Source organism: Oreochromis niloticus, unplaced genomic scaffold (assembly GCF_001858045.2).
Source record: "Oreochromis niloticus isolate F11D_XX unplaced genomic scaffold, O_niloticus_UMD_NMBU tig00007838_pilon, whole genome shotgun sequence".
In the NCBI taxonomy this organism is placed as follows: domain Eukaryota; kingdom Metazoa; phylum Chordata; class Actinopteri; order Cichliformes; family Cichlidae; genus Oreochromis; species Oreochromis niloticus.
In genome coordinates, this window is record NW_020328799.1 from 1 (window position 1) to 65,749 (window position 65,749).

General features: G+C 40.0%; 3 protein-coding genes across 3 annotated transcripts; all 3 read left to right on the forward strand.

The window, feature by feature from the left end:
• Nucleotides 1–2,086: 2,086 nt before the first annotated feature.
• On the forward strand, nt 2,087–4,357 carry LOC109200844 (hemicentin-2-like). Its single transcript, XM_025904961.1, has 5 exons — nt 2,087–2,123; nt 2,494–2,578; nt 2,717–3,046; nt 3,844–4,095; nt 4,266–4,357. The coding sequence occupies exons 3-5, from the start codon at nt 2,761–2,763 to the stop codon at nt 4,355–4,357; spliced, it is 630 nt and encodes a 209-aa protein (XP_025760746.1). The 5' UTR covers nt 2,087–2,123; nt 2,494–2,578; nt 2,717–2,760.
• Nucleotides 4,358–23,905: 19,548 nt separating this feature from the next.
• On the forward strand, nt 23,906–26,778 carry LOC109200842 (sentrin-specific protease 2-like). Its single transcript, XM_019356401.2, has 8 exons — nt 23,906–23,971; nt 24,060–24,182; nt 24,847–24,912; nt 25,035–25,123; nt 25,792–25,897; nt 26,095–26,200; nt 26,349–26,410; nt 26,504–26,778. Exons 1-8 carry the CDS (start codon nt 23,954–23,956, stop codon nt 26,594–26,596), a joined length of 663 nt encoding a protein of 220 aa, XP_019211946.1. The 5' UTR covers nt 23,906–23,953; the 3' UTR covers nt 26,597–26,778.
• A 15,326-nt stretch (nt 26,779–42,104) lies between these two features.
• On the forward strand, nt 42,105–63,403 carry LOC109200843 (hemicentin-2). The gene is made up of 8 exons (XM_025904962.1): nt 42,105–42,204; nt 42,802–43,131; nt 51,016–51,285; nt 51,450–51,779; nt 52,413–52,667; nt 57,930–58,063; nt 62,913–63,036; nt 63,177–63,403. Exons 1-8 carry the CDS (start codon nt 42,126–42,128, stop codon nt 63,401–63,403), a joined length of 1,749 nt encoding a protein of 582 aa, XP_025760747.1. The 5' UTR covers nt 42,105–42,125.
• The last annotated feature ends 2,346 nt before the right edge of the window (nt 63,404–65,749 follow it).

Consider the following 65,749-nt stretch of genomic DNA (forward strand, 5'->3'; position numbering starts at 1 on the left):
AATGAAAATAATACAAATAGAAAAGAAAAAAAGTGGACAAATACAGACAGAGTAAAGAGTAAATATTCAGTAAGCTATAAAGATTCAAAGGTCTCAGTTTTTCTCAAATGTGTGTGAGGACTGCTTGTTTGTATTCTTGGCAGCACTTAGTAAATCCAACAGCTCAGCTATTTGTTGTTTGTTGTGTTTAAAAGTTGCAGGAAGAACGAAACTTCTTAAACAGTAAATGAAACAAAGCACAAATTCAAAGTTTTTTTTTTTTTTTTTTTTTTTTTTTTTATTTGTGGTTGGTGCTGTTTTTTTAAATTCAAAATGTCCTGTTGTAATTGGACATTTTGAGTTAAGAAACAGCACCAAATCCCAACAACACTTCCCTCATGGTGCTTTATATTGTAAGGTTGTTCTACAATAACGCACAAAGACTCCAACCCCTAGAGCAAGCACTTGGCGACAGTGGGAAGGAAAAACTCACTTTTAAAAGAGAGAAACCTCCGGCAGACCCAGGCTCTGGGATGGGGTGGCCATCTGCCTCGGCCAGTTGGTGATGAGGGAAGGAAGTTGGGAGAAGAAGAGTAGTTATTTTTAACCACTCTGGTTTTAAAATTAAATTTAGAAAGCCCAATTGAAATGAATATTTGAAGCCAATTTAAGAGTTTTCTTGCATAATCACATGCACGTGTCAGTTAGATTTTAGCGTGCACATGAGAAAGCCCTAACGATGACATTTTGGCTCCTCAGTTTTGCATGTTTTTTGAAGCTGCTGACGATTGCTTCATCCATCTCTGGGTTTCTTGACCACATTAAGAGTATTGGAGAGTCCCACCTGTCATGGAGTTCATTGTATACTGTCAGGGCGAGTAGTTCAATGTTCTCCAAGGACATTTTGTACTTTTTTGACAAAATTTTGTTCCAGATCTTCTGGAAAAGCCTCTCTACAATAAACTCTGATGCTACTGGATTCATTGTCATCGTCTCATTTCCTTCGCTCATGGCGTGCATTACCAGATCTTTGGTCACATTCTTTACAACTTCCTGGTATTCTTCCCTGTCTTTAGAGACACTCAGTACTCTTGCTGGTAATGCCAACAGGTGTTTGATGAAGATTGAGACGGTAATATTGTCAAGCTGTTCCCTCAGATTAAAAATCAAAAGGTTTTCTTTGCACTTGTGTGTTTGCAAAGATCCTTGAGGATGGCCTTGCCCACATTAAAAATGCTGTCGTGGGATAAATTCAAGTGTTTCTCCTCAACTTCAGGCCAGATTTTCTCAATCAGACGATGGCTGATGCAGTCAGGAGTGAGGCGCTCTGTGAAGATCTTGTATTTGGAGGAGACTTTTTCTTTGGCCAGTAAAACCACAACTGAATAACCCAGCTGACGCGCACCTTTTTCTGCAGCTTCAGTGTCTTTCCAGTGCTGATATTTCAGCCTGGTTGGTCTCATCTTTGAATACAAACTGCACTTCTTCTAACATTTCTTTGTCCTGTTCAGTTTGTTTCTTTGCGTCCTCTACCATGGTCTTCTCAACTTTGTCGACACACAACTTTGAGGAGGAATCTGGGGTTGCCGTGTCTTTTGTCTCTGTCTTAGCCTCGGCTAATTGTTCTGTCTGCTCGTCCACTTTTTCCTGCATTTCTTTTGTGTCCTTCATCACTTTCTGCTCTTCCAGGACTTTATTTTCTTCCTCCTCGACCTGCAGGTCGCCCAGTGTACTCTTTGGCAGAGTGCACACTAATCTGGTTTTGGTTTTGATCGCTCAGTTTTGACAGTTAAGCTACGGTGTTACAATGAATCAGACATTCAGATATGACTGAGGGTAGCAGAACAAAATCTCATCCAGTGAATCGCTCGTGACTATAAGTAAGAAACGTGCTGGTCCAGTGCGGGGTTCACCTGCTATTTATGGACTTGAGTTGACTGTGACGTCACGGCCTGGTTCTCTTGCCTTTCATTGTTGAAACCGGCCCCGCCCACAACAACGTTCCCTATTGGCTGACTGAAAATACGTAACGCCCAAAAGAACGGGCTTCCAGAGTTTCTGACGTCATGGCCCGATTCTCCCCTTTAATGTTTGAAATAGGCCGAAAACCATTTTCACCGCTTACGCAAAAGCTCTTCTCTGTGGTAGAAAACCTTTATTTTCCACGCTCTCTTCACTTCCATCCGCCTCTGTCACGTCTTTTTGCCCACTCCGAGATTATTGCCTGTGGTCCTGTGGCTTACTCATAATATTTTAAACAAGCGGGCGAACTGATCTATTAATGTTTCCGACACACAGTTTACTTCTAACTGCGCTGATTTTCTACAATGAAAAAATGACGTCTTCGTTTTTTGTGTGTTATATATATAATGAAAAACTGAACTCTCCTCTGTTTAGAAACGAATGCAATTTTTTAAATCAACCTTAAAACCAACAACACCGATAAAAGCGATTTGCTGTTTTAATAACGTTTAATTGCCACTGCATGAGCTCATCTTGTGTTACATCCTTAAGAGAGAGACCTGCGGCTGCCTCCTTCCTTTGGCTCCTTGGGTGTCTTTATCTGAGCATCACTTTTGCCTCCACTATGACGCCCCTGGTAGCAACATTTAACTTTCAAGGCTGTTTACAATCAGACAAAATTTGACCTCTTTGTGTAAATACACAGACGGATTCGTGACTCAGAGGTTACTGACTAACATCTACTGTGTTACTCTTTCTTTCCCTGTCTCCTCAGAGCCTCCAGAAAGTGTCTCCATCAGCTTTGTAAACCACACTGGGATGATGTTTGAGAATCAGCAGTACACCCTGCAGTGTAGCGTACAGAACGTAGCTCCTGTTCAGAGCCTCACTGTGACCTTCTACAGAGGAAACACAGCACTGGGTCACCTACAGTCCAACAGTGAACAGAAGAAACCAGTGAATGAGACCTTTACTCTGAACATCACTCCCAGTAGAGAAGGTGATGGAGCCCAGTACTGGTGTGAAGCCAAGCTGGAGCTGGGACCAGCTGGATCACAGCGCCCTCCAGTGGTGACATCAGAAAAACTCCCTGCTATAGTTCACTGCTGAGAGAAATAAAGACGTTCTTTGATCTGTTTCTCAGAGTTTGACATTTTGAGCATGATTCATGTCACTGGTTTGGTTTTGTGTCCTCGTGAGCGCTTTGAGGAAGAATCGAAACAGTAAAGAAATAGTGTTTTGATTCTTCCTCATAGCGCTCATCACTGTTAATGAACAGGCTCTAAATAGCATCATCAACAAACTGCTGACTGACACAAGCTGATGAACATAGTGGAGGATTTAGCTGTTTACCAGTAAAATGTTTCCCTCAGAAGTTTGTGGAAAGCCAGAATAGAAGTAAACTTGTTTGGACATTAAAAAATAATAATAGTAATTGTGTTTAAATCCTAAATGATAAAGGTCGGCTTTACTATTTGTTTAAATGTGGAATCAATACAGAGTCACAAATATGCAATAAAAGAATAAGTGTATTTAAAGCCACTCCAGAAGAATTAATCATGATTTGTCTCCTTTCAGTGTCATATGGGTTGAACAATTCTCTTACTTCTCTGAACTGTCAGACTGACCTCTTACTGTCATGCTACGTGTAATTTAAACTTTATGTCAGATGTTTAGTGTGGCGAGCATCAACCTGTAAAGTAAGTAGAGCAGTTAAACATCATGAAGTGGACAAACTGACAACAGAGTATAGCAGCACAAAGTGAAAATAAAGTACAGTGGGCTGAACTGTCGACAGTACTTTCTGTTGTATATTACAAGAAATGTGTTTTAATTTATAAATTATTTTGATTTTGCTGAAATTTTGCTTCGTATTTTTAATCTCTATCAATAATCACACAGATGGGCCTGAGCTAAAGGAGCCACCAAATCCAGATGTGATCACAATCACAGAAGGAGACACTACACCTGAACTGCTCCTCTGTGGGAAACCCCAGCCCCTCATACACCTGGACACTTCCAAAAATAGTCCTTCCTACAGTGGCAGCGTTCTCACTATTAAATCTGTCGGCTTTGAGCATGAAGGACAGTATATCTGCACTGTGAGCAACACAGTAGGGACTGTCACCAAGGAGTTTAACATTGATGTACAAGGTGATGTTGTCAGATACTTCCTGGAAAACGAGTCACTGAAGTTCATTCACAATATTACTTCACAAATTAAGTTCATTGTGAGTGTTTTGGTGTTTTTAATTTGCCTGGTATAAATGATTCTCCTTTCCTTCTTACCCAACCCCCGACCCCACCTCAACCCAGTTCTACAGTCAACTCCATCCCATATATAATATCTGGGACGATACTGGGAGCTCTGGTCCTTGTCAGACTGTCAGTGGGATGCTACTGCAAATGCAACTGAATGGGAAACTACAAACTCAACAAAATTATTGTTACTGACAGCTGAAGAAATGACTGGTTAAAATATATTTTTGATTCTGATTCTGATGAGCAGCTTGTAACTGTCTAGCTTCTAAGTAAACTTGTTGTTTGGAAAAAGCACTCCGAGGTTTCCCACAGAGGAGCAGTTCAGGTGTAGAGTGTCTCTTCTGTGATTGTGATCACATCTGGTTGGTGGCTCCTTTACTCAGGCCCATCTGTGTGATTATTGATAGAGGAAAAAATACAACGCAAAATTTCAAAATAGAAATAATTCATAAATAAAACACATTTCTGGTGTAATTTTCTAGAACCTGGTGAATCACCTCTCTTCATTGTGCAGAGACTGAGGTTGTCAGCTGTACAGAGCTCAATGATATTTTACAGAAAAAATTCCCCGAGGTCCACCGAGTCAAGAGTATCAACACTGGTTTGTGGACAAAGTCCTGGGAAAGATATATGTCGATCCCTCAGCTCACAGCTGTATTATTAACCATTCAAAATACAGAAAGATTTCATTAAACTGGGAAACTGTATTTCCATCTTGCAGGGAGACTCTGGTGGAGGAGTGGTTCATAATGGCAGGATTTATGGGGTCTCTTCTTTGTGGAGATCCAGACTTTGTATGCAGAGCACCAGCTGCCTTCATGGACCTCTGTGATCCTCAGTATGCAGATTGGATCAGGAAAACTATCACCCATAAAAGCTGTAAGGTGTGGATGTAAACAGGCTGAAATAAATATCTTTTAGAGTTTAGCTTTGGTTTCTTTTATTATGTTCATATATGCAGTAGAGGATTTCAGAATTTCTGTTTTATTTACCAAAAGAAGTTTTTTCAGCTGCACCACACACAGTTGCTTTAGATAACTTCAACTGCAGAAGGTAAAACTCAGCATTAAGTTTCAAATGCAGTTTTAAAGATGGTGATATAGTGTCCTGAAGAAAACACCGTCAATAGAAAAGCTGCAAAGCATGCAAAACGTAACGGAAGTTGAATCAAACACAACAGAATGGGAAAAATGCCACAAAGCTGAAAATCTTAACAAAAACAAAAAACAAGCACAATTACAAAGAAATAATAATAACGATATAAAAACACAATAGAAGTAGAAAAACCCTTCTCATCATAAACTTGGTGGCAAAGTGGAATATGGTAAGGAAGGCTCATTTAAGTGCTTTCATTACTCAAACGCTGTTGTTAATTATGCATGAAGTGATTCTGGGGGGAATGAAACTTAACTGAACTGCTCCCTGTGACATTTTGACCTGTCAAACGCAGGCGTAACTCCTGTTATTCATTGTTGTATTGCAGGTCTGCTGTGCACGACGTCTGTGAATCTGAGTAATTTGGTTCAGATGAAGGAATAAGACTGCTCAGATGCTTTGGGTGTCACGTAATGATCCCTCAGGTTAAGGTGTCTTGGTGCCCTTTGATTTCAATCTAACTGCACATTGAACAGAATCCTGCCATGACAGAACACACTAATGCCTTTTCAAGGGAGAACCGATCCTAATCTGAGCTGTCAGCCCCAAGTTCTCTGCAGTCATCAAATCAAGCATAATCTGGTTTGAACAGGCTCCCTGCCTCACTGCAAAAGCCTTTTACCAGCTGCTGTTTGACAAATTGCAAAGCCTCTGAAGAGGCTTGTAAATGCTGTTAGAATGTTCTGTGTAGATTTCATGATGTAGATGACTGATTTATAATAAGTTACATAATTTCATGAATATATATATATAGTTTGTGTTAAAATGTCTTTATTTGAAATGTACATGTGTAAAGTGTAAAAGCTAGTGTCTCGTGAGAATACCCTTAACGAGAGTACACGAGACTTTCATGGACTGCGAGGGAGCAGATGTCTCTCATGAAGCGATTTTAAGCTAAAGGTTTACTAAAAGAAAAGGTAACACAAAGACTTAAGGACCTCTTTTCAGGACAAGCAGCCAACGAGGTATTGTCATTTGAGAAATGTTTTTATTTGTGTTGGACTTAATATGTGTACTGTTGTAAAGTTGCTAATTGGTTTGTACTGTTTACTTGTGACCAGTTCTCACGGCGTAATGGTGTATCGGCGTACTGGTGATGGTGAAGCTGAGGAGAGAAAGCCCAAGTAATAAACGCCCGTTTCAAAGAACCGACCTGTGTCTGTGTTGTTGTGAAGAGAGCTACAAGGCTTTAGAATGGGGGAAAAAGGATACGAAGAAAGAACTGTACAAAAAGCTATCCATGCACTCCTACTGTTTAACATTTCACTTGGAGTTTAGTGACTGTATTGTATCTGTGGATTGCATTATAGTTTCTCTGAGAGCTTTGCTCCCTGAAGATTTTATGACCTGTTAATGCTGAGTCTCTCTTGTGGCTGTAAACCAGTCTGCTCAGCATGTCACTGCATGGCAGAGTTTCTCTCCATTTTTTGAATCACCTTTGCTCAGTTGTGCTCCTAACTGATCTCCTGAGTTTGGCTGTATTCCTGGACTTTACCCTTTAGTTACTCTTCAGTCTCTTTGACACACAGGCTGCCAAATTTGAAATAACATTTTTAGTTTGGGAAAAAGAAAAGCGTGTCTAGCAAATTCTTGCACATCCCTGTTCTTAAATAGCACTTTTCTACTCAAGCACTTTATACATCATGCCTCATTCACCCATTCATACAAGCACTTTTCTGTACCTAAGTTCTTTCTATCTAACATTCATACTCTGATGGACTAATGAAAGAGCAGTTTGGGGTTCAGTATCGTGTCCAAGGATACTTTGAGATACAGACCGGATCAGGCAGCGATCGAACCTCCAACCTTCCGGTCGGTACTAATTGGACGTTTGCTGCTGCACACATAGCATCAAAGCTTAGAAGATGGTGGTGTGGAAATGTCCAGAATTTTCCCATTAACACTTGACCAAGACATCACCTATGTCAGTATTTTCACTGACTCTAAAAGGCACTGATCTTCTTTAGATTAGATCAACAATGTGCCTTAAACCTGAGCTGTACAGGAAGAATAGATTCTGTTACACACATGTACATAAACAAATAAAGAGAGATGTTTCCCACCTGCTGAGAAGACAACTACTGTATAACCTGATTACCACCATTAATCTCATATCCACTGATTTCTGGCACCTATAAGTGAGATTGATTTCACTGTCCTGCTGTCTTGGCCTTTAGGAGAACACAGTGAGACAGATGAAGCTTGCACCAGATGGTAGAAATGCAATGATCGCGGTAGACACAGCATCCACACTCTGCTCCATACATGATAGTGTGTGTGTGGTGCTGTTGCAGGAACTTGATGAGGCTTTGCTTAAGTGAAAATCCACTGATGTTCAAGCCCCAGGGAAGTGGGTGGGGGATAGGACCTCTGGGGCCCTCTTCCTGATGGAGCCCTACCTGACTCCTCTCACTGCTAAAGCAAGAATCTGTTTAAACAAACATAATGACAACAACAAAAGTCACTCAACAAAAAAGTGGAGAAGTTATTTCCTTTATCAGTTAAGTTTTAGATTTTCATGTGTTAATTTTTGTTGGTGTCACATAGCTTACAGATGTGGACAGTTTTATTGGTGCCACAGCTCACAGCTCATTGAAACAATACTTCATTTCATCAGAATCATCAAATGATTCTGTTAAAAGCAACCGCCCAGTGTACTTGCATGGCTTTAGTATGTGAAAGAGTGAACCAATAAAAATGTGAAAAGAATGGATTTGTTGATTTTACAGAGATATGCTAAATACTTTGAACTAATTTGTTGGTCGTAAAGAGACCATCAGTCCTTGCATTATAAGCACATTTCAAAGATAGTGTTTAAGCTTAACTAGTATCACAAGTCCCTTCAGGGTTTTCATTCCGTTCCGCCAGTTTAAAGGAAAAAACATGCAACTGTAGTTTGATATCACTGTGTGTACCACAGTGAACATATACCAGAGGAAATGAATGGCCCTTCATGATCCCAGATCTTAATCCTACTGAACATCTATGAAAAGATCTGAAACTGCAGGGTGGAGACAGCACCCCACCTGTTGGCAAATACAGACACCTTATTGTGAAGTTCAGTGATCGCTTGTTGGCACTGATTGCTGCAAAAGATCCACAAAATAATTACAGGTACCATTTTTGTCAGTACTCTTGCATTTTGCAGCATTTGGATTAATTGAAGGCTTTTCGGGGAGTTTTAGGACTTCCTGATAATAATGAATTACAGTAGTCCAGCCTGGAAGTAATAAATGCATGAACTAGTTTTTCAGCATCACTCTGAGACAGGATATTTCTAATTTTAGCGATGCTGCTCAAATGGAAGAAAGCAGTCCTACATATTTGTTTAATATGTGCATTGAAGGACATATCCTGGTCAAAAATCACTCCAAGGTTCCTCACAGTGTTACTGGAGGCCAAGGTAATGCCACCCAGAGTAAGAATCTGGTTAGATACCATATTTCTAAGATTTTCAGGGCCGAGTACAATAACCTCAGTTTGATCTGAATTAAGGAGCAGAAAGTTAGCAGCCATCCAGGTCTTTATGTCTTTAAGACATTCCTGCAGTTTAACTAATTGCTGTGTTATCTGGCTTCATAGATAGATAGAGCTGCGTGTCATCAGCATAGCAGTGAAAATGTATGCTATGTCTTCTGATGATACTGCCTAAGGGAAGCACATATAGTGTAAACAGAAATGGTCCTAGCACTGAACCCTGTGGAACTCCATAATTAACCTCAGTGTATGAAGAAGACTCCATTTACATGAACAAATTGTCTATTAGATAGATATGATACACACCACTGCAGTGCAGTACCTGTAATACCAACAGCATGCTCTAATCGCTCTAACAGAATATTATGGCCAACAGTATCGAACGCTGCACTGAGGTCTAGCAGGACAAGCACAGGTGAGAGTGCTTTGATCCACCTATTTAACTGTGAAATTTGCCTCTACATTGTATCTTATTGCCCCTCCTCATGCAACTCTAAAGTGCTCACCTGATTTTGTCTGAAGAGCCGTTTTGGTCAAAGTCCCTTGTCATGGGCTAGAGACAGAAGAATACAGATGAGGTGAAGATAGAGTCCAGCTCTCTTCCAGACAACTTTAATTACAATTTGTTGAAATGTTAGAGAACAAATGCAGCCCCAGGCAGCACTTGCTGCTTATCATGTACAATTAAAGGAGAATAAATGCTCTTTATCTGCAGAGGGTCTTTTGATCTAAAGAACAAGGCTGCCATTAGTATTTTTTGTTGCTGTCTCAATAGCTAAAAATCTGTCTTTTAGGACCGTACTGCATCTGTGGCTCCCTGCTATGTGTCTAATTTTCCTCTATTCTGTAGGCATTTCTGTAGGGTTCATCAAGTTTAAGACGTTAATACCACATATCATACAGTCTAATATTGCATCATTCTTAGCAGAACTGTGAAAGTATGGTGGAAGATCACAGGATTATATGAGCTAGAGTTAGACATTTTGCCATTTTATATATTGTAACCCAGTGTTAAAAACGGGATTAAAAGCATAAATATTGATACTCTTTTGATTAAAAAACTCATTTCACAATGGGAATAAATATTGATTAAAGCAATTAAATATAAATACTGATTTTAAAAAAAAGCATGTAAACAGTTTAATTAATGTGTGGGTAAATGGTGTGGAGGCAGGACTTTGTCATTTAGAGTGTTTTTGGTAGATCCACTGGGCAACCAATCATTGACTGGTCTGACCCAACCCCAATCTGTGAGCGCTGCTCGGACATCTGTGTGTGCCTTCGTGTACCAGTTAGCTACGCCACAGATACAGACGCAAAGAGAAAGAAGCTAACTGGATAGTAAAAGCCTTTTTGGTGAAAGTATTCGGAGAGTATTGGTGAATTCTGAAGGCCGTGAGCCCACGCGAGCACTGTGAAGCCCCGTATAGCATTTGCTGCTTCACATGGTCAGGTTTTTTCCTTTGCTTATTTCGATTGGATTGGTTTTGAGGACCGGAGAAGAATTGAGGATCCCTTTTCCAGTACTGGATGGCGAGCCCCAGCCCAAAGAGCAGGATGAACTGTAACCCGACTGGTTACAAACACACAGAGTGACTATTGACTTATTTCATCTATATGCTGATGATTGCCAGCTCTATTTTCCTTTCAGTCATTCTGGTAGCTCCCCAATTAGACTCCTGCTTGATTGCCTTAGTGATGTTAAGTCATGAATGGCTCAAAACTTTAAATTTTAATGAACGTAAAACGGAAGCAATTGTGTTTGGCCCGAATCGTTCCTCTGATATCCCTGATGTTGACCTTGCTGTTCTGACCCCTCACCTGAAGAGCTCGATTACCAATCTTGGGTTAAAAATCGACTCTGCACTTACCTTTGATGGCCACGTGAATGGGGTGGTGAAATCGTCATTCTATCACCTCAGGCGTCTGTCGAAGGTTAAACCTTTTCTTTCAAGGCGTGACTTGGAGACCGTTATCCACGCTTTTATAACCTCACGCTTGGATTATTGTAACTCCCTTTTAATAGGGGTTTGGACTGGGCACTCTGACACGCCTGCAACTAGTACAGAATGCTGCTGCACGGTTTTTATCTGGTAAAAGGAAATCTGAGCACATTACTCCGGTCCTGGCCTCCCTGCACTGGCTTCCAATTGAATTTAGGATTCATTTTAAAGTTCTTTTATTGGTTTTTAAATCTTTAAATGTCTGGTACCTGCATATATGTCTGATTTGCTGAAGCCCTATGTACCCACTCGTTCGCTCCGGTCAGCTGAGCAGCTGTTGCTCTCAGTCCCCAAATCATGACTGAAACTGAGAGGAGACCGAGCGTTCTCTATTGTGGCTCCTAAGCTTTGGAATAATCTTCCTCTTCACATTAGGCAATCGACATCAGTGATGGTGTTTAAATCCAGATTGAAAACGCATTTTTATGTCACGGTCTGAAGAGGCAGACCGTGCGGTGGTGTGTGTGGTGGACCCAGGTGCGAACACAAGTGAGCAGACCGGAGCAAACTTAAACTGAAAGCGAGCCTTTATTGTGGCTGATGACAGGTCTCACAACAAAACAGAAACAGCGTGACTAAACTGAACCTAAACGAAACTGGGAAACAGATACTGAAAAACTAAGGAGACTCAGAAAACCATGGCGATGATTGTACAGACTGGCTGCGAGAACATGGAGGGTGGGAACACAGACGACGCGACACCGAGCACAGCAAGACTGAGGACTAAATACACACATGAGGAGATCAGGGGAAGTGGAGACACATGAGAACACAGCTGACTAGAATGGAACATAATGACAATACAGCATTACTCAGCCTAAAGTTAGCACTGGCTGATTTTGAAACAGTCCATTTTCGCTACCAGAAACACACGAAACAGGGGACTCCCCGGTCGGCTTAGGGGCTGGACAGTCAAACTCCTGTTCGAGTGGAGGAGACAAGAACACAGGCTGAAACTCTCCAGTGCTGGGATTCACAGTCTGTGTAGGTAGGTCTTACTCCTTGTTCATAGAAGCCAGACGAACTGACCATACCATTCTCAGTACTAGAGTCAGCCATCTTCACGCTATGAGTCTCTTTTAACCTTGACTCTTGAATCTGAAGTTTTGAATCTAGTTCATCTTCTAAAGTTTCAACGGGGGCTGATGATAAGAGACTGCATTCACTCACCTCCGGTCGTTGCGCAGCGCGACGGCGACGCGCACGTCGTCTCTTCTTGATTGTCGTTTCCGACAAACCAGACAGCGGCGCCTCATGCGCGCCAGGTGGTGTCGCAGAGGCTGGGGAACTGGGTGATGACGGAGCAGTAGGTGAGAGTTCCTGGAAGCTCAGGGGACCCCGAGAGCCAGGCGAGTTCCGCGGAAAATCTCTTCATAGTTAGGAGCGAGCCACGGCTCCCACCGGTGCTCTTCCTCTAGTTGCGCGCATGCGGTGCGCTGCCGCTCCTCGAGGTCGAAATCCATGCCCTCCACAGCATCCTCGTGTTGCTCAGTGGAGGGCAAGACAGGCCGTAGCAATGCGCGACGGCGGCCGCTTCCTCTTTGAAGCGGCCGTGGACAAAACTTGGTTCTCCATGGCGACCGGCTCCTCGTCCTCCGACCACATCCGTGCCAGATAGGAAGCAGGAGACGAGTAGTCCTTTCGGGGCGGCGAGGCGGGACGGCCGGTCCGAGGCGGGACGGCAGGCAAGAGCTCCTCCTCGGAGATGAACCAGGGCTTCCAACGGAGCTCCTCCTCGCGATACGCCCGTAACACCTGCTGCCGCTCTTCCTCACCGAAGTCAATAGCCTCTGGCATCTCCGTGCGCCGCGTAGTGCCGTGAGGCGGTGGCGAAGAAGCGGAAGCCGACGAAGCGTGAACCGACGGTGTGTCGGCGGCGAGCCTCACTGTTCCGACTCTGACTGCTTCTGGCTCGTGAGGCGGCGGGGTAACAATGCCACAGCATGGCTCTGGCGACGATTCACGCACACCGGGCAGCTGCTGCTGCGGGCGGAGTCGGAGAGTGGAGACGAGAAAGTCATTGATGAGGGGGTGCAGCGTCTCCCATAACCAGGGGAACACGGACACGCACACCCCTGCTTGGCGGGCTAACTCTTCCTGTTCCTCCTCTCTGGAACAGTGCAGCCATTTGTCGCATAGTGACTCCACTGTCCGGATGATCTCCGTCTGTTGTGTCGCTGGGTCTGGCATGGTCGCGTCGTTCTGTCACGGTCTGAAGAGGCAGACTGTGCGGTGGTGTGTGTGGTGGACCCAGGTGCGAACACAAGTGAGCAGACCGGAGCAAACTTAAACTGAAAGCGAGCCTTTATTGTGGCTGATGACAGGTCTCACAACAAAACAGAAACAGCATGACTAAACTGAACCTAAACGAAACTGGGAAACAGATACTGATAAACTAAGGAGACTCAGAAAACCATGGCGATGATTGTACAGACTGGCTGCGAGAACATGGAGGGTGGGAACACAGACGACGCGACACCGAGCACAGCAAGACTGAGGACTAAATACACACATGAGGAGATCAGGGGAAGTGGAGACACATGAGAACACAGCTGACTAGAATGGAACATAATGACAATACAGGGGAGAGTAACACTAACTACAATGAACAAAGAACACCAGACTCTTCCAAAATAAAACAGGAAACACGCAGACAGACATGAAATGAAACATGGCATGAACTTAACCTAACTGCATAGACATGAAACATGACACGTAGACACAGAACCAGGGAGACTGAGTAGAGGGGAAGATGGCAGAAATAACTACAAGAACTTGACAACATAAGAGACACAAACATAACACACATGAAGGGCAAGAGAGACTAAACACAAGGGTAATATAATTACAAATCAGCTGGAATAACTTAATGAACCTAAACAAACATCCAAATAAACTAAACTCAAAACACTGGGTCGCATGACCCAGGACCATGACATTTTATTCACTGGCTTTTGACTCAGTGGTTGACTGACTTGCATTTACTTATATTTTATTGTTTTCGCTATGTTTATTATTTTATCGTATTTATTATTCTTATGGTATCTATTATGTTTCTATTGTTCAGCACTTTGGTCAGCCTTGTGTGTTTTTAAAGTGCTATATAAATAAACGATGATGATGATGATGATGACAGACTGAAATTGACTTTTAAAAAAAAGGACACAAAGGACAATATAACAAGTGGGTTTATTTTTTGGGGGTCTTTTATTTTTATTTTCAAAAGCGCGGTCTACTTTTGTTAAATGTGGAAAACCTGCTAAACTTTCATGATTGCTAATAAATGCAATTTTGTTTTCTACTGTGTACAAGTCCTCTGTTGTCAGACACCCTTGGGCCTGGCCCGTATTTCCCCTCTCTCCTCATACTGCAGTTAAAGGTAACTATACTGCCTATACTACATGCAAAGAAGGCTAGAAGTAGCACTAACAGGTCTTACATGTCTTAATAAGACATTATTAACTTTAAAAGTCTTTATTGAGAAAACTGAATTGAAATTTCAAGATACACATTTAGACCTTATATGTATCAATTTCATACTATGTTTGCACCTCTGAAGCCCAACTGATCCCCCATGACTGCATTTAATGTCGATCATTTATATGAGATGAGCAAAGTCTGTGTTAAAAAGTTTCTGACAATATTGCTGGACATAATTGAGCTACTGATGTAAAAGTGCCTGGTTGTATTACACTGACCCTATGTTACTGGGCTGTCGTATATTAACTGTTCCTCTACGTTCCTCAATAAATGCAGCCATTATTACACCCCTGAAAACAGGGAGGAAAGAATCACAAGAGTGATTTTGTGTTGTTATCTCATGGAGTAGTTTAATGCAATGAGGAGAATGTGCGAAAGCCCCCCTACCAATCGATCCCAGAAAAGGCTTACTAGCCGATTAGTACAGATCGCAGTTCTCGTGAATAAAATGACAACTATTGATGCAACATGAAAAATAATAACTTTTAAACTATTTTCTTATCTTATTTACATTGTCTTTATGCTTATGTCAACTGAGATGAATTTGCATTAACTGTATAACGTTTTACTTTCAGTTGTGAACCCTTTTTATATATAAGAATAAGAATACCACATGACTGTGGCCTTGTGTTACACCCTCTCTGCTGCAGTGATGCTGCAGACAAACACAAACATCGTGATTAGACATTCAAGAAGAGCCTCTTAAAGATGAAGGTCTGTGTCTCTTGACCTAAACACATAATCCAGTTAAATCTGATTTATGTTCATTAATGCCCCTCACACTGTAACTTAAAGTAATAAATTGGTTACTGAGTAATTACAGAAGTACGTTTGTGAGCATAAAGATGTAAGCCTTGGACCATCAGGATAAAATGTGGTTTGGGAACTTAACAAGCATTGATAAAGCTTCATCAGTAGCTCGAGCAAGACCTCAAAACCTTCGATCACCACAGGTGGTTAGCAGACTGTGGTTGTACCATGCAGCCTAACAACATGCAGTAAATTGCAGGGTGAAGCAGTCTGCTTACACTTTGTTAAACGAGGGAAGGGAACTAATGGTTCAAGGTTCAAGGTTCTTTATTCGTCACATGCATAGTTATACAGGTATAACACACAGTGAAATGTAACCTCACATGCTCCTCGAATTGTGCAAAAGGGGGGGGGGGCATAATATAGATGATATATACATTAGGTCAATGTGCAGTAGTAGCATGTATGCAGCAAGCAGGTGAATTCTGTACATTACGTGAATTAAATAAGAATAGACAATCTGACTATTTTACAGAATAGACAATATGAACATATTCAAAATTAAAGGAATTTGAAATGTACATTGTGCCGGTGGGTTTAGAGTGTCTGGAAGAGAGTCCTGTCTCAGTCACTTATGGATGACGTGAGAGGGCGGGTGTGTGTGTGTGTGGGGGGAGGGGGCAACGTTCAGCTGGAGATGGTTGTCCTGGCACCATGATGCCAGATTCTTCACTTCATCCATGTAGGCCGCCTCATCGTTGTTGGAGATGGTGCCCAACACCACTGTGTCATCAGCAAACTTCACAATGGTGTTGGAGCCGTGGGGGGCCACACAGTCTGAAGTGTAGAGGGAGTAGAGCAGTGGCGAGAGGAGACATCCCTGTGGTGCTCCTGTGTTGATGGTGATGCTGTTAGAGACGCATCTGCCCACCCTCACCACCTGAGTCCTGCCAGTGAGGAAGTCCAACACCCATGCACACAGACGGCTGTTGAGTCCCAGATCCCTCAGCTTTGTGAACAGTCTGCTGGGCACTATTGTGTTAAACGCTGAAGTGTAATCAACAAACAGCATTCTCACATAGTTACCCTGTTTCTTGTCCACATGGCTGAGGGTGGTGTGCAGGACGTGGGCGATGGCGTCCTCAGTGGATCTGTTGGGTCGGTAGGCGAACTGGAGCGGATCTGTGGTGTCTGGGATGGAGGAGGAGATGATGTTCTTCAGCAGACTCTCGAACACCTTCATTACTACCGAGGTCAGGGCAACTGGCCGGTAATCGTTCAGGGATGAGGGTTTGCTGTTCTTGGGCACAGGGATGACGGTGGATCTTTTGAAGCATGTGGGGACCACAGACTTCGCCAGGGACTCGTTGAAGATGGAAGTGAACACACCTGCTAGCTGGTCAGCACAGCAGCGCAGCAGACGGCCGGTGATGCCGTCTGGCCCCGCCGCTTTCCTTGTGTTCACTCTCCTCAGTGCCGCTCGGACGTCGTGCTCCGCGATGCTGATCACCGGTCTCTCGCTGATGACGTCACTGTCCTCGGTAGTCAGGCGGTAGTTAGCATTAGCCGCCTGGCTAACCTCGAAACGGGCGTAGAACTGGTTCAGCTCGTTGGTGAATGGAGAGGTCGCGTTGATCGGCGCACTGTCCCTGGTTTTGTAGTCCGTAATGGTCCGTAGTCCGTGCCACATACTCCGTGTGTTGCCCTGGTGGAAGCGAGACTCCACGCGCTCCCGGTACCGGTGTTGTGCCAAAGTAGTTACCCCCGTCAAAAATTGTTTCCCCATCCACGAGAGCGCGCAAAGTAGGAGGAGCCACTTGCCCAGCTCCGTTCTGTACGCTACTTGTCACTGATCTGCAGTCGACGCAATAAAGAGTAAAAGCTGGAAAACGGCAGGCTCGATTAATTTAATATTAGTTTCGTGACATTGTAATGTGCCGTGTGGAAGACAATTTACATTAAACTGTACACTGAAATAACCTGCTGGGAATACTTTGTCTAGAAAAATACTTTGATACTATAATACTGTAAAACCAGACGCGATCATGGAAACACGTCGCTCTCCGGTGAATTTACACTCGGTTTACACTTTGTAGCGAAGCTATCACGAAGCAGTTTATTTGCAAAATCAATCACAGTATAACCAATAACTACAGTAACGTTGGAGAGGGTTTCTTCACAGCAAAAGTTATGGAGGGATACAGATTTTATCAGGCTGTGTGGCATCGGCTGCCAAAATGTGTGCCCCCCATCTGTAATCCATATTGGCTTTGCTATCACAAAGGGTTTATTTGCAAAATAAGTCACAGTATAACCAATAAGTACAGTAACTTTGGAGAGGATTTCTCCTTCACAGCAAAAGTTATGGAGGGGTACAAAATTTATCAGGCTGTGTAGCATCGGCTGCCAAAATGTGTGCCCCCCCATCTGTAATCCATATTGGCTTTGCTATCACAAAGGGTATATTTGCAAAATAAGTCACAGTATAACCAATATGTACAGTAACTTTGGAGACGATTTCTTCTTCACAGCAAAAGTTATGGAGGGATACAGATTTTATCAGGCTGTGTGGCATCGGCTGCCAAAATGTGTGCCCCCCATCTGTAATCCATATTGGCTTTGCTATCACAAAGGGTTTATTTGCAAAATAAGTCACAGTATAACCAATAAGTACAGTAACTTTGGAGAGGATTTCTCCTTCACAGCAAAAGTTATGGAGGGGTACAAAATTTATCAGGCTGTGTAGCATCGGCTGCCAAAATGTGTGCCCCCCCCCATCTGAAATCCATATTGGCTTTGCTATCTCAAAGGGTATATTTGCAAAATAAGTCACAGTATAACCAATAAGTACAGTAACTTTGGAGAGGATTTCTTCTTCACAGCAAAAGTTATGGAGGGATACAGATTTTATCAGGCTGTGTGGCATCGGCTGCCAAAATGTGTGCCCCCCAATCTGTAATCCATATTGGCGTTGCTATCACAAAGGGTATATTTGCAAAATAAATCACAGTATAACCAATAAGTACAGTAATTTTGGAGACGATTTCTCCTTCACAGCAAAAGTTATGGAGGGGTACAAAATTTATCAGGCTGTGTAGCATCGGCTGCCAAAATGTGTGCCCCCCCCCATCTTAAATCCATATTGGCTTTGCTATCTCAAAGGGTATATTTGCAAAATAAGTCACAGTATAACCAATATTTACAGTAACTTTGGAGAGGATTTCTTCTTCACAGCAAAAGTTATGGAGGGATACAGATTTTATCAGGCTGTGTGGCATCGGCTGCCAAAATGTGTTCCCCCCCCATCTGTAATCCATATTGGCTTTGCTATCACAAAGGGTATATTTGCAAAATAAGTCACAGTATAACCAATAAGTACAGTAACTTTGGAGAGGATTTCTCCTTCACAGCAAAAGTTATGGAGGGGTACAAAATTTATCAGGCTGTGTAGCATCGGCTGCCAAAATGTGTGCCCCCCCCATCTGTAATCCATATTGGCTTTGCTATCACAAAGGGTATATTTGCAAAATAAGTCACAGTATAACCAATAAGTACAGTAACTTTGGAGAGGATTTCTCCTTCACAGCAAAAGTTATGGAGGGGTACAAAATTTATCAGGCTGTGTGGCATCGGCTGCCAAATTGTGTGCACCCCCCATCAATAATGCACATTGGCAGAGCTTTTCTTTGTAAATAAATAAAATTTAAAACAACATTTAAATATATATATATATATCGTCTTTGTAAGTCACAGGGCTTTTCAAAATTTTGCAAGTTAGTTTTGGCCAACCTTTCGTAGGCCTACTTGACTCCGACATTGTCAAATTTTTCCAAAATCTCTGGTCACGTGGGTTTTCCTCATCAATTATGCAAATTAGCTCACGTTGTGCGCACGAACCGAAAAACAGAGTGGCTCTGAACTAACTAGAAGATTACTTTACAATTTGTTTTCGAAAATAACAAACACCACAAGAGGATGGAACCAGACGAGTACAAGATTTTGGTTGCATATAAACTGAAAGGCGAGTATCCAGCGCTTTTCACGAAGAAAGAGAAGTTTCTTCTCCGAAGAAAAGCTGCTATTTACGACATTGAAGGTAATAACAGCAACTTCGTAGCGTTTATAAATGTCATCAATACATATATATTAACACATATACAATGGCATAATGCGTAGTCTTAATTTGCACTAACCGATTTAATTAGCTTGACCTTTCTTTGACCTAGTTAACCTCAGTTAATAGGCACATGGGCGTTTATTAAAGTAAAAGTTTTAAGGTTTGCTATTAAGTAGACAGCGTTAACTAAGAACTGTTTTCGTCCTTTTATAGCTTAACTACAATATATTACGTCGTAATTACTTTTGGAGTGGTATGTGCCACACCCTTTTACGCAGGTGTACCCACTGTTATGTCTTTATGTCTTTAAATTACATATGTGGAAAATTACTGACAGCAGGAAATGTGGAATTAAACTACTTTGAATTGATATTTGTATTAAAAATAACTCCATGATATCTGAAGGCCATTAGTTATAATGACTTTGCACATCCATCACTTTTTTTAGTATCACTAATACAGTCTTGTGTGTGGCATAATCTTTTTGGCTTCTGAAGTAGTCATACTGTCATAAATATAGAGAACCAGTCCAATAGTCAGCGCCAAATTATATCACATACATAATTGGTTCATTACATTCAAGATGTATTGCCATGACTTTTACCACATATAGACCTGTGGTTTAAACAGCTATAATAAACTTTTCTATTTTCTTGTTTATGTTTAGGGGAGCAGCTGTTTTACTGGCGCTACAAAGGCACAGACAAAACCATAAAGACAACGGTAGTCTGTGGGGCTGATGAGGCAAACACAATTTTTTCAGATTTTCATGCCAGTCCTACTGGGGCCCATTGCGGGCAAACAAAAACAAGAGAAGCCATTTCAAAGCGGTTCTACTGGCCAGGGATGTCAGTGGACATCAATAATTGGGTGGGTACTCCAAAACAAACTCTGTGTAATTCTACTACAGCTAACTTATTTTAAGAGGAACACAGCAATGTTTCTGTATCTCTCAAAATAAGTTATGTAAACCTTGATCATCAACTCTTGTGTTTCTTATTGAATTGCTTTTATTTTTGATTAGGTTTCCCAGTGTGCACTTTGCCAGGCAAGTGCTGCAACAATTAAAAAACCAGCGGAATACATTCCAATAAAGGTTAGTCATTGACCATAGCAAATAATCACATTTAATCAAACAATGTTTTCATTGCTTAGAAACCTACTGATTATATACTTGAAAAAATTATAACAGTAGACTAGCATTCTGTGTAATTTCAGTATTATTAACTTAACTATGATTTTGTTTTTAAGGTCTCTCAGCCATTTGAACTGGTTGGGATGGACCTTATTGGAAAACTTACTGAAACCAACAATGGACATCAATACATATGTGTTTTTATTGATTATTTTACAAAATGGCCACAAGCATACCCTTTAAAGTCAAAATCAGCCGGGGAAGTGACAAACTGTCTCATAAAATTTGTCCACCAGTTCGAAGCCCCCAAAAGGATTCTTACTGACCAAGGCAAAGAATTTGTCAATTCTGTAAGTACTTTAGTCTTTGGCAAAAATATGTGAACTCATATTTGAATAATTTTTGGAAAATGGTTCATTTTCTGTTCTTTATAAATCTATTTCTGAGATATTAGTATGACAGCTGTTTATTTAAATTCTTATTGTAATGTGCTTATAGTCAGTGTATATTACTTGGTTTTGCAGCTCAACAAAAGGGTTTGCGGATTGTTAAAAATTAAAAGAAGCCTCTGCTCCCCCTATCACCCACAAACAAATGGGCTGGTGGAGAAAATGAATGGCACCATCCAGAGGTATGGGGGTTCCCTTCAACCAAAACATGAATGTATGACATTAAACTATTAAAAAATGTAAATGATCTTTCATATGAATGTCTTCTATGTGCTTTGATTGTCAGAGCCCTGTGCAAAGTTGTTGGCGACCATCCAGAAATGTGGGATGAGTATCTGGATGCTGTAATGTTTGGAATCAGAACTAAAAAGCAAGTGACCACCAAATACTCACCTTATTACCTAATGTTTGGCAGAGAGGCTCGCTATCCTTCCGAAATCCCAGAAGAGTTCATGGTATGTCTTTCTGTCTGTGACAAACTACACAGAAATCCCACACAACAAAACTTTTTTAGTTTTTGAGGTGCAGGGAGATCATTTTCAATGGATGCTACGTCACCACCATAAAAGCACTACATCACTGAATATTTTTATGGATTGTTCAAACCCTCAATAACAGTTTTCTTCGTGTCCAGTCAATCCCAAGATACACTGAATCTTTGCCAGCAATACATTGTGTCTTAAAACCTTACCAAAGACACTTAATGTAAATTTTCACTGTATTTCTCAGTTCTTTTATGTATTATCTGTGTATCTTACACAAATTATAGTAATGATAGACATGTCTTTTGATTCAAAGGTTGATGAGAGTGTGGAAGACATTGTGGGGCAGGAGGAGCTGTCGGAAGACATTCAAAAGCACCAAAAGCTGTTGGAACTGGTGAAGGACAATGTGGTCAAAGCTCAGGAAAAAACAAAGGGCAAAATAAAAATGATGACAAGAGATGTCGTCTTCAAAGTTGGTGACAAAGTTTTAAGAGCTAACATAAGAAGCCAGCAGAGGAAAGGGGGAAAACTTGAAGCAAACTTTTTAGGCCCTTACATTATTACAGCAATCCAAGGCAAAAGTGCAGATCTTCAGGATTCCAATGGGACAATAATTCCAAAAGTAAATATTGACCAACTAAAGTTAAGCAAAGACAGCATGCCAAGAGTGCCACACCGGGGTTCAAAGAAAACAGCAGCCACATTACTAACAGCACAACCAGGTCCAGCAGCACCAGTGGCGGTAGCACCACCACCACCTCCTCCTAGAGCTACTCAGGCTACAGCACCAATGGCATCACTTGCATCACTACCAGTTCAAACACAACATCCATCTCCAGTTCCACAAGGTATAGCAACAACGATATCAGATCCAGAGTCAGGAGCAACAGCACAGAAAGAGAACGAACCACCAGAACCAGCCACAAGTGCTACAGCACCAGAACACGCTACAGCTCTACAAACCAAATCCCAAACAGCAGCAGAGCCAGCCTCACAGACCATAACAGCAGACCCAGCCTCACAGACCATAACAGCAGACCCAGCCTCACAGACCACAACAGCAGACCCAGCCTCACAGACCATAACAGCAGACCCAGCCTCAAAGACCATAACAGCAGACCCAGCCTCACAGACCATAACAGCAGACCCAGCCTCACAGACCACAGCTCCAAATGCAACAACCACACAAGCCTCAGCTCCACAGATTACAGCCCAGCAATCTACAGCACAATCCATGGAAGCAACAGTTCCACTTGTGACACCAGCCCCAGCAACAGCCGCACAAGCTAGCCCTGCACCACCTCCAGCATCACCACCTCAAAGATACACTGAACCTGTTGCAGAGAAATGTAAATAAATATAAAAAAATTTTAAAATTGACTTTTATTCCTATGACAGTGTTTGTTTCAGTACTCTGTAGATCATGGCATAGCAAATTTTACACCTTTAAACAGATTTTTTAGGTATATTTCCTAAAAGATTCTTTAAATTCAAAAAAACCTTCATGGAGCAAAACAGTATAGAAAACTTGGGAAAGGATGTAAGCCACATGTGTAAAATTACACAAATGAAAAAGTGAGTCCTTCAAAACTGTGAATCTTTCTTTTGTTGTTGTGTAACCCAGAATGTTCATGATTGATATTGTACATCTGATGTACACTAAGAGTGAAAAGTTTGGACACACCTTCATTTTAATGTTGTTTCTTAATTTCCTTGTCTATTTTCTAGATTCATTGTTGATTAGAACTCGAGGCATCAAAACTATGAATGGACACATATGGAGCACTAACCCTAACACAAATGATGTAGTAAACCAAAAAGTATGAAAGAAACAAAAATATTTTTTATATCTTAGATTCTTCAAATTAGTCACCCTTTGCTTTGATCACTGCTTTGCGCACTCTAGGCCTTTTGTAAGGTGAGCTTCATGGGGTAGTCACCTAAGATGATTGTCACTGCATGAAAAGCATGAACACACGGAAAAACACTGAATGTGAAGGTGTGTCCCTAATTTTGACTAGTAGTGTATGTTCATCATTTTCTTCTTTTCTAAAATTGCTGTCATATATGCTGTTAGTGACATAGAATGCCCACTACAAGCAGTATATTAATGTTGTGATGATGACTGCCTGCCAGCAATAGTTCGAAAGATCAAATACTCTTTAAGATGCTGCTTTTAACAGCCCAGAAATTGACACTCTATTTTAAAGATAATAATAATAGTTTTGAAGGAGAAAAATAACATTTTTCCAGAAATGGTTATGTAATAGTAAAGGCCACAGGTGCAAGCTTTGAACATGACTATTTTAAAATCTATTCATGTAGCTTCAAGAAAAAACATAACTAAATTTTTTTGTTGTAATAGGTGTTTCTGCTGGAAAAAAGACTTGATAGGGGGCAAGAGCATTTCTATTGCTATGTATTTAAATTCCTTTACCCCCAAATAAAAGCAAATTTAAGTGCTCTCTTTTTTTCTACAAAATACAATGTTAAACCATGTGCCCATTTTATCAGCGTCTTAAAAGTATTTACTCTGAAATAAATTTTGATTTACATTTTGTCCTGCTGACTTATCTCTTTTTCTCATTACTTTTTGTAGATATAATGGATGCCTGGGCTGGAAAGAGTCCTCATGTTCTACTCTCAAAATTGGTGCTTACAAATTATTCTACTGGGATATTCAACAAATTGGTCCGGACATGGAGTTGGAAAGTGAGGTACAGTGATCTTTACTGACAACAATGCAACTATCAGTGTTTTATTGCTTGACAACAGTTAAAAAATGTTTACATTTTGTATTCGCAGTCTATTAATGCATATCTTGCGATCATGGTGAGACAATGCAATCGCCATAATTCAGCAAAAGCAGCATTCATTGATTCATTTTCAATGACAGCCATTTGGAAGAGAAAAGCTCCAAGACTCAAGGTAGGTATCTCTAGAAAGAATCTTGTGTGTATTGTTTAAGTACCTCGGATCATATCCACATCCAGATTTAGATTGGATAACAGCTTATGGAGAAAGAATGAATTGAGACTGGGGTTTGTAGATGTGGATAGTTTATTAGACTTGCCAGTTCTCTTTTGTTCTCTGCTTGTCTGGTTTCCTCCTTATTTTGTACACACTCCAATCAATGCTGAGATTTGCAAACATTTGGGCTAATACCTCTTTTGAAATCATCAACACTGCTTCACCTCTTAAATAGGTACCTTTTTATTCTCAAGTGAATCATACGTCACTGTTAAAGAGGCTTAAGAAAGCACTAAACATTATTCTGCAGATGGTACAATGATCGCGTTGAAAATGAGTGAAAATGAACTCCATGTCCAAAGAAAATCCTTAGAAAGACCTTTATTAATCTTGGAGGAAGTAATGTGCAAAACCACTTATAAAAAATATAAGATAGTCCAGCTTCTTGCACAGTTTAAAGAAATGAGGGGTGAATCATGGCTGTCGCAGAGTACTATATAAGTGGATGATATATAATATATCATAAATTGCTTTAATAAAAAAGGACTCGAAACAACATGTTATTGCATTTCTTTTTTTTATGTCTGAAGTTAAGATTTTTATTCTTTTGTTTTAATTTAAGATCAAACCCATGGAGCATGAAGTGATTCTGGGAATTGTAAATGAACATCATCACTGGACATTAGTGGTAAAAAAAATAATTGCATGTACAATATCCATCAAATCAGTTTTATAAGAAAAATGCATGGCATGCAGATAATCTTAAATATTGAATTATTACATGTAATTCTCCACCCAATTTTATTGTAGGTCATTTACCCACAAGAAAAGAAGTCGCTGTATCTTGATCCACTCGGAGAAACTAAACAAGGTATCCAAAATTGTTTGGAATCAACAAGGTAAGGATAACTGCTCAAATTTATTTTGACCCTTTATTAAAGTCTTTGTTGCTGTTGTTATTTTTGTGTTTATTATGACAATTATAAGTATGATGTCAATCAAAAAAAAGTGGTACTCAGAATTAAAAAACTAGCAGCAACAGGTTTAAATTTTAGTGTTGGCCTTCTGATATTGTGGTGTTTTGGGTTAATTTTGCCTTTAAAGAGAAGTCTCCCCATGTTTCAATGTTTATTTGAGGACCTGATGTCTGTATGAGATGATGTTTTTATATTAGAAAATATAGCACGGGGATAATAATGTTTAGTAGTTGCATAAAGTGTTGTGGAGGTTTAGCAATAAAACATCAGACAAATGTCTAAAATAATTTCACATAGGTTATACATGTGTGAATTTCATCTTTGCTCTTCCTCCACATCTCTTGAAAGTGTACTGTGTAAGTGATTGATTTCTATATCATGGGAGGAAACAGGAAAATAAAAGCACAAAATGCGAAGTCTACACGAAAATGCGTTGTAGACTTTTAAAAAGTTATGATTTTAAAAAAACAGTGTGGTCAGTGTTCTTAACTTGATGTTCAACAGACACTTAAGCTCTCCATACTGTTCGCCTTTTTGTGTCACCAAAATTTAAAAAAATGTTATTTGTTTTTATTGTACTTGTCTTTCAGGGCATTCATGCGAAAAAAAGGATGCAACGTCTCAAGATGGACTTGTGACACAGTCAAACACCCAAAACAAGTGGACGCTGCCTCATGTGGAGTCTTTGCATTGAAAGTACGAGTCTTAACCGTAATGCATACACATACACGAGAATATTGAAAATGTTGTGTTGTAATAAATGTTAATAACAGGAAAAGGAATATAAGATAATTACACAAGAGAATAAAGAGATTGATTCACAGAAAAAAAATTTCTATAAAATAATTTTTACAATGTTAGCCTATTTAGTCATCTTAGACTCTCTTTTTCAGTTTGCTGAAAAGATCTTGCGAAAAGAGTCAATAGACTTTCCGTCTACAAAAAAGGCCATAAACACACACAGGCTGCAAATTGCCACCACTCTCCTCCTAGAGACAGGTAACTCATTTTCCACCATTCAGTGTTCTGACATCATGAATATTTTCATCATGATGGCTGTAGAAACAAACCATATAGTTTTTTGAATGAAATAATAAGTGCAGTAGGTAGTATACTCTATGTGAAATTTTTTCACTTTTTAAAACAGATGACCTGACAAACATCTGTCATTTCTGCGGGGAAGAAGAGCATGAAACTGACAATAAATGGGTAATGACATCAAGAAAGACTGCTAAATGTTATGATCAATTCCCATAAATGAAATTTTAACATTGGGATTTGTATTATTTTTTTTTTTTACAGATTCAGTGTGAGAAGTGTTTGAGGTGGTTCCACCAGCTCTGCTTGAAAAGCCCACCACCAGAAGACGTGTTTATTTGTTTCGCATGTACATAGTTGACACTAAAGGTGCACAGCTAGTGTTCTTATGGCACACATTGTTGAGAACACACATATCTACATATATAGATGTAGATGTTAAATTAAGAAGTCTAAAAAAAGAAATTGGTCTCCAAAGTTTCTGTAGTTATTAGTTACACTGTAATTTATTTTGCAAATAAACTCTTTCGTGATAGCAACGCCAATGTGCATTATTGATGGGGGGGGGCACACATTTTGGCAGCCGATGCTACACAGCCTGATAAATTTTGTACCCCTCCATAACTTTTGCTGTGAAGAAGAAATCCTCTCCAAAGTTACTGTACATATTGGTTATACTGTGACTTATTTTGCAAATATACCCTTTGTGATAGCAAAGCCAATATGGATTACAGATGGGGGGGCACACATTTTGGCAGCCGATGCCACACAGCCTGATAAAATCTGTATCCCTCCATAACTTTTGCTGTGAAGGAGAAATCGTCTCCAAAATTACTGTACTTATTGGTTATACTGTGATTTATTTTGCAAATATACCCTTTGTGATAGCAAAGCCAATATGGATTACAGATGGGGGGGGGCACACATTTTGGCAGCCGATGCTACACAGCCTGATAAATTTTGTACCCCTCCATAACTTTTGCTGTGAAGAAGAAATCGTCTCCAAAGTTACTGTACTTATTGGTTATACTGTGATTTATTTTGCAAATAAACCCTTTGTGATAGCAACGCCAATATGGATTACAGATGGGGGGGGAACACATTTTGGCAGCCGATGCCACACAGCCTGATAAAATCTGTATCCCTCCATAACTTTTGCTGTGAAGGAGAAATCCTCTCCAAAATTACTGTACTTATTGGTTATACTGTGATTTATTTTGCAAATATACCCTTTGTGATAGCAACGCCAATATGGATTACAGATGGGGGGGCACACATTTTGCCAGCCGATGCCACACAGCCTGATAAAATCTGTATCCCTCCATAACTTTTGCTGTGAAGAAACCCTCTCCAACGTTACTGTAGTTATTGGTTATACTGTGATTGATTTTGCAAATAAACTGCTTCGTGATAGCTTCGCTACAAAGTGTAAACCGAGTGTAAATTCACCGGAGAGCGACGTGTTTCCATGATCGCGTCTGGTTTTACAGTATTATAGTATCAAAGTATTTTTCTAGACAAAGTATTCCCAGCAGGTTATTTCAGTGTACAGTTTAATGTAAATTGTCTTCCACACGGCACATTACAATGTCACGAAACTAATATTAAATTAATCGAGCCTGCCGTTTTCCAGCTTTTACTCTTTATTGCGTCGACTGCAGATCAGTGACAAGTAGCGTACAGAACGGAGCTGGGCAAGTGGCTCCTCCTACTTTGCGCGCTCTCGTGGATGGGGAAACAATTTTTGACGGGGGTAACTACTTTGGCACAACACCGGCGTTTGGCATCTCTCACCGCGCACCGCACGCCGTATGTGGCCGCTTTGTAGGCGCTCATATCGCCAGTGGCAAGACCTGCGTTGTAGGTGGCGGTCCTGGCGTTCACTGCAGCGCGGATCGATCTGCCCACCCTGGTGCTCACTTTCTACAGTACTTAAAACTGATCAGTAGGATGACCTGAAACTGCAAACATTCAAACATTCAAGCCAAGTAAGAATTGGTTGGTGAACGTATTAATCTACTACAATAAGCAGATGAATAAATAAACAGAAGAAAGTTACAGTGCTAACAGAGTCATGCAAGTTTTTGACCAGGAGGTTAAACTCATGCAAATTACCTTCACCCAGGCTCATGAAAAAAATGTCCTGCTTACAGATAACAGATCATTTGTGTCAGTGTGTCAGGATGGTTTATATTTGAGCTTTTACTTCACACAGAACAATTTTTCTTCATTTTTTAAGGATTACAAAAGTCTGTGAATCCCCAAATTGTTCAGTTTGTCTTTTTGCTCCCCATGAGGTCACTTTCACCATGTGACAAACACAACACCCCACTGTACACACTCGGGCCACCGGCAACTTTCTACATCCTTAATAAAAAGCTGACAGGTTGCAATGATGTTCTGAATAACTTATTAAGAAAACAACTAAATGCACAGAAAATATTATGAAAACTGGTTTATTTTATATCTCCTAGTTTGAAATGAAGCAATAAAAACATGTATAAAACATCACAAACTGCAATATTGTACAAATGCTTATGTCCTGCTGATGCAATGGAGACATCTTCCAGTGACAGTCTTCATCCGTGTGTGTGTGAGGAGGTTCCTAAACCCACCGACACAGAAGTGCATGTTCACAACTCCCTCTGTGGAGGTGGGGTCAGGTCCCTCCTCACCCAGGTTGAGGAGGGGTGGTGCTGTGGCCAGTCAGGTATGAAGTGCTGAGAGTGGATCTTTGGTCCTCTGTGCAGCTCTGTCCACTCTCAGCTGCCCTGCAAAGCAATAACACAAGAAAGACATCATTTTAACACAAAACAGCATTTTCATTGTTGGTAGCTGCAGCATGTTGTTAAAATGCAATTTTAAACTCAACATATACACACAATAACTATAAATAAAGCTAAACCTACAGTGCTGCTGACATAGGACGATGATTTATACCAACTATTGGAAGAATTTAGTCTTCAAGACAGTTTGTTGTCAATGTGAGGTGATAACTTACATAGTTGGAGCACAGCACCACTCTCCAGTTTTTCACTTGGTCATCCATCCTTCTCATTGGGTTGGTCGGGGTCAGGCTGTCTTCTGGCTGGGGTGTTAGCTCCATCTTGGACGTTGAGTGTCTGAAGTGCTGAATGCTGGAAGAGGACAAGTGTAAAGCACCTGAATTTAAAGACAAAAAGAAAAGTATGAATTCACAGATCACTGATTTGTTAAATTTACTTTTCTTCTTTTATGTGTTTTTACCTCACCTCTGATCCCTTAGCCACAGGCTATACCTAATGTAAAAGCAATAGACTACAATCAGTTCACTATATCATTTTTAAACCTTTTCTACTTATTTGTGTTGACATTAAGTACAGACTTACCTTTGTCCTGCATGGTGAATTGGGGCTTGGGAAAAACATATATTAGTCATTTAAAAAGTTACCTGTGATATTAAGAAAAATGGAAGTAATAACAACTAAAAAACTACCTTTCAGTCACACGGGCAATGTCACATATTAAGAAAAAAACAATACATTTCACATGCGTTAGGTAATGTTCATTGCGAGTCAGATGTTCTTATATCTGTGTTACAAACATCACAAGACACGAAGGCTTAACTTAAACATTACAAAGTTAATTAAAAAGTAAAAGATATTTACAAACACTGCAAAACACAAAGGCCAACTTAAGTATTACAAAGTTTAAAAACACGTTCTGACACAATCTAATCAGAGTCACTGTCATCAAGTGAAAGGTTAAAAGGCCTCTCCCAGAAACGTCTGACTCCAAAAGAACCTGAGGATGTTGAAGGGGCATCGAACGTGTCACTTACCTTGGACCTCTTTGCACTTACCTCTTCAGTGCAGATGTCTTCTCTGCTTCTCTTTGCTGAGGAGGTGAGAGCTGAGGTTGAAGGAGAAGGAGAAGCTGTGGGATCAGCAGAGGAAGCAGCTGAGGGAGAAGATAAGAGAGCAGGTGAAGAAGAAGCAGCTGAGGGAGGAGGTGATGGAGCAGGAGAGGAAGCAGCTGAGGGAGAAGATAAGAGAGCAGGTGAAGAAGAAGCAGCTGAGGGAGGAGGTGATGGAGCAGGAGAGGAAGCAGCTGAGGGAGAAGATAAGAGAGCAGGAGAAGAAGAAGCAGCTGAGGGAGGAGGTGATGGAGCAGGAGAGGAAGCAGCTGAGGGAGTAGATAAGAGAGCAGGGGAAGAAGGAGCAGCTGAAGGAGGAGCAGCTGAAGGAGGAGCAGCTGAAGGAGGAGCAGCTGACCGTTGTCCAACTCGGACAACAACTCGGACAACAGATCGAGGGAAGAGCGGGTTGTTGGCGTGGCCGGAAGACGGCATAGCGAAAGGGGCATCACCTGAAGCAAAAGGATTAAGCCAATCCTGCCAATCGGGAGGGAGCTCCCGGATGAGAGAGGAATCATCTCTCTCATCCATGCTGTCATCACTCACCTCTTCATCGCCTACAGGTAGGTAGGGGGGGTACTCACCTTCCTCTTCACTGTCATCAGGATCCTGTGCTTCATCAGAAGAGGGGGAGGGTGAGGGAGGTATATACTCACCGTACTCACCTTCACTGACACGCTGGGTATCAGCGTCCTGAGCTTCACCAGAAGACGTGGCGGTCTGGAGACTGTCATCCAGGATCCTGATGTCTTCAGGAAGGCCTTCTTCTGTGGGATGTTCAACCACGTAGTCAAGATGACAGTTTTTAAAATAACATTAGGAATGTAATAAACACCCAGTGCTAAAGCAACAGACCTACATCTGTTAGTTTGAGCAGATGATGAGAGAAAAGCATTTTAGGCTACATTTATGTCAGACTGAATGACACTTACTTGTTCATGCAAGAAAAAACCCCCAACTAAGTCAACAAAGTTCAAATGTTTAACTGAAGCATCCATTTTTAATAGAAGACCACCAAACCTCCACCAAGGCAGCTCACTCTGTGTACTTTATAATTTAAGGTAACACTATTGTATTTTGTGTACATTCAATTTGTTTTATTTGTTCTTTGTAAGCCTTTATGCAAACACTATGTTGGAATAGGTAATGGATAATAGGTATTGATTTGTAAATAGCCGGACATGAGTAACTTATTATATAAATATACTACAGTAAATTTATAACTAACCATGCAGCTCATTCTCCTGTTTTATTTACAATTCCTTCATTAACGATGTCACACATTTTGAAACAAGATCAGAGGTTAAATATGTGGATGCAAACCATAATGTAACATTTAGACTACATGTACCAATTTCATGTCCTAAATGTAAAAAAATATATATATATTTTTTAAATAAAAACACAACCTCCTTGGCAAGAGTAAAAATTGCACACACACAAAGCTCTGCAGGTATGTCTGAAAATGATGGTCAAGTAAAAAACAAACAAACAAACAAACAGAAACTCTTAACTCAGAATCCACATTGTTAGAAATGTGCACAAGGACTGTATCTGCCATAAGGACAGATACATCTAATCTGTGGTAAACATGCTATCCCTGTGTAAATATCCCTGTGTACAATATATCTCTCTGCTATCTAATAAGATTAAAAGCATTACCGTAACAGAAAATAGGTCTTAATACCATTATTACTACTGTTTTCATATTCTTTTGATATTATTTTATTTGTATTATTTTTTTTTATCTTTGCGTTTTGCAGCAGAGAAAAAATTATAGTTTATGTGAATAAAGCCTTTGATCCGGAGAAGAAAAGGATGTTAGGAGGGGACCGGTCACCGGGATCTGTGTGTTTACACCTGCGCGTTCTGACGCCATGACACCCTGAAGATGCCGTTACCACAGGCATTTTACAAATTTTAGTCCATTAAGCTATTTTTAACCATTTCATTTTAAAGAAAAGTGTCAAATTTGAAGCCTTCAAGTCAAAGTAACACCTTCATACAAATTCATACACCAGTCGTTAATAATTTCTACACCTCTCCCGGAAAATTTAAAGCATACAAACAATTTACGGGGAAAAATCTTGGAATACACATATTTGATCACATTAAAACTTGATATTCAGACTGGAACTTGTTAAATTATTACAGTCATTTAGTGACTCTTAAAATAAGTGAAGAAATTTTAAAACGTACCTGCAGCGAAGTCCAGGGGACTGTCGAGGAGTCGGGGTCCACGGCGAGCCATCTTCAAACTTGAAAAACAAAAACAAGTACAAACGATCCAAAGATGAAGCACTTGTTGTCGCTTTCAAGTAAAATCCGCTTTCAGTAAAATGTTTTCCAAATCTTAGCTTTCCACAGGCTGAGGTTGGAGCAGGTCCAAACAAGTCCACGAGCAAGTGTAAAGGGGCGAATGGAACCTTGTGCAGCGTTTATATACCCTCGGCAGGCTATGGTTACGGTTGTCAACGTGCGTGTGCACGTGCACGTGATAGAACTATATGAATGGAGCTCACCGCAATGTAATTTACAGTTAATTTATGGTCATTTACAGTCATAGCTGGACTGGCCATTGGGCATACAGGGCATTTGCCTGGTGGGCCGATGGTGATTTTTCGTTTTTATGGGCCATGGGTTTTTTTTTTGTTGTTGTTGTTGTTTTTGTAACGGTATAAAATAAATGAAAGGTGGTGGATTGGCCAGATGCTGGCAGATGTGTAAACATAACTCTGATGTTTGGTGGTGGCTATGGCGGAGCTTCCACAGAGGCCAGCCGGTGGATGAGGGAAAGGGGAGGAAGGAGTAGGAGAGACCTGTGGTGGCCGCCGGGCCGGCCGCGTTTCTTATTGGGCTGAAAAGGAACGCGATCTGTCCCGTACTTCAGCTAGAATGAAAAAAGACCCAAAGCTGGAGTTATTCTGTGTGTTTACGCTGTCAGCTGCCTCTTCTCCTCTCATTCTCTCCCCCTCCCTCTCCTGTTGCTACTTCAATCATGAAACTGATCAATGATCAGCTGATCGGCTTTTCACTCTTGTTTGTTTATCGCCCACTTCGCGCCAGAAAGGGGAAACCAGCGGTGGTCGTGCTAAACAACAGCAGCACGTTTAACCTTGATCAGCTGTTGTTAGAATTTATTTAATATTACTTTCTAGTATCAGCTGATGTTTGCTGGAGCCACAGCTGTAAAAGCTGCTGGTCATGATATGTGGTGAGAGGGAAACATGAAGATGAAACCAGGAGATGTCCTTACTGAATCATCAGAGCTGAACAGGTGATGGAGAAACAGGTTTACCTTTTAGGTGACATGGATGAGTTGAAGGGAAGTTATGAACTGTTTCTGAGAGACAAATAACACCAGGATCCTTTTTTTACTTAGCTGAAAACTGGTAACTGTGCAGGGGCGGGTCTAGCAAAGTTTTGTCAGGGGGGGGGGCAGGTAGGGCATTAACAGGGAAAGGGGGGCACAAGGAAATACTTTTCTTTCTTATTCTCATTTAAAATGTCTCGCTTTTAACAAATAATTATCTGCATCTTACAAACGTTTTCATCTGATGTAAAATGTATAGAAATCTATTATTGTACCAGTACTGTGTGTAAAATGCCATCAAAAAGTCAATTAAGTTTTATTCTTTCTCACCTGTCTTTCTGTCTCCTTTCACTTTTTAAAGGTTGCCATGTTAGAAAACATATTTTGCCCTGCTATGCTGTTTATTGATGTGGTAAATAAATAGTTTATGAAAATATCACTAAATCTGTCATTTATTATTTTTAATATTCAGTAATGATCATGTCTCACCTCTAGTCTTCTCTGTCTTAATTTCAGGTTTCCACCATCTGTTGTAGATGGATACATCTTCCTACTCGGAAGGCAGAATTTCCGAGTTTCGAGTACAATCGAAAGCACCACGACTGCAGTTTCCGTGTTGGACGTAAAAAGCAAGCTAGAAGACTGGTATCCTTGCTGGGTATCCAGTTAGAGAAGCAACACATTAATAAGAGAATTCTGAGTAAAACCAAAGTTACTTTCCCTAGTCACTAGTTACTTTGAAAGTAACAAGTAACTTGAAGTAACTGAGTTACTTTTGATAGAAGTAACTAGTAATGTAAGTAAGTTACTCAACACTGTCTAGAACTGAAGAAGTTTCTCAGGTGAGACATGAAATGTCTTCAAGAAACTTAAAGAAGTCCAGTTGCTTTTCTTTCCAAGCTCCTTGGACTTCTAAAGACTTCAACTTTATTTATTTACTCCAGCCAGCCTGTTGAAAGCCCCCATTTTCTTTCCTAACGTCCTGTGGGTTTAGGAATATTTCCTGTGTGCAACATTTAGAATTTGGACAATTATATTTGTGCCTAATAACAAACGCAGACTCTGCCTTTCAGCTAATGTGCAGTACAGCTGATTCTTTTGAGGGTTTTTATTTATTTATTTATTAGTTTAATGTTTTGTATTGGAGTCCCCTTCAGTCACAATCTTGCTGTGAAACATTAGTGCATTGATGAAAATGCATTTTAAAATAAAATACATAATACATGACATTGTGTTACATTTGCCTTTGTTAAATACATGGTATTCTGCCATCTTCAGTGTGTTTTAAGGTATATATTTTATGTATATACAGTACATGCAGTATGAGAGGTCACAGAGGTTTAGTACCAGGCGTCACATAAAAAGTATCAAAAAAGTATCAAATATGTTATGATCCATGTTTATCATGTGTGATATTAGTTTACATTTGTGGCTCTTCTCATGTGTGGGTGTGTGAGGATCTCTCACCTCTCTCTAAGGTGTGGTTGTGTGTTTGATGCTGAAACAAATGAAGACTGCTGATTGGCTGAAGTAGGGTTCACATTAAATAAACTGCTGCTCATGTGTGTTTGTAGGTTCTCAGTCATCCAGGTCATGGTTGTCTAAAGAGCCTGGAAAGAAAGCGACTTCACTTCTTTTAGTTTCTTGATAATGTTTAACTTCTGATCCAAGAAGCTTCTTCACTTCATGAGCTTCCTTTGCTCATGTTCCACCTCTGCACAGTTTCATTTGATGACAATGCAGTGCAGTTCTCCCAAACATAAAACAGAGGGCGCTGTGCACATTGACTGAAGTCAAGAAAAATACAAGTGGAGGAGAAAACAAACAGCAGCATCAAGAGAGAAAACTGAAGTGTTCAAAACGAGTTAATTTAGCCTCTTATTGTAATAATAAACAACATTTAAACATCATGTTGATGCTTCATGTTAAAAGTCTTTGAGCTAGGTGTGCTTTTACTGCTCAGTAAGAAAATATTAATGCAATTTAAAAGAAATTGTTTTATTTAGGATTTAATATCTATTTTGAAATGTCTCTGCACTACTTCAAAAGAAATTTGAAAGCACTGCCTCAAAGTGAAAATGAATCACAATGAAATCCTCAAATCTATCTCAAGTAGTGAATGCCTGCTCTTTCTCATATTAATTTTCTTTTAATGTTCTCAGGGCTAAAAATAATAACAGCTCCACAAGTGATAAAAAGGAATTTATTTAAAAAAACACAATATGTTACAAAGCTTTGATGAGGTGTAAAACACTCTGTTTATTGTTCAGCAGTTATGACAGGATTAAACATTTGTTAAAACAATGTTTACACAGAGAAGCATTACAATGAAATAGTTTTGTGTAACAGCGACATCTGGTGGAGCAATAGTGTTTATGAGGATTGTCAATATGAAATGTTTACTTTTCATTTTGATCTTAGAAGTATAAAAATGAAGGACTGAAAATAAGATGGAAAGGAAATTACACGTATTAAGAGATATAAATATGTGATCATGTACTATACATTTTATTTCATTTGTATTTTTATGTGATTGGAGGAAGTAGGACCAAGTGAAAAATATGTGACTGAAAGTGGGGAAGCAGATATTAGTACAAGGTTTTTATTTCATGTTTTTGTAGTTTTGTTTTGTCTTAGTTAGTTTGTTTGTTTTTCCTCTTGCAGAAAACACTGTTTTTAGTTTGTGTGATGAATGCTCGGTAGTCGACTTGTGTGATCTGAAGACATTGTGAAAATAAGACAAAGATCAAACTTTTCTTGCTTTTTAAAGACGGATCAGAAGTTTTGTGAAGTGACTTTGAAACCTGGATTCAGTGTTTACAGTTGGGGAAAAAAACTATGGAACATTTATTTTAAAAAGTGTGTCTTAGAAACTGTGAAAAATGTATTTTGATGGTTATTGTATTTATTTTAATACAATCTTATAAAACTGTCATTTTTCCTCTTCTCTTGTCGATTTCAGTGATATCTGTATGAGAAGAGCAGTGATATTTTGTCACTGGTGACGATACTCTTAAAAACAAACCCAAATATGATAAATTAATGAAAAAAAAATACCTGACTCATAGTGAGGGGACTCACTGTGTTTACGGTATAAAGAGAAGAGTCAGTGCAAGTCAAAAAACTGATTAATCAACTAATCATTTTTTTAAACTTTTGATTAGCTTAATTTACAAAAGCAAAAACATGTTTTTGTCGTGTGTTTTTTGAACAAAGCTCAGTATGTAAAGTGACTGACAACCAAAGCTGTCAGATAAATGTACTGAAGGTAAATGTACAATGTCTCTGAGAAGCAATGGAGAAGAAGCAGAAAAAGTCATGAAAAGAATCACGTCAAGTATAAATTCACCATAATTGTACTTAAATACCAAACTCCAGTAACTGTGGTGAATAATCATCTAAAACATTAGATGGGCCACTCTGGGCCTTCCTCCTTCAGTGCTCAGCTAGCCTGCTTTTAAAAGGTCTTTACACAGCTGATAGGCCACCTCTGGACACAGATGCCTCAGCAGGTGGTACCTATCAGCTAATTTGTCCCATGTGTAGCCAGTCCACAGTGGATTAAAACCATGTCATGTAAAACACTAAAAACCATGCAATAGAAACAGAATAAAACCATGCAAATAAAATGACACTCATAAATAAACACTAAAAATCAAAATAAAACAATATACAAGATAAATACAAATTTCCGCTGTGTGACAGATGAAACACATCCGGGACCAAAGGTGAACTAAATCAGGCAAACAACAGGAGAAACAAAACTGAACGCAACACACACTGGACAAGAGACTATCAAAATAAGACAGGAAACAGAGACAGAAGTCCAAACTCCAGACTACTTCAAGCGTACTTCAAGCGTGCATACCCTGAATTGGGACACAGCCAGTGACTGTAATTAGTGAACATGAGCATAAGAAATTCTGTCTTTACTATTAAATTCTTATAAAACACATTTTTAAGTGAAACTGTCATTTACTCACCATCCAGTTTCATTTTTCCAGCAGTGAGCTGCAGTCAGAATCCACTGTTCATGGATCAGTGAGTGTCAATAGAAAATTGTACTTAGTAGTCAGTATAAGCTTTTAATGATATAAGTCTACATATGATAGAATACTGCATGTTGACCTTTTGATGACTTAGACTGTTGTTCACTACAAGACTTGTTCTGTTTTATAAATTTCTTCCCACAGCGATAATAACAGCTGGACACTTTTATCTTTGCTCCGTAACAAGAAGAGGGGCCGCGTCCTTCAGAATCACACACACACACACCTGCATACGCACATACATACGCACTACCATTCCTTTGTCTATGAACAGAGGTATTTATTATTGTATTACTTTTGTATATAAATAGAGACCAGGGCAGTGGCAGAGCGCGAGTCGCTGAGCCCTGACTCTCGTGCGAGTGCTCTGTCACTGCACTTGCTTGCAAGTAAAACTATGTGTTTCTCCTCTCTGATTTCTCAGCTGAAGAAGTGTCTTAGAATAAATCTCTTGACAGTGAGCCACCACAGAAAGTTGCATCTGTTCCATTTGTTGCCATCAGTTTCACATGCTACTCCTTCTTTGGCTGAAAAAATAAATAAGATTTAATAAAATTAATTAAATAACCATTACTCCTGTGAGAATAATTTAACTGACAGATACTCAAAGACATTATAAAGTCTTTCATCCAAACCCTGACAAAGATGAGCTGAAAGGGGCCAACACAGAGCAAACCTGAAGATGAGGTTGGATTTTGCATGTCTGCCACTGCAGCAAAGATTGCAGACCACCCTCCATCCTCCCCATCAGCACACTGCAATAAAAGAATGAGGAAGCTGGCTGAGAACGTCTACTCCTGACGTGCACTTGACATCCACAGGACGACTAGAATGAGACCGTTTTAATCTAGAGAATGTTTTAATCTAGATCACGTGGCTGTGTTTTGTAGCACTCTGTCCTTTGTCTGATTGAGCCACAGATATAATGTCTCAAGGCATTACTCATCTTAATGTGGAGATGAATTTGAATATGCACTTTCTGCAGTGCATTAAATCATTTCACTGTGTGTCAAACCATTTCAACATATCAGTCATTAAATTAAAGGGGAAATGAGAGGCTTTAATTGTCAAATTCACTTCCCCTGAACACGTCCAGTGTGTTCATAGTTGATTATAGTTTTTCACAGTCTGTCTTAGTTGTAACTAGTTTTTCATAGTTTCATGTTACTGCTACCATCAGCCAAAATAAAGGCTTTTCTTTTACCTGCATCTCCTCTCTCTGCATCTGCTTCTGGGTCCTGTTCACAACCCATCGGCGCACCCTGCCGTGACACATAAACCTGTGGCCATGCAATAAAAACATTCCTTACCCATATCAGTAAAGGGGCTCTGTAGCTTCATGATTAGTTTGTGTTTTTTTCCGGTTTTTCTTCCTTCACTTTGATTTGTTTTGTGGTCATATAATGTGTGTAGCAGGGCGTGGTTTGTGGCGCGGTTGCAGGGGAGGCTGACACAGCAGAGCTCCATCAGTTCATCACCCCTCCCCTGCATTAGACGTGCCAGGACCTGAGCTTGTGTTGTTGTATGTGTGTGTAGCTGGCAGCTGTGGCCGAGGGTTGGAAGAGACAAAAACCCAATAAAAAGTGTAGTAAAGTGCGATCTGTGTGGTCGGGTCCGTCACTCATTGTCACTATGTGCAATGTACACTTTCCATTGTGAGATTATTATATCATCTTATGCCACGTTATACCCCTAATTAAAGATTGTGAAATCATTATGTAGTTTTAGGTTGCATTATTCTCCTGACTTAGAAGAAGGGGATAACTATTAAATTTATTAGACTGATTTGTACTACATTAGACTGCTGACTTATTGTGAATGAATGATATTGTTTTATGATGCATGATACTGCTGCGTTATAAGAAATACTGTTTTCAGAGAATCATGGCCTTATTTGTCTGATTTGAAAAGAACAGAACAGACTGCACAGGAAGCTAAGGTCAGAACTTAGGCTCACTGAGAGAGAGAAAGAATGTGGATGTTTAGGTTTTATGACTTTGGAGGGGGGCTGAAGCTATAAGAATGTGAGAAATGCTCAGACACATGGAGATCAGGCGGACACCCTCCTGTGCTCATCTCCCCTCCGGATGGTTAATGCTCAAAAGTGTTTGTATGGAATAATAAGAAGTGTATGAATTAAAGTGATTGTTGATTGAGCATTTATACGTCCTTTATATGTCCTTCCTTCAGCCCAAAGGTGAAAGAATTGGGAGAATTTCAACACCATTAATCTCACAGTGGAAAATTCCTGGACATCGAAGCCAAATATTTATCACATGAAGAATCAGACTCCTATTAAACATTGTATTTGTACTAAATGTGTATGTAAATATGGTGTCTGTATATTTATGGCCTATATTTGTGACTGTGTTTGTTTGTAGTTTATTCCTGTATGAATATTAAAAAGTATTAAAAGTATTAAAAATGTATTTACATTGCTTTACAGAAAAAGGGAAAAATCGTAGGACTGTGGGGGAAAGAGTGATTACCTCAGTTAAACAACTCGTGTTAATTATATTTGGTTCGGCTTTAAGGAACTCTGCATGTCTCCAAATAGCTTTGAATGTCTTTCAAATGAAAATAATACAAATAGAAAAAGAAAAAAGTGGACAAATACAGACAGAGTAAAGAGTAAATATTCAGTAAGCTATAAAGATTCAAAGGTCTCAGTTTTTCTCAAATGTGTGTGAGGACTGCTTGTTTGTATTCTTGGCAGCACTTAGTAAATCCAACAGCTCAGCTATTTGTTGTTTGTTGTGTTTAAAAGTTGCAGGAAGAACGAACTTCTTAAACAGTAAATGAAACAAAGCACAAATTCAAAGTTTTTTTTTTTTTTTTTTATTTTATTATTTTTTTATTTGTGGTTGGTGCTGTTTTTTTAAATTCAAAATGTCCTGTTGTAATTGGACATTTTGAGTTAAGAAACAGCACCAAATCCCAACAACACTTCCCTCATGGTGCTTTATATTGTAAGGTTGTTCTACAATAACGCACAAAGACTCCAACCCCCTAGAGCAAGCACTTGGCGACAGTGGGAAGGAAAAACTCACTTTTAAAAGAGAGAAACCTCCGGCAGACCCAGGCTCTGGGATGGGGTGGCCATCTGCCTCGGCCAGTTGGTGATGAGGGAAGGAAGTTGGGAGAAGAAGAGTAGTTATTTTTAACCACTCTGGTTTTAAAATTAAATTTAGAAAGCCCAATTGAAATGAATATTTGAAGCCAATTTAAGAGTTTTCTTGCATAATCACATGCACGTGTCAGTTAGATTTTAGCGTGCACATGAGAAAGCCCTAACGATGACATTTTGGCTCCTCAGTTTTGCATGTTTTTTGAAGCTGCTGATGATTGCTTCATCCATCTCTGGGTTTCTTGACCACATTAAGAGTATTGGAGAGTCCCACCTGTCATGGAGTTCATTGTATACTGTCAGGGCGAGTAGTTCAATGTTCTCCAAGGACATTTTGTACTTTTTTGACAAAATTTTGTTCCAGATCTTCTGGAAAAGCCTCTCTACAATAAACTCTGATGCTACTGGATTCATTGTCATCGTCTCATTTCCTTCGCTCATGGCGTGCATTACCAGATCTTTGGTCACATTCTTTACAACTTCCTGGTATTCTTCCCTGTCTTTAGAGACACTCAGTACTCTTGCTGGTAATGCCAACAGGTGTTTGATGAAGATTGAGACGGTAATATTGTCAAGCTGTTCCCTCAGATTAAAAATCAAAAGGTTTTCTTTGCACTTGTGTGTTTCGCAAAGATCCTTGAGGATGGCCTTGCCCACATTAAAAATGCTGTCATGGGATAAATTCAAGTGTTTCTCCTCAACTTCAGGCCAGATTTTCTCAATCAGACGATGGCTGATGCAGTCAGGAGTGAGGCGCTCTGTGAAGATCTTGTATTTGGAGGAGACTTTTTCTTTGGCCAGTAAAACCACCAACTGAATAACCCAGCTGACGCGCACCTTTTTCTGCAGCTTCAGTGTCTTTTCCAGTGCTGATATTTCAGCCTGGTTGGTCTCATCTTTGAATACAAACTGCACTTCTTCTAACATTTCTTTGTCCTGTTCAGTTTGTTTCTTTGCGTCCTCTACCATGGTCTTCTCAACTTTGTCGACACACAACTTTGAGGAGGAATCTGGGGTTGCCGTGTCTTTTGTCTCTGTCTTAGCCTCGGCTAATTGTTCTGTCTGCTCGTCCACTTTTTCCTGCATTTCTTTTGTGTCCTTCATCACTTTCTGCTCTTCCAGGACTTTATTTTCTTCCTCCTCGACCTGCAGGTCGCCCAGTGTACTCTTTGGCAGAGTGCACACTAATCCTGGTTTTGGTTTGTGATCGCTCAGTTTTGACAGTTAAGCTACGGTGTTACAATGAATCAGACATTCAGATATGACTGAGGGTAGCAGAACAAAATCTCTTCCAGTGAATCGCTCGTGACTATAAGTAAGAAACGTGCTGGTCCAGTGCGGGGTTCACCTGCTATTTATGGACTTGAGTTGACTGTGACGTCACGGCCTGGTTCTCTTGCCTTTCATTGTTGAAACCGGCCCCGCCCACAACAACGTTCCCTATTGGCTGACTGAAAATACGTAACGCCCACAAAGAACGGGCTTCCAGAGTTTCTGACGTCATGGCCCGATTCTCCCCTTTAATGTTTGAAATAGGCCCGAAAACCATTTTCACCGCTTACGCAAAAGCTCTTCTCTGTGGTAGAAAACCTTTATTTTCCACGCTCTCTTCACTTCCATCCGCCTCTGTCACGTCTTTTTGCCCACTCTGAGATTATTGCCTGTGGTCCTGTGGCTTACTCATAATATTTCAAACAAGCGGGCGAACTGATCTATTAATGTTTCCGACACACAGTTTACTTCTAACTGCGCTGATTTTCTACAATGAAAAAATGACGTCTTCGTTTTTTGTGTGTTATATATATAATGAAAAAAGCTGAACTCTCCTCTGTTTAGAAACGAATGCAATTTTTTAAATCAACCGTAAAACCAACCACACCGATAAAAGCGATTTGCTGTTTTAATAACGTTTAATTACCACTGCATGAGCTCATCTTGTGTTACATCCTTAAGAGAGAGACCTGCGGCTGCCTCCTTCCTTTGGCTCCTTGGGTGTCTTTATCTGAGCATCACTTTTGCCTCCACTATGACGCCCCTGGTAGCTACATTTAACTTTCAAGGCTGTTTACAATCAGACAAAATTTGACCTCTTTGTGTAAATACACAGACGGATTCGTGAGCTCAGAGGTTACTGACTAACATCTACCTGTGTTACTCTTTCTTTCCCTGTCTCCTCAGAGCCTCCAGAAAGTGTCTCCATCAGCTTTGTAAACCACACTGGGATGATGTTTGAGAATCAGCAGTACACCCTGCAGTGTAGCGTACAGAACGTAGCTCCTGTTCAGAGCCTCACTGTGACCTTCTACAGAGGAAACACAGCACTGGGTCACCTACAGTCCAACAGTGAACAGAAGAAACCAGTGAATGAGACCTTTACTCTGAACATCACTCCCAGTAGAGAAGATGATGGAGCCCAGTACTGGTGTGAAACCAAGCTGGAGCTGGGACCAGCTGGACCACAGCGCCCTCCAGTGGTGACATCAGAAAAACTCCCTGCTATAGTTCACTGTGAGTCTGAGAGAAATAAAGACGTTCTTTGATCTGTTTCTCAGAGTTTGACATTTTGAGCATGATTCATGTCACTGGTTTGGTTTTGTGTCCTCGTGAGCGCTTTGAGGAATAATCGAAACAGTAAAGAAATAGTGTTTTGATTCTTCCTCATAGCGCTCATCACTGTTAATGAACAGGCTCTAAATAGCATCATCAACAAACTGCTGACTGACACAAGCTGATGAACATAGTGGAGGATTTAGCTGTTTACCAGTAAAATGTTTCCCTCAGAAGTTTGTGGAAAGCCAGAATAGACGTAAACTTTGTTTGTGAACATTAAAAAATAATAATAGTAATTGTGTTTAAATCCTAAATGATAAAAGGTCGACATTACTGTTTGTTCGTTCTCACTATTAAATCTGTCGGCTTTGAGCATGAAGGACAGTATATCTGCACTGTGAGCAACACAGTAGGGACTGTCACCAAGGAGTTTAACATTGATGTACAAGGTGAGTGTTGTCAGATACTTCCTGGAAAACGAGTCACTGAAGTTCAATCACAATATTACTTCACAAATTAAGTTCATTGTGAGTGTTTTGGTGTTTTTAATTTGCCTGGTATAAATGATTCTCCTTTCCTTTCTTTACCCAACCCCCGACCCCACCTCAACCCAGTTCTACAGTCAACTCCATCCCATATATAATAGCTGGGACAATACTGGGAGCTCTGGTCCTTGTCGGACTGTCAGTGGGATGCTACTGCAAACGCAACTGAATGGGACACAGCAAACTCAGTAAAATTATTGTTAGTGACAGCTGAAGAAATGACTGAATGGTTAAAATATATTTTTGATTCAGATTCTGATGAGCAGCTTGTAACTTTCTAGCTTCTAAGTAAACTTGTTGTTTGGAAAAAGCACATTTCCAAGGGAAGGTCTCCCCATTTTTCTATCTTTTTGTTTAAATGTGGTGTTCAAACTGGGCCCACGGGGTCTTTGAGGGTCTCTGCTAAATAAATGTCCCCTCTGTTCTTCACCTGTTTGCTGATTCTCTTCTTAATCATTCTCTGCTTGATAATGCAGGCTATTTTCACTCAAACGTAAAATCCTTAATACAGCTCATAGGTATTCTCTCGATCTCATACATTACTTCACAATGTCTGCACATTTTCTTGGGATTATTCAATAATGCCACTTTTCCTCTTGAGTTGAATTGTATAAGAGTTGTTTTTGGAATAAAATGTGTCCTCACTGCTCAGCATCTTGAATTTTATGTCCTTTTCTATTCAAAATGCAACATAAAAGGGACTTTTAGTCATTATAGCTCACAAAGTTTGCTTTGTTTGTTTGTAATGCTGATAAGCAGCAGATTATGTATCCGATTCAATTCCATCATACTCCTGTATCCATGTGTATCCACCCTCAAGCCTTGTCCTCTGTTCTGTTTTGCTTCTGGACACTTGCTTCAGTTCCCTCGTCTCACCGTCATTCAGTTCAGTTGGTGTTATGCATATATTCTGTGTCTCTGGAAATATTGCCGTTAATCATTCATGTGTTTTATATTCTATACAGTCAGACTTCATTGAAACGGTAAGATTGATCTTATTCACTTTTTGGGGATCCTGTTCAAACTCCTGTCACTGCTAGGATCTCCTTCCTCTATGATGGGTCATCAGATACTTTTTCTTACTGTGGACCCATTGTCATTTTTTTTATAGTAGATAGTAAATAAAGAGAACTTCTCTGTCATTTAGTTGTTTATCTTTTACTTAATTACTTTGCTAAAGCATGAACAGCTATAAGAGAAGTTCATCCTGTAACACTTTAAGAAACAGTTAAAAGTCCAAAATGTTTCTCTCCTGGCATTCAACAGCTGTCAAACCTTTTTGTAAACCTCAAAGTCATTTTCATCTTGATTCACATTTCTGCTCTTATTCACAAACACTTTGTTATTTGACCTCCACCAGTTTCCAGTCTCTGTAATAGATCTGTCCTTCTGATGGCCTTGTGAGGATTATCACCACTTCTGGTTTAACTCTCCTTGCCTCTGATGGCCCTCAGGCTTTTATTCGAGGCTTTGTCTTGTCTCTCCTGACATCTTCAAGTCTTCCTCAAGCCTTTTTGCAATCAGTTTCAATCTGTATCCTTCTCAGTAACTTTTCCTCACCACATTATGTCAGTCTGTCTTTAACGTTGAGCTGCAGCTAATGTCATATGACTTATTTTTCTCAGAGGTGTTTCTCCCTGCCACGGTATGACTGGTCTTATTTTTTGGCGGGGGCGACTCCACTTTGCTCTGTAGCTTCATCAGAGTTCAATCAGCAGCTACTTCCTTACTTACATCTTTTCCTTTCTTTTCAACTCTTGTCAGTCACTCAGTGTTTAAATTCTTAGTGTTTTTTAAAAACTGCTTCTCAGGTGGGGTATTAGCCCCTAAATTATGCTGAGGTCACACTTTTGGAATAGGTGCTGCTATTTCTGCAACCAGATTTCCTCATCCAATATTTAATAACTGAGCTGCTGGTCATCATCAAGCTATTTGGCGTACATCAGTTTTGACTCTGATGTCATCTTTTACCTCAAAACAGTCCAGGTAAGCCATGACATTGAGCTGGTGGTGGTAACAAACCATTTTTATTCTCATTTCTGTTCATCTTTACAAAAACTTTGTTCTCTAAACTTTGTATAATAGCCTCTCCCGGCCTCCAATTACCTCTTAGCCTTATTATAGGCTCTCTTCTTATCTCTCTTTATGGACTGATAGCTCTCAAGCCTTTCTTTCCTTGCTGACTTCATTACTATATTCCAGTCATTTTCTTGCCCACCTTGTGTGAGCCAATCAGCTCCCATTCCATATACTTTAAATCTCATTGCTCTTCTGTCATCCTGCCTGTCAGACTCTCATTTGTGTAACCTTTGTCTCACCGCTTTCCCTCGGAGCTCCATCCAAGCCTCCATCTTCATCTCTGGGGGAGTCCCATCCTAACTCCTATCACTGCTGCGATCCTGTTGTGATTTGATGGGTCATTGGCATTTAATCATCAAACTGCGTATCTGTGTATCTTTGCCTCAATAAATGTCTTGCTGATGCTTTTGGTTTATTTTGTTCAGCTTAAGTACAAATTTCAAATTTCTAGTTTAGTTATTTCATTTCAGATTCTGGTGTTTACTTGTGATGGGCACCATGTTCAAACAATGTCAACCTTTGGTTATAATGGACGATACATATTTTCCACTGGTGGCTACATCATTTTAAACAAACCAGCCAAACTGCACAGTCCTTTAAATCTATGCAACAAGGTTTCTAGAGACCATCTAAAGCAGAGTTGGGCAATTAATTTAACATGACAAACTGGATCGCATCACTAAGCTGAACTCACTTCTGTTCAATATTAATTTGATCTTTTTTCAAAGTGTTGGTGAGAGTAGAGGCCACAGTTAGGCAATTAAAGATAAAACAGACAGTGTTAAGCAATATTCACCAAAATAACTGTGAACAACATTTGCCTATTGTTATTACATTTCAAAGACTTAACTTTTTACACAGTGTTGTGGCCATTTTTATATAGAGCCTTATCAACCCTAACTGAGCCAGCAAGGGTTCAGCTGATGTTTTCCACCCATTTGACTAGAGCTCAAAGCCTTTCCACTACCAGGCCAGCTCACCTGAGTGTCATCAACCCTATGAGCTGCAGTATAAATGGACCAGCTCTGCTATATTATCTGCCTCTCAAGAGTGGTAACCAGACTCAGTTGTACATGTACAATAACAGTAATGGGCTATTCTATTGTATTCTAAAGATTGAAAGATTGCCACCCTTAGGAGGAAGCTCATTTCCACCACTTGTATCCACGATCTCGTTCTTTTGGTCACAACCTACAGCCCGTGACCATAGGTGAGGGTAGGGATGTAGCTCAACCAATATATTGATACGATCTGGTGCAGAGTCTGCATCACTGCACCAATCCATTTGTCGATCTCCCGCTCCCTTCTCCCGTCACTCGTGAACACACCATGATATACAAAAACACTTCTCCAATTGGGGCAGGAACTCGTCCCTGACCTGGAGTGGGCACTCCACCTTTTTCCAGTTGCAGACCGTGGCCTCAGATTAGGAGGTGCCGATTCTCATTCCCAGTGCTTTGCCCTCGGCTGCACTCCAGTGTGAGCTGGAGGCCGTCACCTGATGAAGCCAATAGAACAACATCATCTTTGAAAAGCAGAGATGAAATTCTGAGACCACCCAAGTGGAAGCTTTCCTGGCCTAGAGTGTTCTGGTGCCCCGTGCACTTACGGACACCCTTATGTTACAACATAGTGTTTGCACAGAAGTCCAGTAACAGAACACCGCTCGGGTTCAGGTCTGGGAGGCCGTTCCTCTCATTCACGCCCCTCCAGTCTCACTCATGTTTCCCACATGAGCGTTGAAGTCTCTAAGTAGGACGACAGAGTCCTCAAGTGGAGCACCCTCAAGAACCCCGTCCAGGGATTCCAGGAAGGCCAGGTACTCAGGCACAAACAACAGTCAGGAGCTGTTTCTCAAGGCGCAGGAAACACACCCACTCAAAACCCCAACGTATAGGGAGATACTCAGATACCCACCCCAGCCCACCGCCTTTCATTACTGCAATAAGATCATGATGGTGTAGGCATTTGATTACTAAAGGGAGGTGTTGAGACATCAGGTCATATACCAACATGAAATTCTTTCCTTTTTGTTACTATATTTTATCTTTTCAAGTGTGTAAAGTATAAAACAAAGTTTTTAATGAAATTGTGACCATGTGCATCTTGTTTCTCTACCTGATTAGTTCTTTTATAATGTGAGAAAAACAAAATACAGTACACAGGCAACAGATTTATTCAATAAAACAGACGGAACGTGATCCAGCACTAAATGCTATGTAATGCAATATGTAAACTGCTTTTTCCACAAACATTTGCTTCAGTTGCATGCTGTGTGAAAAGCTCTGCTGGTTTTAAATGTGATCACTGGACAGAGAGAGAGGTGGTGTTTATGGTGTCCAAGATAACAGGATCTATATCTTCTCGTGCCAGTGAAGGCTGCTCAGTCTGAGAAATTCAGGTGAACCTTGGAAATGACCAGAAATCTTCATTTTTCTGATCTTTGGTGTCAGCAGACCCGGGCAGATGTGGTTAGAGATTCATCTCCCAAACTGACTCTCTAGTCAGAGTTTCCAGAACATACAGCTCTGTCTCTACACATCCAGCTGAGCGCATGCTGTGTATGTCTAATTTTAAGGTTTACTTTTTTAACACTCAGATTACTTTAATAAATGCTTTGTATGTCAGAGGGAAAAATGGATTTCAATGAAGCTTAAAAGAAGAGATATAAGTGATATGTCTGCAAATCTGCATATTCACTGTGAACCACTGTTTGTTCATTTTATCTCGTGTTTTTGTTTTGTTGTTCTTCATTTTGTCATTTTTCCATTATGTGTTTTATCCTATTGTAAAGTGTCCTTGGGTGTCTTGAAAAGCGCTTTATAAATAAAATGTATTATTATTATTATTATTATTATCATCATTATTATTATGTGAGGGTTTTTCTATCCTAGTAGTTTCAGCATCTGAACAGACTAGAACCAGTCAAGGGCTGACTTACAAAACTGCTGTTCTTACGTTTTCCCTAATGCCCTGTTAAAAAGGTGTAACGCTCCATACTTACTCACATTATGTAAAGTCAGTTGAAAAAAAAATTCTTCAGGGGGATACATGGGAACCTCCCCAGGAAGCAGACCTGACCTGCCTCTGTCGGGCTTCCTGTTTGGTGATTTTACGACACTCACTTTCACTTTCACTGAAGGCATGGCTGTTTTAATAAAATAAGCGGATGCACCGCTGAAAAAAAACAAACAGCCTTCACTGCCAGCATTGTTCTCTGCAACAGAAAAGCAAAACAGGAAACTCAGAGCCCATTTCCTTTCGAGCCACCTTTGGACTTCATGTTTGATCATTTTCTTCATCACATTTGATTTCAAAAAATCTAGCTGGGACAATGTTTATTCATTTTATTCTTCTGGTTTCCTACTCACTTACTTTTCTGTGCACCCACCAAGTGTCCAGCTTTGGTAAGTGAAATGTTTTCCAGCTATAAAAAGATAAACAGACTGTTTATACCATAAAAATTTATTGCTTCGTTTGTTATTTTCATATCATACAGCTGCTAAATGTTGATGAACACTGATGAACTCAGAGGCATTTTTTACAAGTAATTTAATGAAGGATTAAATATTTATTTGAAGGCAACATGAGAAACTGGATCTGTTGTGGAGGGCAGCACCAATAATCTGAATTCAGTTATGCTCAGGATTAATTTACTCTATGTATAAAGTGCTGCTGGTAAGAGCAGATGTTACAGTTAGAAAATCAAAAGGTGAAATAGATAGCATTAGTAGTAGTAATAATAATAGTAATTATTAATAGTAATAATAGTAATTTTATCAGTATTTAGCCAATATTACCCAATACAGCTAACAAGAAAATGAGCACATTTTTGTCAAATTTCAAAGACTTTTCATTTTTTACAAAGTGCTGTTGCTATTGTGTTTGCAGTTTAATTTATCTGCAGTTTTTCACCTGTTTTCTTGTTCCGTCTGTTTTGGGCTTGAACAACTGCATTAAAGTCAGACTGAACACTGTCAAACGCTGGAAATTCTGTATCTGGATTTGTTAAACTTCATACTGAGAGTGTTTGTTCACATATGAAGGTAGATCCAAAAAGAACAAAGAATAAAAATCCAGCAGTGATGGGGAGGGAAAGAAATAAATGGTAGCGACGCACCCCAGGAAATATTATATTAACCAATACAAAGGTTTTACCGGTTGCCAAGGCACACAGGCTTGTTATTGACAGGCTAATCAAAAAAATTAAAAAATTTAAATAATTTTATTAAACAAAATATGGAGCTGAAACAAGAAAACAGTGAATTAAGTGGCAGGACCTAAAACAATTAAAAGATCACCCTTTATTACCAAACATGGCTTATAAGATTCAAAGATTCACTGCCACTATATTGCCTTAGTGAAAACAGCAGCTCAACAAACTACTTAACAGACCTCATGGTGGGATCCAACTCACCACCCTTTAACAGCCAAACAATCGCCAGGGGAAAATGAACCCGATCAGCATCGCTGTGGCGGGGCTGTGATCGTTGCTACCGTCTATCCATCCATCATGACGGGAATGAGAACCAAATGTCAGGAGCCTTTGAATAGGCTACAGCTGCTCCTTATAACCAATAACCTAGTCGAGGGGTTCATGCAGCTTATACAGCTTGAACAAACTTCTACAAACTCTAACCCAATATATTATTTGTTTATTTAATTAAATAAATAAATAAATGAATACAAATTAAAATTGCAATGCATTTTTTATCTCAAATATAAGATTGTTTATCTTTTTTAGTAATGCCACACTTTGGGACTTGATGCTTTTATTATTAGTCTTAGATATTTAATTATTTCCTGATATCTCATTTTATCAAATTAATCAACAAAGTTTCAGTAGAACAGCTTAAGTGCTTCTTGGAATTGGTTCTCCAAAATCGCTGGACCTCTTCTGGAGCGATGGAAAAAAATTCTTCCTAAAGATGTTTCTTCATTTGGTGTTTTGCTGATGGCCCAAAAATCAGACAATAAGGTTTCTGCAGACAGGTTCATGTTTTCCTTACATTCATTTCCCTCTTCAGGCAACTTTTCTTTTCAAAGTTTTCTTCTGGTTTGCTTTTTTTGTTAAAAAAAAAACAAAAAACTGAACCTTGAATCTTCCCGGACTTTCAGTTTCCAGTTTCACCATTCTGATCAATTAATTTCTCCTCTTGTTTATCAACTTTATCCAAGTTGATCTACCCAGTAACAACATTTGATGGGTTTCTTACAGATCCTAGCTGCACAGAGTTTCCTGTGTTCACTCCATCTGCACTGGTAGTGAAGTACGGTGACCCAGCCAATGTTACATGTGTTGTATGTCAGAAGGACTGCAGGGGAGATTCTTTTGGTTTGGAGACACCTGTAGGAGAAGTTAGACAAAATGGAACCACGATGATCTGGACGGTTGACAGACTGACTGAATGGGACACATATCTCATCTGTTATTATAACACTGATGATGGTGTTCAGTGTACTAGCACTGTGGATATAACCATCTACCGTAAGTATACTTACCTTAGAATGTGAGACGTTCTAGTGAACTTTACATCATTTGTAATCTAAATTTGACCTCTTTGTGTAAATACACAGTTAGATGGATTCATGCTCTCAGCAGTTACTGACTAACATCTACCTGTGTTACTCTTTCTTTCCCTGTCTCCTCAGAGCCTCCAGAAAGTGTCTCCATCAGCTTTGTAAACCACACTGGGATGATGTTTGAGAATCAGCAGTACACCCTGCAGTGTAGCGTACAGAACGTAGCTCCTGTTCAAAACCTCACTGTGACCTTCTACAGAGGAAACACAGCACTGGGTCACCTACAGGCCAACAGTGAACATAAGAAACCAGTGAATGAGACCTTTACTCTGAACATCACTCCCAGTAGAGAACATGATGGAGCCCAGTACTGGTGTGAAACCAAGCTGGAGCTGGGACCACCTACATCACAGCGCCCTCCAGTGGTGACATCAGAAAAACTCCCTGCTATAGTTCACTGTGAGTCTGAGAGAAATAAAGACGTTCTTTGATCTGTTTCTCAGAGTTTGACATTTAGAGCATGATTCATGTCACTGGTTTGGTTTTGTGTCCTCGTGAGCGCTTTGAGGAAGAATCGAAACAGTAAAGAAATAGTGTTTTGATTCTTCCTCATAGCGCTCATCACTGTTAATGAACAGGCTCTAAATAGCATCATCAACAAACTGCTGACTGACACAAGCTGATGAACATAGTGGAGGATTTAGCTGTTTGCCAGTAAAATGTTTCCCTCAGAAGTTTGTGGAAAGCCAGAATAGACGTAAACTTTGTTTGTGAATATTAAAAAATAATAATAGTAATTGTGTTTAAATCCTAAATGATAAAATGTCGGCTTTACTATTTGTTTAAATGTGGAATCAATACAGAGTATTAAGATAATTAACCTGTAAAGTAAGTAGAGCAGTTAAACATCATGAAGTGGACAAACTGACAACAGAGTATAGCAGCACAAAGTGAAAATAAAGTACAGTGGGCTGAACTGTCGACAGTACTTTCTGTTGTATATTACACCAGAAATGTGTTTTAATTTATAAATTATTTTGATTATGCTGAAATTTTGCTTCGTATTTTTAATCTCTATCAATAATCACACAGATGGGCCTGAGCTAAAGGAGCCACCAAATCCAGATGTGATCACAATCACAGAAGGAGACACTCTACACCTGAACTGCTCCTCTGTGGGAAACCCCAGCCCCTCATACACCTGGACACTTCCAACAAATAGTCCTTCCTACAGTGGCAGCGTTCTCACTATTAAATCTGTCGGCTTTGAGCATGAAGGACAGTATATCTGCACTGTGAGCAACACAGTAGGGACTGTCACCAAGGAGTTTAACATTGATGTACAAGGTGAGTGTTGTCAGATACTTCCTGGAAAACGAGTCACTGAAGTTCAATCACAATATTACTTCACAAATTAAGTTCATTGTGAGTGTTTTGGTGTTTTTAATTTGCCTGGTATAAATGATTCTCTTTTACTTTCTTTACCCAACCCCCGACCCCACCTCAACCCAATTCTACAGTCAACTCCATCCCATATATAATAGCTGGGACAATACTGGGAGCTCTGGTCCTTGTCGGACTGTCAGTGGGATGCTACTGCAAACACAACTGAATGGGAAACTACAAAATCAATAAAAATATTGTTACTGACAGCTGAAGAAATGACTGAATGGTTAAAATATATTTTTGATTCTGATTCTGATGAGCAGCTTGTAACTTTCTAGCTTCTAAGTAAACTTGTTGTTTGGAAAAAGCACATTTCCAAGGGAAGGTCTCCCCATTTTTCCATCTCTTTGTTTAAATGTTACAGGTGTCGTGGAATTTTGTAAATAAAGGCTGCAAAACGGAAAAAAGCTGTGGTCAAGCAATTTATTACTGCGCCCAGGAGAGCCAACACACACATCAAACATTACAGGTCACAGTCATGCCAGCTCTGCTCTTGGGACGTCTCAGCTCCTCTTTTATACCCCCCACACACACAACTCTGTGTATCTTTTAGTTACAACAGGTTTCTGTCCCACGGGCTGTGGCTGGACAGAGAACAACTCCCACTATCTTTTCCCAGGAAGCTCCTGGACTTGCGCTGAGTTTCATTCTTCTGAGCAAAACAGTGAAACATCGTTACACCTAGCTAAGCAGTTTTGACGAGGTCTTACTGACACATGCACACTTTATCTAAGCATACAAAGGTTATACCAAATCCTACAGTGAGATTCTAAACACATAAAGAAAATGTGAGGATAAACAAGAATTTTTCCATAACACAGGCATTCATGTTCTATTAGCAGTTGATGGGCAGTGGTGTTCAAACTGGGCCCACGGGGTCTTTGAGGGTCTCTGCTAGATAAATGTCCCCTCTGTTCTTCACTTGTTGGCTGATTCTGTCTTTAATCATTCTCTGCTTGATAATGCAGGCTATTTTCACTCAGACATAAAATATTTAATACATCTCATAATCTCATACATGACACTTCACAATGTCTGCACATTTTTCTCTGGATTATTCGATAATGCCATCTTTCCTCTTGAGTTGAATTAGATAAGGGTTCTTCTTGGAATAAAATGTGTCCTCACTGCTCAGTATCTTGAATTTTATGTCCTTTTCTATTCAAAATGCAACATAAAAGTTGCTTTTAGTCATTATAGCTCACAAAGTTTGCTTTGTTTGTTTGTAATGCTGATAAGCAGCAGACTATTCTTCATGTATCCGATTCAATTCCATCATACTCCTGTATCCATGTGTATCCACCCTCAAGCCTTGTCCTCTGTTCTGTTTTGCTTCTGGACACTTGCTTCAGTTCCCTCGTCTCACCGTCATTCAGTTCAGTTGGTGTTATGCATATGTTCTGTGTCTCTGGAAATATTGCTGTTAATCATTCATGTGTTTTATATTCTATACAGTCAGACTTCATTGAAACGGTAAGATTGATCTCATTCACTTTTTGGGGATCTTGTTCAAACTCCTGTCACTGCTAGGATCTCCTTCCTCTATGATGGGTCATCAGATACTTTTTCTTACTGTGGACCCATTGTCATTTTTATAGTAGATAGTAAATAAAGAGAACTTCTCTGTCATTTAGTTGTTTATCTTTACTTAGTTACTTTGCTAAAGCATGAACAGCCATAAGAGAAGGACATGTGTAACACACCCAAAAAGATTCTAGGTCTGACCAACCGTCTCAGCCGTGGGCAAAAAGATGACAGTCAATAAAATTCTAAAAGATAATTTATTGACACAATACTCAAAAGATAAAAGATAAAACAGTCCAGTGTCCCACTGGCGAATCAAGTAAAAACACACAGTCCCAAGGCCAGAGCCAGCTACGCCACAATGCCAGTTGCACTCCACGTGTCGACTTCAACAGGGTTAGCAGTTGTCCTCTGAGACCCGCCACCCTGCAAGTAGATATCCAGTGGTCACTCCAGCCTCTGCAACTCCGCTGCCCTTAGACTGTGGCATATAATAGGCCCTGGCCTGCACAGAGAGACAAAATGACACAGCAGTGTTTGTAGTGCGGGCTATAAGTAGACCAGTGTATCGGTGCAATCAATAACACCTGCCTCTAATTAGCCCAACCCCATTACAGCCATTGGCTCACCAAAAATGTGACACACACACACAACCACTCCCAACCCAGAGAAACTTTACACAATAATATGGAGCTGAAGTAATACAGGCACATTAGTCTACCATGTTACACATGCTCTAACATTTAAGAAACAGTTAAAAGTCCAAAATGTTTCTCTCCTGGCATTCAACAGCTGTCAAACCTTTTTGTAAACCTCAAAGTCTTTTTCATCTTTATTCACACTTCTGCTCTTATTCACAAACACTTTGTTATTTGACCTTTTAAGACAGTTCATTACCTCCGGCAGAGACTCCTCAGGTGTTTTTAGGATCGTCATCGGCATAGCATGCTATTTTATGTTCCACATCATTTATTGTAATACCTGTGATTTTTCTGTTTTGCCTTATATATTGGGCTAGTGGCTCCAGAAATATAGCAAAGAGAAGAGGAGACCAGGCACAGCCTTGTCTCACTCCCCTCTCCAATGTTAGGGGTTGAGTTAGGTGACCAATAATCCTAAGCCTTGCAGTCGGGTTATCATATAATGCCTTTACATTATTTATTACCGGCTCATTAAAACCAAATTTATGCAGGACTCTATATAGGTATTGCCAACAAACAGAGTCAAATGCCTTTTCAGCATCAAGACTGAGGATCACAGCCTGCTCTGTATGTTGTTGTATATAGTTCATTATGTGGAAAGTGCGTCTTGTGTTATCCTGGGTTTGACGTTTATGTATAAAGCCAGCTTGATCATTATATATGAGGTTAGGGAGAATTCTCTCCATTCGTTTTGCCATTATGGATGTATAGATACGGTAATCTACATTAAGTACGAAAACCGGCCTGTACGACCCACATTCTTTCTTATCCTTGGCCTCCTTCGGTATGAGAGATATAATTGGTTCTTTCCGGGTGGGTGGGATTTGTGCCTTTTCAAGTGCCCAATTGCATGTTTTTCTCAATATACGAATAAGATCCTCTTTGAATGCTTTATAAAATTCAGAAGTGAACCCATCACTTCCTGGCAATTTATTAGCTTTCAGGTTTGTTATGGCATTTTCTAATTCCTTTACTGTTATTTCAGAGGCTAGTTGTTTATTCTGGTCTTCACTCATGACAGGTAAATTGAGCCTTTCAAGAAATGTGTCCATTTGATCAATTCCGACATCCATAATTTTAAAAAACAGTTGTTTATAAAAAGTTTCAAAGACAGACCGGATCTTGTCCTGCTTACTTTCTGTTGTGTTTTTCTGGGGATCTCTTATTTTGTATATTGTATTGTCTGCTTGATGTTTCTTAAGTTTCCATGCCAACAGTTTTGTGAATTTAGGGCCATTTTCATAATATCTTTGTCTAAAAAATAGCATCTTTTTTTTCAGTTTCCTGAGTGTACATTAAGTTAATTTCATTTCTTAGTTTTTTAATTTGTTCTAGTGTAGTCGGGTTTTGGTTTTGTGCACGGCTGCTTTCTAGCTGGCTCAGCTGTTTTGGGAGTCCTGTAGTTTTTCCTGGTAGAGTCTCTTTTTCCTTGTGGCAGCTGCAATGATTTTTCCTCTTAATACTGCCTTTGCTGCATCCCACAGTATCGGTGGGGACACCTCTCCATGATCATTTTCTTTCATGTACATTTGGATTCCATTGCTCATTTCTTTCCTAAATTAGCATCATTAAGTAGGCCGGGGTTAAATCTCCATATTGTATCTCTTTTGTTTCCCTCTAGGTCAACTACAATATGCATTGGGGCATGGTGACTAAGATCTATTGTTCCAGTGTCTGAGTCGATAATTCTTGATCTGTCCCTGCTACATACAACGAAATAGTCTATTCTAGTATATGATGAGTGATGTGAGGAATAGTGGGTATATCTTCTTACATTAGGGAACATTTCCCTCCATACATCAATCAAACCCATGTCCTTCATCAACTCTTTCACTTTTTTACCAATTGTTTTTTTGGAGCCTGTTTGTTTTGATATATCAAGTTTTGGGTATAAATGTATATTCAGATCACCTCCACAGACCAGGAATCCTTTAGATCGGTTAATCATCAACTCTATTATCTTCTTGTAAAAAGAAAAAGTACTACCAGGGGAATATACGCTAATCAAAGTGACAACAGATCCTGGATTAGTTACTCCTACTACAAACTATCACTGCTGCGATCCTGCTGTGATTTGATGGGTCGTTGGCATTTAATCATTAAATTGTGTATCTCTGTATCTTTGCCTCAATAAATGTTTGCTGATGCCTTTGGTTTATTTTGTTCAGCTTAAGTACAAATTTCAAATTTCTAGTTTAGTTATTTCATTTCAGATTCTCATGTTTACTTGTGATGGGCACCATGTTCAAACAATGTCAACCTTTATTTATCGTCCATTATAACCAATCTCCACTGGTGGCTACATCATTTTAAACAAACCAGCAAAACTGCACAGTCCTTTAAATCTATGCAACAAGGTTTCTAGAGAGCATCTAAAGCAGAGTTGGGCAATTAATTTAACATGACAAACTTGATCGCATCATAAGCTGAACTCATTCTGTTCAATATTAATTTGATTTTTTTCAAGTGTTGGTGAGAGTAGAGGCACAGTTAGGCAATTAAAGATAAAACAGACAGTGTTAAACGATATTCACCAAAATAACTGTGAGCAACATTTGCCCATGAAACACATTATATTATGATATATTATGAAAGAACAGGTAACTATACGCTTGTCATTAAAAAAAAATGTTGGTCAGGCAAAAAAAAAAATGTGCAGCCAGCTTCCCTGAATCACTTTTACTAAGATAAGGATAAAGAGAAAAATGATCTAAATATCTTAGCCAGCACAAATTTAGCTCTTTATTTAATTACTGTTAATCTCCATAGATAATTCAAGTCAGTTTCCACACCTATGTGCCAGTAATTATGTTTACAGGTGATATTTTTATTCATTGATACAGCACACAATCATTACACTAGGATATTTAGATCATTTACTCTTTACTTTTTTTATGTTCTTTGCTTGTTCTGAAGCCTGCCTCTGGTTCTCCGTCAGTTCTAAAAGCCGTCGGCTCGGCCTCGGCTATCGCCTTCACTGTGACGGTCTACCATCGCTCGCTGCGCTCCTTCCTGCCTGCCAAAGAAAACCAAAACATAACCTCATCAGTCATCTACTTCATCTGGAACCTGGTACTCATCTCTTCTCGTCTCACTGCCCTCGCTCTTTTCGCCTCCGTGCTGCCCTGCTTCATCTGACTGATATTTGCATCCTCTGTGCTGTGTGGTGCTGGAAGATGAGCACACATCCTCCTGATTTGTAAAAGAGCCCATGTAAGCTTTAATTATAGCTGCCTGTGTTGTTGCAGTTTACGTCCTATGTCTAATACTTAAATTTATTTATTATTCAATTCAATTCAATTTTATTTATATAGCGCCAAATCACAACAACAGTCACCTCAAGTGCTTTATATTGTACAGTAGATCGTACAATAATAGATACAGAGAAAATCCAACAATCATATGACCCCCTATGAGCAAGCACTTTGGCGACAGTGGAAGAAAAACTCCCTTTTAACAGGAAGAAACCTCCAGCAGAACCAGGCTCAGGAGGGCGGCCACCTGCTGCGACCGTTGGGGTGAGAGAAGGAAGTTATAAATTGTAAAGTCTTTCATCCAAACCCTGACAAAGATGAGCTGAAAGTGGCCAACACAGAGCAAACCTGAAGATGATGTTGGATTTTGCATGTCTGCCACTGCAGCAAAGATTGCAGACCACCCTCCATCCTCCCCATCAGCACACTGCAATAAAAGAATGAGGAAGCTGGCTGAGAACTTCTACTCCTGACGTGCACTTGACATCCACAGGACGACTAGAAAGAGACCGTTTTAATCTAGAGAATGTTTTAATCTACATCACGTGGCTGTGTTTTGTAGCACTCTGTCCTTTGTCTGATTGAGCCACAGATATAATGTCTCAAGGCATTACTCATCTTAATGTGGAGATGAATTTGAATATGCACTTTCTGCTGTGCATTAAATCATTTCACTGTGTGTCAAACCATTTCAACATATCAGTCATTAAATTAAAGGGGAAATGAGAGGCTTTAATTATCAAATTCACTTCCCCTGAACACATCCAGCGTGTTCATAGTTGATTATAGTTTTTCACAGTCTGTCTTAGTTGTAACTAGTTTTCATAGTTTCATGTTACTGCTACCATCAGCCAAAATAAAGGCTTTCTTTTACCTGCATCTCCTCTCTCTGCATCTGCTTCTGGTCCTGTTCACAACCCATCGGCGCACCCTGCCTGACACATCAACCTGTGGCCATGCAATAAAACATTCCTTACCCATATCAGTAAAGGGCTCTGTAGCTTCATGATTAGTTTGTGTTTTTTTCCGGTTTTCTTCCTTCACTTTGATTTGTTTTGTGGTCATATAATGTGTGTAGCAGGGCGTGTTTGTGGCGCGGTTGCAGGGGAGGCTGACACAGCAGAGCTCCATCAGTTCATCACCCCTCCCCTGCATTAGACGTGCCGGACTGAGGTTGTGTTGTTGTATGGTGTGTAGCTGGCAGCTGCGGCCGAGGGTTGGAAGAGACAAAAACCCAATAAAAAGTGTAGTAAAGTGCGATCTGTGTGGTCGGGTCCGTCATTCATTGTCACTATGTGCAATGTACACTTTCCATTGTGAGATTATTATATCATCTTATGCCACGTTATACCCCTAATTAAAGATTGTGAATCATTATGTAGTTTAGGTTGCATTATTCTCCTGACTTAGAAGAAGGGGATAACTATTAAATTTATTAGACTGATTTGTACTACATTAGACTGCTGACTTATTGTGAATGAATGATATTGTTTTATGATGCATGATACTGCTGCGTTATAAGAAATACTGTTTTCAGAGAATCATGGCCTTATTTGTCTGATTTGAAAAGAACAGAACAGACTGCACAGGAAGCTAAGGTCAGAACTTAGGCTCACTGAGAGAGAGAAAGAATGTGGATGTTTAGGTTTATGACTTGGAGGGGGGCTGAAGCTATAAGAATGTGAGAAATGCTCAGACACATGGAGATCAGGCGGACACCCTCCTGCGCTCATCTCCCCTCCGGATGGTTAATGCTCAAAAGTGTTTGTATGGAATAATAGAAGTGTATGAATTAAGTGATTGTTGATTGAGCATTTATACGTCCTTTATATGTCCTTCCTTCAGCCCACAGGTGAAAGAATTGGGAGAATTTCAACACCATTAATCTCACAGTGGAAAATTCCTGGACATCGAAGCCAAATATTTATCACATGAAGAATCAGACTCCTTTTAAACATTGTATTTGTACTAAATGTGTATGTAAATATGGTGTCTGTATATTTATGGCCTATATTTGTGACTGTGTTTTGTTTGTAGTTATTCCTGTATGAATATAAAAAGTATAAAAGTATTAAAAATGTATTTACATTGCTTTACAGAAAAAGGGAAAAATCGTAGGACTGTGGGGAAAGAGTGATTACCTCAGTTAAACAACTCGTGTTAATTATATTAGGTTCGGCTTTAAGGAACTCTGCATGTCTCCAAATAGCTTTGAATGTCTTTCAAATGAAAATAATACAAATAGAAAAAGAAAAAAGTGGACAAATACAGACAGAGTAAAGAGTAAATATTCAGTAAGCTATAAAGATTCAAAGGTCTCAGTTTTTCTCAAATGTGTGTGAGGACTGCTTGTTTGTATTCTTGGCAGCACTTAGTAAATCCAACAGCTCAGCTATTTGTTGTTTGTTGTGTTTAAAAGTTGCAGGAAGAACAAACTTCTTAAACAGTAAATGAAACAAAGCACAAATTCAAAGTTTTTATTTTTTTTAATTTTTTTTTTTTTTTTTTATTTGTGGTTGGTGCTGTTTTTTAAATTCAAAATGTCCTGTTGTAATTGGACATTTTGAGTTAAGAAACAGCACCAAATCCCAACAACACTTCCCTCATGGTGCTTATATTGTAAGGTTGTTCTACAATAACGCACAAAGACTCCAACCCCCTAGAGCAAGCACTTGGCGACAGTGGGAAGGAAAACTCACTTTTAAAAGAGAGAAACCTCCGGCAGACCCAGGCTCTGGATGGGGTGGCCATCTGCCTCGGCCAGTTGGTGATGAGGGAAGGAAGTTGGAGAAGAAGAGTAGTTATTTTTAACCACTCTGGTTTTAAAATTAAATTTAGAAAGCCCAATTGAAATGAATATTTGAAGCCAATTAAGATTTCTTGCATAATCACATGCACGTGTCAGTTAGATTTTAGCGTTCACATGAGAAAGCCCTAAAGATGACATTTTGGCTCCTCAGTTTTGCATGTTTTTTGAAGCTGCTGACGATTGCTTCATCCATCTCTGGTTTCTTGACCACATTAAGAGTATTGGAGAGTCCCACCTGTCATGGAGTTCATTGTATACTGTCAGGGCGAGTAGTTCAATGTTCTCCAAGGACATTTTGTACTTTTTGACAAAATTTGTTCCAGATCTTCTGGAAAGCCTCTCTACAATAAACTCTGATGCTACTGGATTCATTGTCATCGTCTCATTTCCTTCGCTCATGGCGTGCATTACCAGATCTTTGGTCACATTCTTTACAACTTCCTTGTACTCTTCCCTGTCTTTAGAGACACTCAGTACTCTTGCTGGTAATGCCAACAGTGTTTGATGAAGATTGAGACGGTAATATTGTCAAGCTGTTCCCTCAGATTAAAATCAAAAGGTTTTCTTTGCACTTGTGTGTTTTGCAAAGATCCTTGAGGATGGCCTTGCCCACATTAAAATGCTGTCGTGGGATAAATTCAAGTGTTTCTCCTCAACTTCAGGCCAGATTTTCTCAATCAGACGATGGCTGATGCAGTCAGGAGTGAGGCGCTCTGTGAAGATCTTGTATTTGGAGGAGACTTTTTCTTTGGCCAGTAAAACCAGCAACTGAATAACCCAGTTGACGCGCACCTTTTTCTGCAGCTTCAGTGTCTTTTCCAGTGCTGATATTTCAGCCTGGTTGGTCTCATCTTGAATACAAACTGCACTTCTTCTAACACTTCTTTGTCCTGTTCAGTTTGTTTCTTTGCGTCCTCTACCATGGTCTTCTCAACTTTGTCGACACACAACTTTGAGGAGGAATCTGGGGTTGCCGTGTCTTTTGTCTCTGTCTAGCCTCGGCTAATTCTTCTGTCTGCTCGTCCACTTTTTCCTGCATTCTTTTGTGTCCTTCATCACTTTCTGCTCTTCCAGGACTTTATTTTCTTCCTCCTCGACTGCAGGTCGCCCAGTGTACTCTTTGGCAGAGTGCACACTAATTCTGGTTTTGGTTTTTGATCGCTCACTTTTGACAGTTAAGCTACGGTGTTACAATGAATCAGACATTCAGATATGACTGAGGGTAGCAGAACAAAATCTAATCCAGTGAATCGCTCGTGACTATAAGTAAGAAACGTGCTGGTCCAGTGCGGGTTCACCTGCTATTATGGACTTGAGTTGACTGTGACGTCACGGCCTGGTTCTCTTGCCTTTCATTGTTGAAACCGGCCCCGCCCACAACAACGTCCCTATTGGTGACTGAAAATACGTAACGCCCAGAAAGAACGGGCTTTCAGAGTTTCTGACGTCATGGCCCGACTCTCCCCTTTAATGTTTGAAATAGGCCCGAAAACCATTTTCACCGCTTACGCAAAAGCTCTTCTCTGTGGTAGAAAACCTTTATTTTCCACGCTCTCTTCACTTCCATCCGCCTCTGTCACGTCTTTTTGCCCACTCCGAGATTATTGCCTGTGGTCCTGTGGCTTACTCATAATATTTAAACAAGCGGGCGAACTGATCTATTAATGTTTCCGACACACAGTTTACTTCTAACTGCGCTGATTTTCTACAATGAAAAAATGACGTCTTCGTTTTTTGTGTGTTATATATATAATGAAAAAGCTGAACTCTCCTCTGTTTAGAAACGAATGCAATTTTTAAATCAACCTTAAAACCAACCACACCGATAAAAGCGATTTGCTGTTTTAATAACGTTTAATTGCCACTGCATGAGCTCATCTTGTGTTACATCCTTAAGAGAGAGACCTGCGGCTGCCTCCTTCCTTTGGCTCCTTGGGTGTCTTTATCTGAGCATCACTTTTGCCTCCACTATGACGCCCCTGGTAGCAACATTTAACTTTCAAGGCTGTTTACAATCAGACAAAATTTGACCTCTTTGTGTAAATACACAGACGGATTCGTGAGCTCAGAGGTTACTGACTAACATCTACCTGTGTTACTCTTTCTTTCCCTGTCTCCTCAGAGCCTCCAGAAAGTGTCTCCATCAGCTTTGTAAACCACACTGGGATGATGTTTGAGAATCAGCAGTACACCCTGCAGTGTAGCGTACAGAACGTAGCTCCTGTTCAGAGCCTCACTGTGACCTTCTACAGAGGAAACACAGCACTGGGTCACCTACAGTCCAACAGTGAACAGAAGAAACCAGTGAATGAGACCTTTACTCTGAACATCACTCCCAGTAGAGAATGATGGAGCCCAGTACTGGTGTGAACCAAGCTGGAGCTGGGACCAGCTGGATCACAGCGCCCTCCAGTGGTGACATCAGAAAAACTCCCTGCTATAGTTCACTGTGAGTCTGAGAGAAATAAAGACGTTCTTTGATCTGTTTCTCAGAGTTTGACATTTTGAGCATGATTCATGTCACTGGTTTGGTTTTGTGTCCTCGTGAGCGCTTTGAGGAAGAATCGAAACAGTAAAGAAATAGTGTTTTGATTCTTCCTCATAGCTCTCATCACTGTTAATGAACAGGCTCTAAATAGCATCATCAACAAACTGCTGACTGACACAAGCTGATGAACATAGTGGAGGATTTAGCTGTTTACCAGTAAAATGTTTCCCTCAGAAGTTTGTGGAAAGCCAGAATAGAAGTAAACTTTGTTTGTGAACATTAAAAAATAATAATAGTAATTGTGTTTAAATCCTAAATGATAAAAGGTCGGCTTTACTATTTGTTTAAATGTGGAATCAATACAGAGTCACAAATATGCAATAAAAGAATAAGTGTATTTAAAGCCACTCCAGAAGAATTAATCATGATTTGTCTCCTTTCAGTGTCATATGGGTTGAACAATTCTCTTACTTCTCTGAACTGTCAGACTGACCTCTTACTGTCATGCTACGTGTAATTTAAACTTTATGTCAGATGTTTAGTGTGGCGAGCATCAACCTGTAAAGTAAGTAGAGCAGTTAAACATCATGAAGTGGACAAACTGACAACAGAGTATAGCAGCACAAAGTGAAAATAAAGTACAGTGGGCTGAACTGTCGACAGTACTTTCTGTTGTATATTACACCAGAAATGTGTTTTAATTTATAAATTATTTTGATTTTGCTGAAATTTTGCTTCGTATTTTAATCTCTATCAATAATCACACAGATGGGCCTGAGCTAAAGGAGCCACCAAATCCAGATGTGATCACAATCACAGAAGGAGACACTCTACACCTGAACTGCTCCTCTGGGAAACCCCAGCCCCTCATACACCTGGACACTTCCAACAAATAGTCCTTCCTACAGTGGCAGCGTTCTCACTATTAAATCTGTCGGCTTTGAGCATGAAGGACAGTATATCTGCACTGTGAGCAACACAGTAGGGACTGTCACCAAGGAGTTTAACATTGATGTACAAGGTGAGTGTTGTCAGATACTTCCTGGAAAACGAGTCACTGAAGTTCAATCACAATATTACTTCACAAATTAAGTTCATTGTGAGTGTTTGGTGTTTTTAATTTGCCTGGTATAAATGATTCTCCTTTCCTTTCTTTACCCAACCCCGACCCCACCTCAACCCATTCTACAGTCAACTCCATCCCATATATAATATCTGGGACGATACTGGGAGCTCTGGTCCTTGTCAGACTGTCAGTGGGATGCTACTGCAAATGCAACTGAATGGGAAACTACAAACTCAACAAAATTATTGTTACTGACAGCTGAAGAAATGACTGGTTAAATATATTTTTGATTCTGATTCTGATGAGCAGCTTGTAACTGTCTAGCTTCTAAGTAAACTTGTTGTTGGAAAAGCACTCCGGGTTTCCACAGAGGAGCAGTTCAGGTGTAGAGTGTCTCCTTCTGTGATTGTGATCACATCTGGATTTGGTGGCTCCTTTAGCTCAGGCCCATCTGTGATTATTGATAGAGGAAAAAATACAACGCAAAATTTCAAAATAGAAATAATTCATAAAAAAAACACATTTCTGTGTAATTTTCTAGAACCTGGTGAATCACCCTCTCTTCATTGTGCAGAGACTGAGGTTGTCAGCTGTACAGAGCTCAATGATATTTTACAGAAAAAATTCCCCGAGGTCCACCGAGTCAAGAGCTATCAACACTGGTTCTGTGGACAAAGTCCTGGGAAAGATATATGTCGATCCCTCAGCTCACAGCTGTATTTAACCATTCAAAATACAGAAAGATTTCATTAAACTGGGAAACTGTATTTCCATCTTGCAGGGAGACTCTGGTGGAGGAGTGGTTCATAATGGCAGGATTTATGGGGTCTCTTCTTTTGTGGGAGATCCAGACTTTGTATGCAGAGCACCAGCTGCCTTCATGGACCTCTGTGATCCTCAGTATGCAGATTGGATCAGGAAACTATCAACCCATAAAAGCTGTAAGGTGTGGATGTAAACAGGCTGAAATAAATAATCTTTTAGAGTTTAGCTTTGGTTTCTTTTATTATGTTTCATATATGCAGTAGAGGATTTCAGAATTTCTTTATTTACCAAAAGAAGTTTTTCAGCTGCACCCACACAGTTGCTTTAGATAACTTCAACTGCAGAAGGTAAAACTCAGCATTAAGTTTCAAATGCA

What these genes read in the sequence shown, in the direction of transcription:
- LOC109200844 (XM_025904961.1), top strand. Translation starts at nt 2,761, where the DNA reads ATGATGTTTGAGAATCAGCAGTACACCCTGCAGTGTAGCGTACAGAAC. An exon ending in ACTCCCTGCTATAGTTCACT is followed by an intron (nt 3,047 to 3,843) that starts GCTGAGAGAAAT and finishes ATAATCACACAG; the next exon opens with ATGGGCCTGAGCTAAAGGAG. An exon ending in GTTTAACATTGATGTACAAG is followed by an intron (nt 4,096 to 4,265) that starts GTGATGTTGTCA and finishes CCAGTTCTACAG; the next exon opens with TCAACTCCATCCCATATATA.
- LOC109200843 (XM_025904962.1), top strand. Translation starts at nt 42,126, where the DNA reads ATGGCCCGATTCTCCCCTTTAATGTTTGAAATAGGCCCGAAAACCATT. An exon ending in GTTTAACATTGATGTACAAG is followed by an intron (nt 52,668 to 57,929) that starts GTGAGTGTTGTC and finishes GTTCTCCGTCAG; the next exon opens with TTCTAAAAGCCGTCGGCTCG. An exon ending in TCTACTTCATCTGGAACCTG is followed by an intron (nt 58,064 to 62,912) that starts GTACTCATCTCT and finishes AATAACGTTTAA; the next exon opens with TTGCCACTGCATGAGCTCAT.
- LOC109200842 (XM_019356401.2), top strand. An exon ending in GAAAAGCTCCAAGACTCAAG is followed by an intron (nt 24,183 to 24,846) that starts GTAGGTATCTCT and finishes TTTTAATTTAAG; the next exon opens with ATCAAACCCATGGAGCATGA. An exon ending in GTGGAGTCTTTGCATTGAAA is followed by an intron (nt 25,898 to 26,094) that starts GTACGAGTCTTA and finishes TCTCTTTTTCAG; the next exon opens with TTTGCTGAAAAGATCTTGCG.